This window comes from Equus caballus, chromosome 11 (genome assembly GCF_041296265.1).
Source record: "Equus caballus isolate H_3958 breed thoroughbred chromosome 11, TB-T2T, whole genome shotgun sequence".
Taxonomy (NCBI): Eukaryota; Metazoa; Chordata; class Mammalia; order Perissodactyla; family Equidae; genus Equus; species Equus caballus.
Window position 1 is genome coordinate 21,052,071 of NC_091694.1, and position 51,514 is coordinate 21,103,584.

Consider the following 51,514-nt stretch of genomic DNA (forward strand, 5'->3'; position numbering starts at 1 on the left):
GAATAAGCCCAAAGAAGCATTATGCCTGACGCTGAGTTGGCTGGCTGGGGAAGGCGTCTGTCCTTTCCCATGGCGCCTCCTGACTCACCTGTTGGACAGGTAGGGGGAAGGGGAGAGTGGTGAGTCTTACCTGCTCAGAGCTAGGGTGGGGCAAGACACACCCCATCCCTCCCATTGGTTCTTTCCTTAGTCTCACTGACAACACCTTGCCCAATCAGGAGGAGGTAACCTTCTATCTGCCAATAGGTGCGGAGTTAGGCTGGAACCTCAAGTTGGAGGCCGTCCCCAGAGCCGACTGGCAGTCCCTGGGGCCAATGGCCAGCGGATAAACAGAGGTGGCGATGGAAGAGAACTGGGCGCGAGGCTCCGCCCCTCGATGGGACAGTCAGGCGAGGCGGCCTGTGAGCCCGTATTAGCGGGTGGGCGTCTCCCTCAGGGGCGGAGCTTCGAGGGGGCGAGAGGCGTGGCTTGGCTGTCAGGTCCCTTCGCCTTTTGTTCGGTTACTGAGTTGCTGCCTTGGCCAGAGTCCGGAGCAGCCGCCGCCCGAGCGCGCCGAGCTCAGTTCGCTGCCCGCGCCGGCTCCCAGCCCGGCCCGACCCCTACCCAGCCCGGCCAGGCTCCACACGCAGGTGCGGACGATCGGGGCAGGTAGCGCTGGGGCGAGGGAAGGGCGGCGAGCGGCCGATCCCCGCCGTCTTGGGGCAGGTGAGGGCGGGCGTCAGGGGGCGCCACCCTGCACCGGCGGCAGGGGGCGCGCTGGGGTCCTGGGCGCGGCGACTAAAGGGGCGCGAGGTTTCGGGCCGAGTGCGCTTGGGGGCTCCGTGAGCCGGAGATCTGGGAAGGGTGGAGAGGGATCAGGGCAGGTGTCTCCGGGGTCGCGCCTCCCCCGGGGCCGCGGAGCTCGCCCGATGCCGCGTCCCTGACTCTCCCTGAGTCCTGCGGGGAGACTTTGACCTGCTCCGCCTGCGTCCCAGGGCTCACTCTGTAGTCAGGAATTTACTGTTTGGAAACTTGCTGCCCCTGGTCTCTTTGGGGCCACCCTCACCCCACCTCACGCGTCATCCTCTCCTTCCCTCCCTCCCTACTCCCCCAGGCCTGGGTGGGGCCCTATTGTCTGCTCCCGGCTTGCCCAACTGTGGGGGCCGAGCGCACATTTTCCCAGCGACGCGGGCCCCACCTGCCGAGCAGGTGAGCACACGGAGTCCAGAGGCTCTGCCCTCCCAACTCCCGGAGCCTCGTTGGTTCTGTGCCTGCGGCGCCTCCCTCCCCTCCTGTGGGTGCCGGGCCAGGGCTCCGCCAGGGGAGGTGGGATGGGATGATAGTGGGACTGGCGCAGAGCCCGGCTCCACGCCCAGCTGGTGTCTGGCACCAGTGGCTCGGACGGGGGTCTGAGCGGAGGGGTCGTGCATGGGTAGAGAATTGACTGGCCCAGTTTCCAGTAGATGCCACTTCCAGAGTGTTGATATAGGAACAAGACCATCCTTCTTCTCTCCTCTTATTGTCGGAAAAATCACCCAAAACAAACTTTCCAATAGGAAGTATTCAGGGCAGCTTTCTCTGGGGGTTTTCCTGCCTCCTTGCCCAAGGCTTTCCCCAGGCTTACGGGGTCCTTCTTCAGCAAAGCCCCCTCCCCCAGCCAGCCTGGCTGAACCGAGGCCAGTGCCTGCGCTCTGACCCTGCCTCCCCGCCCCCACTTTCATCCTGTTTGCTGGGCCCCTGAGGCCTGAGGTGGGGGCCGGGGTGGGGGGGGGGCCGAAAGGGGAAGCAGCTTCTTCCTTCTCTTCCTGCCTCCGGGGACCACCACACCCCCTCGCTTGAGGCCTCGGCGAGTGGCTCTCTCCCCAGCCCTGCCCCCCTCCCCAGGAATGGGGGTGGGGCAGGGCCGGGCCAAACAGACGAGGGTGGGGGGAGCGATTGTTCTTTTTTTTCCTCTACCCCATCCCCCACGTTATTTAGCTGGCTGGCAGTTGAGGCCCAAAAGCAAGGAGCAATGGGGCTTGATTTCCATTTGATTTCTGGATTCCCAAGGTGCATTCCTTCTGGAGGCTTTGCAGTCCGTCCCCCACCCACCCCTTTTCCTGGAGAGTTTGATGGGGAACGTTGGGACAGGAGGAAGGCTTTTAGGGGGAATGTTGCAGGCAGAGTTGCATTGGTCACCCCACCCCCATTTCCTGAGAGCCCCTTTCCTGGCCAGAGTTGGGGATCTCCCTCCGCTTTCACACAGGTTTTAAAAAATCTGACGTGTGGTCTTTTTGCTGGGATTTGGAGCCCAGCCTCCTTGGGGAACAGAGGGGGAATGTAAGTGCCAGGTTCTCCCTCAGTCCTGGGGGGAAGGGAAAATTGGGGGGGAATCGGGGCTGCTTGCCCTGACTCGCTTGGGAAGACCCTACCTCCTCTTGGGTGGTTGGAGATGGAAGAGTGGGGGCGAGGGTCAGACCCTCCCTGCTCATGTGCCCCTGGGCAGGGATCAGGCCCCGCCCTGGGTTAGGGGGAGACTGAGGAGGGACCCCCATCCTTCTTCTGCTCTGGTGGGTGGGGTACCTCTGGGGAGCCACAAGGGTATGGAGTTTGGGCAAAAATAACCTGTTTTCCCTCCTCTCTGCCAAAGTGGAGGAGGGGAAGGCATTGTAATTACATTGGTTCAATGATTAGTTTAGCTAATCTGGTTTGTGGCTGTGATGAAAAGATAATACTGAGGAAGTATTGCTAGGAGGTGCCTGGTGAAAACTGGCTGCTTACTGGACAGGAGAGAGAAGGGAAAAAAGGCAGGGGCCAATTAGTCACTTCTTGCTGGACCAAGCCCTAGCTTGGGTGCCTTGAGCCGTCTCCACCCCCTCCACCCCGCCCCAGCCACGCACCCCAGCTCCACCCTGTTCCCTCTGGAACCTCTCTTTGGGCTTCCCCGGGGCTGAGGCTTTGAGAAGGCAATGTGTAGGAATGGAGGAGATTCAGACCAGGCTTGGCAGCCATGGGGAGTAGATGCTCGAATGGGGGCTGCAGGGGATGTCTCCCCTGGCCTGGGAGGGGTTGGGCAGAGGAGCTACCTTAGAATGAGAAGAGGCAATTGGCTCACCTGCGGGAGGGAAGGGCTGTTTATTCAGAGAGAGATTATAGTCAGGCAGTTTTGAGAAGAGCTATCTGGGCTTGGGTTGAGCTGGGTTTGAATCCCACCCCTGTCACTCATTACCTGTGTGGCCTTGGTCAAGTCGCTTCAACTCTCTGAGCCTCAGTGACCTCCTTGGCAAAATGGGAATAATAATACCTACCTATGCAGTAGGTACTTGACACATGGTTACCTAAAAGGCAAGGGGGGGACTTTTCAGATACCAAACACTTTGATGAACTGTCCTCACTGAATCCTTATGACTGTCCCTAGAGGCAGGTATCCTAACTCCATTCAACAGATGAGGAAATTGAAACTCAGGGAAGTTAAGTAACTTGGCCAAGGTTGCACGGCGAGACCCAAGCAGGGTCAAGACTTGCATTTGGGTTCTTTGGCTCCAGACCTAGAGCCCATCCTGCTGTATCACCCCCACTGTGAAGAATTTTTCTGCCACCCCTTTTTAAGAGCCTCTGCTTGGGCGTTTGGTGGAAGAGAATTTGGAAGGGCCCAGGAAGGTGTGTATGGGTAGCGAAGGTGGGAGCAGGTTTGTCAGGTGAGGGTGACTCATGTCCTGGCCTGCAGCACTCTGAAACCTCCCCTGGGGCTCGGTGGAGGGGGTTGTTTCCCCAAGGCCAGGGGCTGTGGAGGAGGAGGTTGGGGCGCAGAGAAGAGGGCAGGGGTCCAAGCTCCTGGTGCTCCCTGGCTTGAGCAGGGCAGAGCCCTGGGCTGTTCTGGGCTTGTCCCTGTATGGGAAGTGGGAGTTGTCTGCCTTGCTGGGGTCTGAGGCTGTGCCAAGATAAAGGGGGCCTGCTCCTGGTGGAGCGGAGAGAAATGAGAGTCGGATTTAGGACGGGGCCAGCGTCCCGCTGGATTGTGCCAGCCAGTGCTGCCAGGCTGCTCTTGGGCGGGGAGCCGGCCGTCTTCTGCTTTGGAGCCTGGGGGACTCTGTGCTGGGAGTAGGGGTTTTCGACTGCTGGGGGGCCTTTCTGAGGATGGGGATGGGGTCAGCTAGAACCTTGGTCCTCGAGGGAGGGGCTGGTGTCACTGTCTTCTCTGACCTGCTTGGCTCTGGCACCTGCCAACGGGGTACCTGACCCCAAAATCAGGGTTCTGTCTGTGTCGGCACAGCCTGGGTCCTGGGCCTATCAGCACTGGGCTTCTGGGTCCCTTGAAGTCAGGGGGGATCCCGGGCATGGGGAGTATTGATCCTGGAGAAGAGAAGACTGCAGGACTTGATGTGGCAGAGAAGGAAAGAGAATGAACTCAGTCTGGCTGATTGCTGTCACCCTGATTGCAAGAGGCTGATGGGTTTGTAGTTTTCTGTCACCCCCCGAGGCCACAAGAACATCTGGAAGTGATGCTCCTGTGGTTGGAGCGGAGGCTAGACAGGAGGAAGACCCTCCTGTGAGAGAGGAGATCTTGAATTGAAGAGCCGGGGAGAGAGGGAGGCTCAGAGCTGACTCTTTTCTGAAGAGGATGAGGAGGGCACCATCCCTCTGAGCTGGGGAGGCCATCCTGCCCCAGGAGAGAGGGCAGGCAGGGATCCGTGCCCTTTGGGGTGAGTCTGAGGTCTGTTGGGGTCCCTGGGGATACTCTTAGTGGTGTGTCTTTTGGGAGAAGAGGGCCCGGGCAGTGAGAGGGGCAGGTGTCCATGAGCAGGCTGGCCCAGTGACCCCTGTGAAGAGAAAGAGCAGTGTGGCTGGGGCAGCTCACTGGGGTTGGTGTCCCTGTAAGGGACACTGTGAGGCCTCTCTCCTGGGACGCAGTTGAAGCTGTGGAGGTCTGGGGGCATGGACTGCCCCAGTTTCCAGCAATTTCCTTGGCCGGGCCTGAAGAGAAAGCTCTGTGACCACTCATCTTTGCTCCTGGCACCTCAGCCGTTGGGGGCCCTCAGGGCTGGAAGGTCAGCTCCCTGAGACCTGCGTGTGGGTTACATGGCCTGCTTTCTGTCCCCACCATGGGCACAGCGGTTTATTGTCTCCAGTGAGTGGCGGGGAGGGGAGGAGAGTTGGAACAGGGCTGGGCAATCGGTACCTGCTTATTTGGGGGTGAACAGGGGTTGGACTACACGACTCCTCCTCCCTCTTGATTGAAAAAGTAATATCTGATCATTTTACAAAGCAGTTGGGAAGTTTAGAAAAGTTTATGAGAGAAGAAAAAACATCTCCCATGATGCCACTCCGTCGAGGCAACTACCGCTAACATTTCTTTCCCTTCTCTTTTCTTAGCATCCTCTTGTTTCTTAGCCTCGATCTCGATGATCTCATGCTCTGCGTACAGTAACAAATTCTATCCAAACCTTTATCTAAATCCGAGTTTTCTCCAGCAAATGCTGAACAGGGAACTAATAGTCGGGTCTTCTCTGCGCTTCCAGGAGAAGGCCAGGCGGCCACCCCTGCAGGATGAACCCCTGGGCAATCACATGCTAGGGGGTGGATGCCAGCTGGGGTCAGGGCTGCCCAAGCTCCCTGGAGGTGGTCAGGTGAGGACAGGGGGCACTCGTGGCTGGAGATACGTCACTGACACACGTCATCCCCTTGCTGTTGTTTCCCGAGACTAGGTGAAGTGTTTTTCCATTCCTGGGAGCCCTGGTTTGGGGTCATCTGCCGGTTTGGGATTTTGCCCACCCGGGGTCACCAGCTGGTAATGGAGCTCCAGCTGGAGCCCTGTCCAGGGGAGCCCAGAGGCTCCCGGGGTCGAGCCACCTGGCGGACATTTCCGCTCCTCCTGGTCCCCTTCGTTTTCCCACCCTGGTTTGTTTGCTTTGGGAAGGAGCCCAGAAGGAAGAAAACCAACAGCAGCTGGGTCAGCCTGACCTGAGCCTCCCCCACCCCCAGCCGGTCCTGGCGACAGCTTGGGCTGTCCTCCAGACCGGAAGTGAGGGTTTTCCTCCGGAAGTGCAGGATGGGCTCCTCTGTCTTCACTGTCTCCAGGGCCCTGGCCATGCATGGCGCCTGCTTTATTTAGTCTCTGCCCCCTTGGAAAGACCAGTCTCGGGGAGGGTGAGACCACAGTCTCTGCCAAGGAATCTCTAGTGTGCAGGAGTTTCCTCCTGGAGTCGCCGGTCTGAGGGGAGAGGCCTAGTTGGGAAGCCCCAGCCTGATGGGGGAGACAGGGCTCCCAAGGGAAGAAGTGACGTCTGTCTCTGTACTTTTCTAGAGTCTGTTTCCATCTGTGCTTGGGACCGCTGGCCAAATCTCAGCTGGAGCCAGAGACAGAGTCGGGAAGGGTGGGGGCTGACCCTGTTGAGCCAGCCTCTCCCTGGGGGCTGCTATGTGGGGAATGTCCATGCCTGGCTGGCCTGACCACCCCTGGCTGCAGGAGGCAGCACATATGACTGGGGTGAGGGCAGTGCGGTGTCTCCACCTGGCCTCCTCTCCCCTCCCAGGACCCGGACATAGCTCCTCTCCAGCCATGCTCCACCCCACCCCAGGGACTCGGGCCTAGGGCTCGGAGGCAGCTCCCTGCCTAGCCCTCGTCTGAGGTCAGGGAAAGGAGGCCTGGGTCCCAAAAGAGCAGGCTGGCTGCCAGGCACCTTGCCAGGCCTGTCTCTGCCGGCCACTTCCTCTGTCATTTCTTTGGTTCTCTAAGAGAAAGACGGTTGCCTGGGCCTTTACTGTGACAGGGCTCCCATGGTCATGGGTGTGTTCGAGCCATAAGGAAATTGAGTGACTTGCCCAAGGGCACAGGGCCAGGGAGTAATGGCCCTGGATGGAGCCCCTCTCTGACTCCCATGCCCTCCCGCCCTGCCCATAGCTTCCTTCCCCTGTCACTGTCTGAGCAGGTGATCCAAGTCTGCACCGGGTGCTGGCCTCTGGCCCAAGCAACTTCGGGGGACCTGGGCCTGCCTGCTCTTCTCATCCTCTAATGCAGGGTTTCAGAGCCTGGGTCCAGCATGCCTCTTGGCAGCCCATTCCTGTCCCTATTTCCAGGTGTCTTACTGACACTTGGCGCCCTGCAGCCCAGCCCAGCTGTGCCCGTCACTGATGGCGGGTGCTGGTGGGGGCAGGAGCCTGATGTAGCTCTGGTGGGAGTTATTTTTAACGTTAGGGCTGGGCCACACTCTGCTGGGACAGTCTTGGCTTTAGGGTGCCCACCGCCAACCCGCTTGGTTGACCGAGCCAGGGAGGAAGAAGGAATGAAGGGCAGGGTATGCCTCATTGCTTGCTCGAAGATTCCTACCCAGTGTGGACCATTTTGGGGGAAGAAGGGTCCTTTGCACACCCTCTCCAGGTCCGCATCTTCCGTCTTCCTGTCCCTTGCTGTTCTCCGCCCCACCCTGTGATCTTTGAACTGGCTTCTTCCTTCCATGTTGCCAACAATAGAGCGTGTGCTAAACAAAGGCCCCCCATTCAGCTCAGACAACCGCTCTGTGTCTGGCTCTGCCCGTCCCTGGCCAGGGTGCATGGGCAGGGCCCGCGTCTGTCTCACCCGCTTCCACCCTGGCTCTGTCCAGGGACACTGTGGCAGGTCTTACTTCAGGTCCAGGGTGGAGAGGGATGAGACCAAACTGGGTGCGGCCCCCTCCACCCTGGGAACTGCAAAAACAGCACTTGTGTTTCTTGTGGGAGAATTTCCCTGGTTCTCCTGGGGAGTAGGTGGGGAGAAAGGTGGGGCTGGTTGACCGTCCTGCCTGAGGTCTAACTTCTGGCCTTCTTGTTGCAGGAAGAGCTCTCCCCATGGTCCTTCCCTCAAGGAGAGTTCTGGTGTGTGTCCTCTCTGAGTTGCTTTCCTGCTCTGCCCTTGCCCACCCTCCGCCTTCTCTTATCCATCCTGAGAATCCTGCTTCCTTATTCCTAGAGTCTTAGACATCAACATTCCTCTGAGATCACCTGAGCCACCCTTTCTGTAGGTGAAGCACAGAGAGGGAAAGTAATCGCCCAAGGACACCCAGCAAGTTTGTGGCGGAGCTGGGACTAGAAGCTGGGACTCCTGATTTCCCGGCCCCTCCTCTGCCTCCCACTGTGAGCACCCTAGGCCTCTCCAGCCCCGCCTTGGCCAGGGGGTTCAGCTCCAGCCATGCCCCCATCCACCCTGCCCCTCGCTCTCCTCTGCAGCAGGGTGTCTGGCCCTCGCTCCCTGACCCTGGGCATCCCTCTCTCCCTGGATCCCCAGTGAGGAGTAGGGGGCGGCCCTGCCTCACACAGTGAAGCAGACCTGGATTTGAGCAGTGACGCCATGTTCTCCATGTGGATCCTCAGGTTCCTCAGCTAGAAATTGGGGTAATCAAATGCCTGCCAGAGTCGCTTCCGGGGAAGCAGGAGATTCATTTGTTAGTAAACACACGGACACCCCTCCCCCGTGGACCCTTTGACCTCCCTGTGGCCTCTGTCTCGCCCCTGGGCGGCTGTCCAGCCCTCAGCTTCTCTTGGCTCCAGGCCTGGGTGGGCGGGGTGGTGAGAGGCCTGCTGAGGCAACGCCCCTCCTGTGGCCAGCCTTGACCTCGGTGGATGTTGGACACAGGGCCAGAGGGAAGATAGTCCCTGAGGTTCCAGGCCAGGCCCACGCCCCTCTGGCGGCTGAGAAGCCCCGGGGGTAGCAGCCGGCTTTCCTGGCGAGGGCCTTGCGACTTGCACGACCTGCCCGGGGTGTTTTTCCTGCTCAGAGCTGCAGATGTCCAGTTCGTCTGGAGACTGAGGCACAGCGTCCACTTTGTCTGGCAAAGTGGAATCTAAAGGGTTAATGCAACTGTATTTACTACAGAGGCAGCTTCACCTGCTCCCGGCTGGGCTGTCCCAGCCTCCTGCGAGTTCTCTCCTCCCTGGGCGGCTCTGTGACAGGCTTGCTCCTCCCAGACTCTCCTCTATTCTCTCTCTCCCTCCAGGGAGGCGGGGTGCTGGGCAGTGTGTGGTTAAGGTGGGGGTGGGGAGCTCCTCCTGAAATAGCCACACTTGGCCAGTGCCTGGGAAGCAGCTGGACACATCTGGTGGCACTGAACCTGCTGTCTGGTGTTCTGGGCCTGCTTCTGTTTATCGGCCTGAAACTCTGAGTCATTGGGGTGATGCGAGGGGAGGAAAGTGATGGCTGGAGCTGCTCGGACTCCTGCCTCGGCCTGTTACAGGTATGCTCACGGCAGGGGAGGAGACCTGAAGAATCCTTCATCCTCCTCCTTGAGGGTGGCACTGGGAAGACATATCCCTGGTGACCTTTGCTCCTGGGGTGGGGCCAGGCTGCACTGGCCACCCCACCCCTGTCCTCACCCCATCCCCCAACACAGCAGGTTTGAGGTGCTTGGGGCTGCCACCTCATGGCTGGACCAGCCTAGGGTCTGCGTGCTGTCTGAGGTCACACTGGTGTGCAAAGCCCACAGACATGGGTGTCACTCGTGCCTGTGCCTGGGCCCGGCATTTCTCCACTGTGCTACTTTACCTGGTGCAGCCTCAGTTTCCCCATCTGTAAATGGGGAAACAAGCACATGCCTCAAAACCTGCTTTTGAGGCTGGTAGCATTAGTGAAAGGTCTGGCACAAGGAGGGCCCTCCCTGGAGCACAGCTCCCCTGCGCCTCCTCCCAGGGGTGGGACGCCGGAGGTCAGCTCCCGAGACAGGGCAGCCGAACAGACCCAGTGGGAATTCACCTCCCTGGTGCAGAGTGGGGCCCAGCTCTTCCTTAACCTCAAGTGCCCCCCAGTCCCTGCAGGGAAGGGAGGGGCACCTGAAGAGCAGTCACTGCTGAGGCCTGCCCCGCTCCATACCCTCACTCAGCTTCGAGGAGGCCAGGAGGGGAGAATACGCCTTTGGGGAGAGGCAGTACTGGTGGCCACAGCCATGGCCACCATTGTGGAGTACCTACTATGCACCAGGCACCGTGCTGGGTTCTTACAAATATGGTCCTCGCAACACCCTGCGAGGGAGGTGGTCCTACCCCACTATACAGATGCGGACGGAGGCTCCGCGGAGAGCTGAATTGTCCCAGTAGCATGTGGCTGAGATTTGAACTGGTCGGTGGGACCCAGAATTCTGGGAAGGGCTTCTAGGAGGTGGGGTGCTGGAGAGACCGGGGTCTTAGGGCCTGGGCCTCTGGGATCACTGGTGATGCTGCCCCATCTGCAGGAAAGTGAGATCCTAGGGTCTCTGAGAGAGCCTGGGGCGCCCTCCACTACTCCCAGCAGGCTCCTCGCCTCCCCAGAGAAACCTGTCTGGCTCCTTCCCTGCCTGACCTGGTGTCCTGTCCAGTGCCTGGGGTGCAGCTGCCTCACTCCACAGCCTTTCCCAGGGAGACCCAGTGGGTGGGGGTGGGTCTGTGGGACCCCAGAAGCTGCTGGAGGCCGTGAGTGCTTTCTGCTCTGGGAGTGTTGGGCAGGGACCGCAAGGTGAGTGAGCCCAGGCCTGGGTTGCGGCATCTGGCCCTTTACTGCCCCACCCACCATGGAGTTCACCCCACCCTGGCAGGAGGTCAGAGACGCAAGCCCAGGACTCACACATGGGTGTCCCATGATGGTCAGTCTCTCCCTGGGCCTGGTGCTCTTCTGCCCCCACCTCCATCCACGGCAGCCCACTGGGGCCCTTACGGCTGTGGTAGGGGAACGGGTGACAGGCAGGGCCTGATGATGGGCTGAAGCTGGGGGCAGGGCCAGGCGGTGGGACGCCCCACTGGGGCTGGCTGATTTCCCGCCCCTCCTTTGTGTCCCCAGCAGCTACCATGGACGTGATGAACCTGATTGAACAACCCATCAAGGTGACCGAGTGGCAGCAAACGTACACCTACGACTCGGGCATCCACTCAGGCGCCAACACCTGCGTGCCCTCAGTCAGCAGCAAGGGCATGATGGAGGAGGACGAGGCCTGTGGGCGCCAGTACACGCTCAAGAAGACCACCACCTACACCCAGGGGGTGCCCCAGAGCCAAGGTCGGGATCCCTGGGGACTGTTCCATGGGAATATTCCAGCAGAAAACCAGGCCGGGCTCTGGAGGGAGGTCCGAAGAAAGAAGGCGGACTTTAGGGGGCTCCCAGTCTGAGGGGGGAGGCACAGGTCCTGTTCTTAGAGATTCACCCGGTCTGAGGGAGGAGGCACAGCTCCTTCAGGACGCCCCACCTGGGAGGGAGGCAGATTCCTCTTCCGTGAGCCTCTGGTGTAGAGGGGAGGCCTCGACCCTGTCCTCCAGTCTGAAGGAGGAGGCCTAGTCCTTGCCTTCCATGAACTTACAGCACGACGAGGGGGCATTACTACTGCCCTTAGAGAACCGTGGTCTGCGGGGAAGACACAGTCCTTTTGCTCCAGGACCCTCAAGTTTGATGGGCAGGCAGAACTCCAGCCCTCAGGGAGCCCCCAGTCTGGTAGAGGAGATGCAGTTCTCAGGCCTGGGGGCTCCTGGTGGGGGTGGGGAGGAGACTAGGCCACCATATGCTGACATGCGCATAGGCCAAGGCCAGGCAGTGGGGTAACCGACCCAGTGCTGGGGCTTAGTCAGGAATGGGGATGCCCCGCCAGCCCAGGGCACCCCGCCTGTGGGGGAGAGGCATATCTGGGTCCCAACGCCATCCACAGATGCCTCCAGGGCCCTGAACACTGCAGCAGTTGGGCTGTGGGAGCTGGGGAAGGTGCAGGGTGGGCTGGGGCACTATGGGCTCAACCTCTGCACCCCGGGGGGCTCCTCCCTGGCAGCAGGTGGAAGCCTCTTGGCTTGGCAGGGCTGGGCATTGTGTCAGTAGCTACAAGTGCAGCATCCAGGTGGGAGAGCCATGTGGATGTCTCCTCCTTCCTGGCTAATTGCAGGGTGGACCCTCTGCCTCCCTCCCCTGGGGCATCGGTGCCAGGGCAGGGTAGCCTGGGCACCTGTTTGTGGGACTCCCAGACCCACCCAGGTCCTGCTTTCTGAAACCACAGTCCTGGCTTTCCCTCTGATACTGAGCAGCCCTCTGGGCCTCTACGTGCCTGCCCATACAATGGGAGAGTTGCTTCCTCTGGGGATGATGAGAGTGTAATATATATAATCACGAAATTTCAGGGTTGAAAGGGACCTGGGTTGTCTCCTCCTATCCCCCTGATGGTTAAGAGCGGGGCAGAGAGTTGGGGTTTGGGCTCTGGAGTCAGGCTGTCAGAGTTCAGATCGCAGCTGGGGTTCTTCTAACCTCTGTGCCTCAGTTTTCCCATCTGTAAAGTGGAGGTAATAATAGTACTTACCTTATAGGGTTGTTGTAAGATTAAAAGAGAAAATATAAGAAGAGCTCTTAATTCACTGCTATGCACATAACAAGTACTCAGAAAATGTCAGCTCTTCCTATTCACAGTAATAATCGCTAACATTTTTGTAGTGATGTGTGCCAGGCTCGTGCGTCCTTTCTTTTCAGAACAGTTCACAACGCTTATCTCATTTAATTCTCATAAGAATTCCCTGTGATGGACAGAATAAGTGTTCCCCCGTTTACAGATGATGTAACTGAGGTGATGGTGACCTCCCCAAGGTCATTGATTAGAGGCAGAACCGCGAGTTGTCCTGGGGCGGGAGGCAGCCCAGAGAACCCGAGTGGGCTGTCTGCAAGGCGTGCCCTGCAGCATCCCCTGTCCACCTCCTGCTGCTCAGTCTCTGCCTATTGGCCCCCAGGTGACCTGGAGTACCAGATGTCCACGACGGCCAGAGCCAAGCGGGTGCGGGAGGCCATGTGTCCTGGCGTGACGAGTCAGGAGAGCTCGCTGCTGCTGGACACCCAGGTGGAGGGGCAGACCACCAACCTGCAGCGGCTGGCTGAGCCATCCCAGCTGCTCAAGTCGGCCATCGTACATCTCATCAATTACCAGGACGACGCTGAGCTGGCCACCCGTGCCCTCCCCGAGCTCACCAAACTGCTCAACGATGAGGACCCGGTCTGTGAGGGGCCCTGCTGGGGTCGGGGCAGGGCAGGGAGGGCAGAGGTCAAGTGTCTGCAGGGGAGGGCCCTCCCTGGGGTGGAGAGAGGTTGTTGACCTAGAGCCCCATCAGTGGGAAGAGTCTGACTTGGGTCCACCTGAGCTTTTGGGGGGGGTCTCCTGGCCCCCCCTTCTCACAGTGGCAGCCAGCCCAGCCCATCTGCTCACTTCCTCTCATCCTTGCTCCCCCTCTAAGGTGGTGGTGACCAAGGCAGCCATGATTGTCAACCAGCTGTCGAAGAAGGAGGCGTCGCGGCGGGCACTGATGGGCTCCCCGCAGCTGGTGGCGGCCGTCGTGCGTACCATGCAGAACACCAGCGACCTGGACACAGCCCGCTGCACCACCAGCATCCTGCACAACCTCTCCCACCACCGCGAGGGGCTGCTGGCCATCTTCAAGTCAGGCGGCATTCCTGCCCTGGTCCGCATGCTCAGGTACCCTCTCCTGTTCCTTGTGGGAGCCTGCTCCGCTTGGGCTTCCCCCCTCCCTTCCCTGGGCTTCCATGCATTTATTGAGCCCCTACCATGTGCCAGGTGCAGAACCACGCCCAGTGCTGGTGCTCAGCTGCTCACAGCCTGGCAGGGGAGACAGGCATGTAATTAGTAGGTTAGTTATCAGGTACGGTGTAGGCCAAGGCAGAGGTGTGTGAGATTGCTCAGAGCTGAGAGGCTGTTCACTCTGATGGCAGGGAGTTGGCAGATGAGTGGAGTTTAGCCAGCGTAGATGAAGGGAAGAGCCTTCCAGGCAGAGGGAATAGCATGTGCAAAGTATCTTGCCACCTTTATCTTTCCCAGCCCTGCAGTGTTGAGCAGCTTCTTTCCTCATCCCCATCCCAGGCTGCGAGTTCCCTGAGGGGGAGATGCTGATCTCTCTCCCCTCTGAGCCCCTTGCAGGGCCTCGCTAGCACGTGGCCTTCCACATGGTACTTGCTCAGTAGGGACTGCTGTTCAAGGGGACCTACTATGTGCTCGGCACTGAGCTGGGAGCCGAGGATCAGGAGGAGTCATGGTCCCAGGGGGAGAGGAGAGGTGCTGTGTGCTCTGTGCATGAGAGCGGGGCTGGGTCAAGGGACAGTATTTTAGCAAAAGGCTATTGCCATAGGGGTATCAGTATTGGGGAAGGCTTCCTGGGGGAGGTGGCCCACATTTCTGCCAGGGCTCTGGGCCCCGACTCACACTAACCCCCTGGCCCCGTCCCAGCTCCCCTGTGGAGTCGGTCCTGTTCTATGCCATCACCACGCTGCACAACCTGCTGCTGTACCAGGAGGGCGCCAAGATGGCGGTGCGCCTGGCCGACGGGCTGCAGAAGATGGTGCCCCTGCTCAACAAGAACAACCCCAAGTTCCTGGCCATCACCACCGACTGCCTGCAGCTGCTGGCCTACGGCAACCAGGAGAGCAAGGTGGGCCCCTCCCCACCCCCAACCAGGACCCGCAGCCCACCATTAAGGCCCCTTCCATCCACGGGCATATTTATATGTAGCTGCGGCCATAGCAAATGTACAGCTTTGCATCTGTTTTCTAGACGATATTTTTAAAATCTTTTTTTGCTATATTGTCCTCAAAACCACCCTCTGTAATGGCAAGGCTCATTTCATTAAGTGGAGGCCCCAGGCTTTATTCTGAGGGAGGGCATCTAGGTTGCTCCCAGTTCCACCTTTGTAAACAATGCTGTAATGAACATCTTTGGGTACACAGCTTTTCCCAAAGAGTGGAAAATTTTTCATCTGTAGGGCTAAGGGTTTTTAATACTTCTAGGCTTTACCCCGATTACCAGATTGCTTTCCAAAAGGACTGTATTGTTTTCAGTGCCCTCAGTGGCGATGTGTGTTAGGACAGTTTCACCTCATCCCTGCCAGCACTGTGTATTACCCTTTTTTCAAAATTTTGGCTTATTTAGTAGTCACAAAAGCTATTCAGGTTTTCGCTGAGGCTCAGTAATGACAGCTGCGTTGACCCTCTCGCCCTTCCTTGTCCCTTGTCATAGCCTCTGTCCGTCTTACACATATGCTCCCTCTTCCCCGTAGCTCATCATCTTGGCCAACGGAGGACCCCAGGTCCTCGTGCAGATCATGCGCAACTACAGTTACGAGAAGCTGCTCTGGACCACCAGCCGTGTGCTCAAGGTGCTGTCCGTGTGTCCCAGCAATAAGCCTGCCATTGTGGAGGCCGGTGAGTATTATGGACTGTGAGGTGGCCCATGTGGCCGGGAGGGCCAGCATGGGGGCCCTGTCTAGTGGCCAGGCTCCGTTAACTGTGTTCTCCTATGGCTGACTTGACCCCTGACCCCTGCCCCAGGTGGGATGCAGGCTCTGGGCAAACATCTGACGAGCAACAGCCCCCGCCTCGTGCAGAACTGCCTCTGGACCCTGCGCAACCTCTCGGATGTGGCCACCAAGCAGGTGAGGGAGACGCTCTGGCCTGGGCTGGCCTCTTCAGCCGCCTCATCCTGCCATCTTAGCACGTCCAGCCTCCTGTCCGGGAGTCTGACTTTAGGTGCCACAGGAGGCCTGGGACCTCTCAGTCTTGCCCTGTCATGGCTGAGGCTGGAAGTACCCTGAGGACCTTCATGGCTTTAGCTTAAGGCTCTACTCCCTATTAGGGATTTGGGAAGAAGATTAGATGAAGGGGGCTGATGTCACTAAGCTGGAGTTCAGGTGGTACTAGGGAAGCAGTTTTGACCTAGACCCTAGGGTGGGGAGCTATCGTGTGCCAAGAGACAACTTGGGGGCCCCAGTGACGTAAAAACACAATATAAGGAAAAATACAGTTTCAGGACAAGGCTCCTGGTCCCTCCTGCCAACCTGACTGCCTTTCCTAAGAGCCGCCCATCAGCAGACTGTTTATTGAGCAGCTGCCGTGCGCTGGACTCTGCTGGGCCCTCGCGGACATGGGCTCCTTTACCCCTTTCAACAGGCGGAAGTAGAGTTTGGGGCCTTGTTGGTTAGATGAAGAAACAGAGGCTCAGGGAGTTAAGTTATGGCCCTTGGTCACAGCTAGTAAATGACAGAGCTGGGATTTGAACCCTGGACTGTTGACCCCAGACCCTAGGGTTTTTCTGTTCCACCGCAAGGCCCACTGGCACCCCCTGGGAGAAATGAGGCTTCTGGATTAGGCATGTTTCCTGAAAGTAGGTTTGGCCTGGGGATACTGAGGGGCAGCGGTGAAGGCCCAGAAAAGTGAGAAACATGTCAAAGTGGGTGAGCTCGGCCGCTGAGGCACATGGCCTCCTCAACAACTTCCTCCTGGCCTCAGGGCCTTCCCTCGGCCTGAGTAGGGCTCTGCCTGGATCTGAGGATGCAGAGGAGGGGCAGGAGGGGTTGGAGGAAAGAGCCTGGAGCTTAGACACAGGCCTGGGTTCAGATCCACCCACCAGCTATGGGTCTGGGACAAGCCCCTCAACCTCTCTGAGCCTCAGTTGCCCCACAGGGTGGTGCTGCCCCTCCTGGATGGCAAGATCACGGGGATGGAGGTTCCCGGGCACACACAGGGAGGCCCCAGCGAGTGTCAGCTGAGTGGGCTTCAGACCCCGTTAGGCCATCTCGCTCGCCTCAGACATACCCGGGAGACTTCCTGGAGCTGGGAGTCTCCCTCACTCTCCGCCGCCTCCCCCAACCCTAGGAGGGCCTGGAGAGCGTGCTGAAGATTCTGGTGAACCAGCTGAGTGTGGACGACGTCAACGTCCTCACCTGCGCCACGGGCACCCTGTCCAACCTGACATGCAACAACAGCAAGAACAAGACGCTGGTGACGCAGAACAGCGGCGTGGAGGCGCTCATCCACGCCATCCTGCGCGCCGGCGACAAGGACGACATCACGGAGCCAGCTGTCTGTGCCCTGCGCCACCTCACCAGCCGCCACCCTGAGGCTGAGATGGCCCAGAACTCTGTGCGCCTCAACTACGGCATCCCGGCCATTGTTAAGCTGCTCAACCAGCCCAACCAGTGGCCGCTGGTCAAGGTACCAACTGCTGCTGTGGTGGGGGTTGGGGAGGGGGAGGGGCCCTCTGCAGCAGGATTAGGAGCTGTGTCTGCACAGGCACAGTATTGTAGCAGAGGCGCTAAAATCCAGTGGCTCCAAGAAGATGGCAGTTGGTTCCTCTCTTGTATAACGGTTTAGAACTCCACAGTGGCTCTGCTCGAGAGACCCAGGGTCTTTCCGTCTTGTAGCTCAGCCATCCCTCAGAGAGGAGCTTCCAAGTGTAATATGCATGTGACTGCCCTGGGCGGTCTCATTAAACTGCAGGTTCTGATTCAGTGGGCCTGGGGTGGGCCTGAGACTCTGCGTTTCTAACAAGCTCCCAGGTGATGCTGCTGGTCCAGAGAGCATCCTTCTTGTGTCAGAGGGTCTGGACGAGAGGCTTGTCCTCATGCAAGCGGTGGGACTGTATCATCCCTACAGATGCGTTCTAGCCCCGGAGAAGTGGGAAGGGGCTCGTAGTGACCAGAAAGGCACACATCACCTCAGCCCACACCCCAGAGCCTGGTCATTTGGCCACATCCAGCAGTGTGTTATGTGTCAGATGGCTGTGTGTCCTGCTAAAACTCAGGAGGGATATGAAAAAGGCAAAGGGTAGAGGGGATTCTAAGGGACATTAGTGTCTGCCATGGGGGGGTCAGAGGTGAAGGGGTGAAGCCTTCTCCTCAGGAGGCTGCCTGGGTAGAGGAGAGCCAGCTGGCAGGGGCTCCTGTTGGCTGAGTTGTAGACAATTTAGCAGTGCAGATAAGAATGACTCTAAGTGATTATATACATTGAATTAAAACAAAATCCATAGTGAGGGGAAAAGGGCAGCGTGTGGCCCCTCCTTGGGCTCGGTCCCTGCTGCCAGCCCACGGTGGGGGAGGGTTTGCATCCCGACCCAGCGCCTAAGCGATAAGTGGCCTTGGCATGTCAGATATTCTGTTCCCTCGGCATCATCTCTCACAGGATTTTCACCCCTGCCCTCCTGGCTTCTTGTTTTGAAGATCAAATGAAATGATCAATTGCTTTGCAAGACCCTGAGGGACCCTGGGAGGCCAGAGTGGCTCCTGGGAGATGGGGCACCTGGGGAGGAGACCTCTCCCCAGAGCTGCCCTGCTGGGGCCTGATGACAACATGAGCATCACCAAAGCAGGAGGCTTGGGCGTCACCATAGCAAGCACTCCCTGATAGTCAGGGTTTGGGGAGTATCAGAGAAGCAAGCCAGACTATGGTATCTGTAAGGGGAATTGAGACAGGGGATGAGGTGATGGTCAGGGCGGGGGGGCTGGTGGAATGTTCTGGACTGGGGTATCATTTTAGCAGAGGCCATTAGACATGAGGACTCACAGATGCTGTGCAATCAGGGACATGGGCTGGGAGTAGAATGACTCCCTGGAGATCTTCCAGCATGTCTGTGTGTGGCGTGGGGGACAGAGAGATGATAGGGGAGGGAGGACATGATGCTGGGAAATTAGGATCCTCCGGAGGCCCAAGAAACGCCCTGCTTGTTGTCCCTTTTCTTGCCAGGCTACCATTGGCCTGATCAGGAACCTGGCCCTATGCCCAGCCAACCACGCCCCACTGCAGGAGGCCGCGGTCATCCCCCGCCTCGTCCAGCTGCTGGTCAAGGCCCACCAGGATGCCCAGCGCCATGTGGCTGCAGGCACACAGCAGCCCTACACAGTGAGTGAGCTGTTGGTGCCTGTGGCGGCTCTCCCTGGGGGTCAGGGTGTCTCCTTGTGAATGTGTGTGCACATGAGTGTGTAAGTAGAGAGGCGAGTTGGAACTGATGCCAACTCCAGGGACCACCGAGGTTTGTCAGAGTGTCATGGGGCGTGTGGCCATGTTTAAGGGAGCCACCTGTCGTCATGCCCCGATGCCTCGTCTCGTGCAGGATGGCGTGAGGATGGAGGAGATTGTGGAGGGCTGCACTGGAGCCCTGCACATCCTCGCCCGGGATCCTATGAACCGCATGGAGATCTTCCGACTCAACACCATTCCCCTGTTTGTGCAGGTGAGTCTGGCTAGGTGGGCAGGAGAGGGCCCCACGCCCCTGCTTGTCCCCACTGCTGACAGGGGAGGGTTGGCAGCCACAGCTTGAGGGGCCTGGACCAGGCATCAAGAGACCTTTGGAGAAAAATGGCCACACCAGGGGTGACCACTTAGCAAACCTCGCATGGAAATGGCTTTCCAAGCTCAAAAGCAAGGGACGAGATCACAAATGAAAAAAATAATCTTGAGATTCAACCATATAAACATTAAAGCCATTTGTATGTCAGAAACAGCCTAAAAAGTATTAAAAAGTAAACAGCAAACTGGGAAAATAATTGTGAGCATCACAACAGATAAGAGTTTAATATCCTTCATATAAAAGAGCTCATTCATACCAGACCCCGTAGTTAATGGGCAGAGCTGGGAGTAATCCCCAGGCGGCTCCTGAACAAATAATGCTCAAATCCAGGAATTTAAAAAAATGATGTCCCCACCCTGCTACCATCCCATGAGAGCCCATTTCCCACTATCAAGTTGGCAAAGAAAAAAAAATGGGAGTGGCCTGTGCTGGTGAAGATGCAATGAAATAGTCAGTTTCATACCCTGCTGATGGGAGCTAAGACGTAAAACTTCTCCAGAAGGCAAGTTTGCAATTTGTGCAGGGAAGCTTTGACCAATTAGAACACGTCTGGACCTCTCTCCTTATGCTATCGCTTAATTTAAAATAGGGGCAAACAGCTAACAATCTCCATGTTACTGATAATAATTGAAAACAAACAAGATGTCCAGTGATGAGGGAATGGTTCAACAAAGAATGATCCATTATATACAATGATGTTGAAGAACTTTTGGCTTTTGAATTTTTTTCCCTTTAAGTCCTAGAGTTCAGAGTGAGGGATTGGTGCCATAGCCACCGCCAATCGTGATCCATGATGTTTTTTTGTCTTTGTTGTTGTTTTGCTTTTTAGCATTCTTTGTTTTTTATCAATATGAACGCAAAGATTTTTAGAAAAGCTTTTTAGTAATATAGGAAAATGCTTTCGGCTATAATGTCAGGAGAAAAAAACAGGAATCAAAATTAATGTTGTACTATGATGAAAATCCAATGGAAATACGCCAGTGTGTTGACAGAAGCTGTGTCTGGGTGGGGAGTTGTGGCTGGGTTTCTTTTCCATTTCTTTATATTTTTCTTAGACTTTCCACACTTTCTCATATGAGCTTGGGTTGTCTAGAAAGGGGAGGTGGCGATGGGCAGGGCTGTGAGGTGCGCTGCCGGCCTGCCTTACACCTCCTCCCCCTGCGCCCCCTCCCCCAGCTCCTGTACTCCTCGGTGGAGAACATCCAGCGCGTGGCCGCTGGGGTACTGTGCGAGCTGGCCCAGGACAAGGAGGCAGCCGACGCCATTGATGCTGAGGGGGCGTCGGCCCCACTCATGGAGCTGCTGCACTCACACAACGAGGGCACCGGTGAGGGGCTGGGCTGGGGGCAAGGGGGCGAGGGGGCAAGGGGGCGAGGGATCAAGGGAGGAGGCTGGGCCTCGTTCCCTCAGCCCGAGTGGAGGTAGGTGCTGACTTGGCTTTTCCTTTTCTCTCTGCTCAGCCACCTACGCCGCTGCCGTCTTATTCCGCATCTCCGAGGACAAGAACCCAGATTACCGTAAGCGCGTGTCTGTGGAACTCACCAACTCCCTCTTCAAGCATGACCCGGCTGCCTGGGAGGCTGTGAGTACCTGGGTTGGACTGCAACATATTGTTGTGCAAGTTGCGCACTGCATAAGGACAACACTTTTAAGGGAGCTCCTAATCGTGTCAACTTCATAGATTTTTATTTTATAATTGGATCATTTATGACAATGTCCAGCAGATGGAAGTAGTAGACCGGGTAGTAGTAGCATCTCTTTTTGACCTACTGAAGTGGCCATTTAATTTTGTTCTAAGTAATATAGTGTTTGAGGCTGGGGTTTCTTTTTCTAACTTGTGCACAGGTGCTGTATAGGCCAGTGGCTGCCCTGACTCTGGGTGTGGCAGCTCCCGGCACCCATTCTCCAGTCCTCTCCCCTCCCACCGATACTCTAGTTCTGTGGGTGCCCTCAAGCATGAGCGGTGGGACCCTCGACCCTCAGGGAGGTGCCTGAGGACAGGAGTTCATCAGGGCACTGGGTAACCCCTCTTATCTTCAGCTCCTCCACGGCTCTTTGCTTTGCCCCGGCCCTCTTTACAGGAGCGGCTCGCGCTGCCCCCAGCCCAGAGCCTGCGTTTTCCTCCTTTCCCCCTCCCTGACGTCTCTCTGTGTCTCCTTCCTCAGGCCCAGAGCATGATCCCCATCAATGAGCCCTACGGAGATGGTGAGTGTGTGCCGAGTCCTCAGGACCCCGGAGAGCCCTGTGGGAGGGGCTGTGTGGCTGTGGGCGAGGGAGAGGCACGTCTCCAGGACCAAAGGACCAGTGGCAACCACCGTGCAGCACCCCCATGTCCTCTAGGTCCCCTGACAAGGGAGTTTGGGGGGATCAGGCCCACCGGGGGTGAGCAGATGGAGAGGAGGAGGCTAAGGAGTCCAGACCCCCTGCAGCGTGGCCTGCAGACCTTGAACGGAGCCCTTTCTCCTCCCCAGACATGGATGCCACCTACCGCCCCATGTACTCGAGCGACATGCCCCTGGACGGCCTGGACATGCACATGGACGTGGACGGGGACTATCCCACTGACACCTACAGCGACGGCCTCCGGCCCCCCTACACCATGGCGGACCACATCCCGGCCTAGCCGCTTGGCCCCAGTACGGTGCCTTCCACTTTGCAGCCCTCCCTCATGCCTGCGAGCTGCTGAGACATGCTTTCCCGTCCTTCTAGAACCTTCTGCTCTAGGAGGCCCTCCCTTCTAGAACCTCCTTCTCTAGGAGGCCTTCTCTTCCTTCTAGAACCTCCTTCTCATGGAGGCCCTCTCATGTTTCTGTTGAAACCCTGGCTCCTTTTTGGGGGGAGCAAGTATGGGGCCTTTTGCTGTGAGTTCCCCTGAGGAAGGCAAGGCGTGCCTTGGCTGCCTTATTCTGTTATCTTTGCTGGTGGCAAGGAGTCCTGCCCCTTCTGTGGGTAGCAGGCAGGTGACACAGGGTGGCATGAGCTGTAGGGGACATAGGCCTGCCCTGACCCCGCTACGTCTGCCCCACCCCCCAGGTGCGGCTCCTTGTCAGAGAGGCTATGTGCAGGCGGTGGGGCAAGACAGAAAAGGGCCTGAGCCAGGGGCAGTGGGGCCGTGATTTCCTACCAAGCCCCACGCCTCCAGGGGGCTCCAGAGGGTCCTGTGGCCCTAGCCACCACAGCTTTAGACTCAAACCACCCACTCTGTTGTCCCCTGCTGACCCTCTGGGCTGCCCTGGACTCCACAGGGCTGTGTTTCCTGCTCTGGGTCTGATTTTTTTCACTGAACTCCACCTGACCAACAGTCCTGAGCCCCGTGGGGTCTCCAGGACCCAAGTTAAGACCCAAAGTCCCAGAATCCAAAGTTTCTCCTGAAAAGTTCAGGGACCGTGCGGGAACATGGGGTGGAGATGTGGAGAGAGTCCCCCGCTCGCTCCAGGATGCTGCCCGCCTCTTTCCAGGACACTGATTGGCTTGGCCCCCTCCTGGGCGGGGGGCCCGTGGACCCACACGACTGCCCTAGCTGACCCCTGAGAAGTGCTCTTGGCTGACCCCTCTGGTGTGCGGTGAGGGGCTCTCTTCCCCTTCCTGTTTCAGACTCCCGCTACCACCTCCTGCACATGGGGGTGGGGGCTGGGGAGGTCCCGGCGGAGAGTTTTATTATTGTCGCTTTATGTTTTTGGTTATTGGTTTTTTTGTATAGACCAAAGCAAAGAAAATAAAACTAACACACAGATCCAGTGGGGGCTGTTTAGGGGAGTGGGGTGGGGAGACCCCTTAGCAGCCCGGCGCCCTCCTTGGCCAGATCCCTCGTGTCCTCACGGCCGCCTTGTGTGTAGGAAAGACAGAGAGAGGGGCGTCTTAGGAGGTTGGGGGGGTGAAGAGACAACTGGAGGGAGCCCCCCCTTCGGGGCCACCAGGCCCTCCTCATCTCTCCAGTGGGCAGCCTCCTTGCTGGCCTCTCAGCCCCCAGCCCTGCCCTGCCCCTGTCCGGCCTGAATGCAGATTCAGCGGCTTTCTCCTGGGCATCACGTTCCCCGTGGCCTATAGCTTGGGGTCCAGGCCCCTTATTGGTCTGTGGTGGTTCGTCCCAGCCCCTGTCCCCCGACCCCCCCGCTGTCCCCTCAGCCAGCATCCTCCATGCTCTTTCTTGCCTCCTGATCTTTGTCCCTGCCATTCCCTCTGCCTGGAATGCCTGTCCCTGCTCACTCACTGGGATCCAGCTCAGACCTCACTCCAGGAACATTTCCTCCATGACGTCCACCTGTCCCGGCCAGGCTGAGCTGGTGCCCCTTCTCTGCTACATAGTCCCTGTGCATGGCTGTCATTTCACCCATCATGTTTCCGACTATCAGCTTATCTATGGTCCCCCACCTGTGTCCCCAAATTTTTCCTGGGGAGAGCTAGTTACAGCACCCCTGAAACATGGCACCTGTGGGTCTGCTCTCACCAGGCCCGTTGTCTCATTTCTACACCTGCCTGGAGCTCGGTGGTGGAGGGAGGCCACGGCCTCCTTCACGGAGGATCGAGGGCACAGGGATGGCTGTGATGTTGGGGGCAGGGCAGGGAGCCCCATTAGGAGGCGGCTGGATGGCGCAGGCGAGAGAAGATGGGCTGACGCTGACGCACTGTAGGAGGGGAGGCTCAGGGTGGGTTTTCAGAGGTCACGGTCTTTTAACAATGCCCTTCATTTGTACCCTGTGTTCGGGGCCTGTCTTAGTCTGCTAGAACAGCATACTATAAACAGTGGCTTAACAGACGTTTATTTCTCACAGCTCTGGAGGCTGGAAGTCCAAGATCAAGATGCCAGCCAATATAGGGTCTGGGAAGAGCCCACTTCTTGACTTGTAGGGAGCTGCCATCCTGCTGTCGGCTCACGCAGCCCCACCTCAAATATCATCACACTGGGGGCTAAGACGTCAGCACGTGAATTTAGGGGGACACAGATTCAGCCCACAGCAAGGCCCTAGCAGGAAACACTCAAATCGTGTCATTTGAGAAGAATTTGGTAAAGGGACAGTTTGCCAGGGTGTGGGCAGGTATGGGAAACAGCAAGGGCGAGGCGGTACCCTGGGCTAATGACAGTGGCCTCACGAAGGGAGGGAGTGCTTACTGGGGACAGGACCCTGTGGATGAGGCTCCTGACAAGGGGAGGCCCCTTCTGCCCCAGAGGGAGGTGCGACCTCGACTCCCTCCTTCTACAGGTGCTCCCTGTGGGCCAAACCCAACCGGAAACCAGAGGGCCCATCAGTGCGGTCCATTCATGTCCTCTCCCATTCCCAGGGCAGAGTGGAGAGAAGACCTGGAAAGGCCAATGAAAGTTAGCTCAGCACGCTTCCCCCGCCCCCGTCTTCCCAAAAGAGGATCCGAGGTGGCTTACAGGAAGGAATTGCTCTCCAGCCTCGTGACAGGCAGTGAGGACAAGGGAAAGGAAGGGACAGCAAAGCACCCATGTTAGGGGTTAATACTAGCTGTGATTGGACTTCACGTTAGATACTGAGCTCCCTGGCAGCCTGGGCAGAAAGAGAACTAAAGGCAAGTTGATCTCAAAGGAGTGAGTTGGCTACCTTTTCAGCTTTAGTGTGGGTTCCGTCTGAGCCCTGTAGCCTTGAGAAAGTCAGTTCACTTCTCTGAACCTCAATTTTCTCATCTGTAAGATGGGACGATGCCTGTTCCACCTACCAAACACAGTGAAATGAGAAAGCACAGTGATTCCAGGCGGGAAAGGGGGGAAAGGGCAGAAGGCTTTTTCCTGCAGAGGCTGTGCCTTTTTGTTTTCCAGAAGGGCCATCCACACAGGGACGTATCTGGACGTTGGCTGGAAACGGTCACATGACCCTCCCTCACTGCTAACGCAGCTGGGAAATTGAGAACATTTTAGCTTCACACGTGCTCCCTTGATAAAAATCAGGTTCTGATAGTAAGAATGAAAAGAGACATAGACGACGTGGGCTAGACACCAGCCGTGTCTGCCATGACTAGGAATGAGTGTCCTGGACCAACCTCTTCCTTTTATTTTTTATTTTATTTTTTGAGGAAGATTAACCCTGAGCTAACATCTGGCGCCAATCCTTCTCTTTTTGCTGAGGGAGAGTGGCCCTGAGCTAACATCCGTGCCCATCTTCCTCTACTTTATATGTGGGACGCCTACCACAGCATGGCTTGACAAGTGGTGCATAGGTCTGCACCTGGACCTGAACCCGTGAACCCTGGGCCACCAAAACAGAGCGCACAAACTTAACCGCTGTTCCACGGGGCCAGTGCCCCAACCTCTTCCTTTTAGGTAGGCTTATTTAGGGGAGCCAGCAGAAGAGCTGAGTGTCTGGGTTTCAGCAAAGGGGCTGACTAAGTAGCAGACCAGAAAGGGAAACGGGGGCTTAGGTGAGCTGGGCAGACCTGACGGAGCAGCCACACCAAGGACTAAGAAGCCTGGCCCTGTAGCTCTGGGGGAAGGCCCCTGCCACCTGCCATGTCAACATGTCTACCTTGGTGTCAATAATACCAATGGAGACAGAGCCACCATTCACAACAGCACGTGCCACGCTGACAGCGAGGGAGTCACTCACAAGATGGCAGAACCACGGCTCCCCAGAAATGGCAACAAGCCAGGATGAGAGGCAGAATCCAACGAGGTGGGGTTTCAGTATCAAGTTGTTGAGCTAAGTCTTAAAAATGCGATCATCTGTGAACCTAAAACTCTCAAAGTCTGGCCATTTAAAAAACCCAAAAAGTTATTCAAAACTAAAAAATGTTATTCAAGTAAGCCTTACACTAGAAAAACTTTAAAACACGTCTACATGAGGTTTCCAAAGTATATAACTTGGCTTAAAGGATATAATCAAGACAAAGTAATAGGTAGGAAATAATTAGATGGAATCCTAAATCCTATACTTTGATCGAAAAACCTCTGTTCATGTATGGAAAGTATGGGGAAATTCATACGCCCAGGACATGCGGGAAAAATTTGAGAAATTGGCTTGACTCCCAAGTTCACAGTAAATTGCTAGTACGATGAAGCTGTGGAAAGGGGCTCCAAATGCTGTCCTGGTCTGTCCTGGTCAAAGAGAAATGTCTCTGGAGGGAAGTGATGGCACTCTGCACTGGCTGGATTCATTCATTTGTGCATTCATTCATTCACCAAATGCTTCCTGAGGGCCTGCTCTTTGCCAGGCTTTGTTCAAGGTGCTGGGGGGATAGAGATGCCCGGCACCCTCGTCTTGCAGTGGGAAAATGGACCGTAAACCAAGACTAGCGGGAGACTGTGGAAGAGAGCCTTGTGCTTAGAGTCTGGGTGGGTCCCCGGGAGCCAGAGGACGGAGTAGGTGATGTTTGAGCCACATTTTGAATAAGGAGGAGGTGTTTGCTGGGCATCACGAGGGCATGGCCCTTCTGGCAGTGGGGGCAGCAAAGACGTGGAGATGGGAACCCGGGTGGAGAGTTCAAGAAATGACAGTGGGTTGGTATGCCCGGCCCAGGGGAGGAGGGGGCGATACAGCGAGAAACAGGCTGGAAAATGAGGCAAAAGTCAGAGGGCAGAGGGCCTTGTGCCTCAGGCCGAAGCTTGATCCTGGAGAAGATGGGGCTAGCGGCCACTGAAAGGTTTTAACTGAAGGCAGCAGCGACCCCACGTGGAGGGTGAGGTTCTGCCCTGGGGTCGTTCTTGGACAGGCGATCCTCGAGACAGTCAGTGATCAGACCCATCACTGATGGAGCTCTTTCTTTCTGTGGGACCCTGTGCTAAGCGATTTCCTCACAACGACTTTGAGTGGGAGACCTTTGCCTCTCATTTTACTTTTGAGGCTGAAAAATCCCCAGTGACCTGCCTAGGAATGCAATAGTTTTTAGTAATAATATTAACAACAGCAGTTATGATTTGTTGAGCCCTCGGTAGGTGCTAAGTGCTTTCCTGCCTAGCCTCAGTTAATCCCCACAGCCCTGTGAGGTGTGCACAATGAAGGTAAATTATGCAAGGTGAGGCTCCTGAGACTCAGAGAGGTTAGGAAATGTGCTGAAGGCAGCACAGCTCGTGTGAACACCAGGGCTGGGATTTGAATCCAGGATGCCTGACTCTCAATCCTGGGGCTCTTTGCCCATCCCCCAAGGTTGGGACCCCGAGCCTAGGCTCCACTGGTAACCCCTGGGCTGTCCCGGAGCAGCCCGATGAGATCAGGAGGGATGCGGGTCATGCCTGGCCAAAGATGGGGGGGTCTGGAGAAGAGCAAACTAGCAAAGGACCTGTCCGACGTGCCTGGAGCACAAGAGGGTGCAGCCTCGTTCGGAAGACCCCCAGAGAACATAACTGGACACAAGAAGTGGGATTGGAGGTGGGGGTGAGAATTACAAAGAGGAAGATTTTTGCTTGAAGCAGAAGTCTCGAGGAAGACTTTTCTAGAATGAGGGCTGTCTAGAAGGGCACAGACCCCTGAGCTCCCCACGCCTGGAGGGATTCAGGCAAAGCCTGGAGGGCCACCTGGTGCAAGGTCATGGCAGAGATTCTGCAGCAACTGGTCTCTAGCCAAAGGTCCCCATGGAAGGCAGTGGGGCACCTGTGATAAGGGGACCTCCCCCCACCCTGGTCCTGCACACCATGGACCCCACAAGCAGGGCCCTTGCTGGGAGGGCTGTTTGGGTCTGTCTTCTCCACCGGTGACAGTCACCACCGTTGATGGAACACTCAAAATGGAGCTTTGCCTGTGTGATTGCTTTAGTTCTCAAATCAACCCAGTGAGGGAGCAGCTCTTATTCCCGTTTCACACACGGAGAAACTGAGCCTAGCCAGGAGTCGTGTGTGCTCAAGTTGAAGCTAGTAAGTGGCAGGTGGCAGGCTGGGATCAGAACCTGGGTTGGTCCATGGTCTTTCCATTACACCTGCTGAATTCCCATCGGGGAGCCATGGGATTGGAGGGCGGGGGAGAGCGCTGGCTCCCAAGCACAGCCCTCCCGGCTCCACCAGCCCCACTGTTTCTGCTCTGCCCGGGCCCTCGGGCCCTCGGTTGCCCCAGCACGGAGGGGGGCTCTAGGTTCTGCCTGCCTGGCCCTCCCCTGCCCCTGGTGGGCTCTGCCCATGTCACTGCTCCTTGTTCTCCACCCCTGGAGGGAAGGGGGTGAGAATCCCTTGCCCCTTGACTCCCCCGGAACCATCTGGTTCTGGCCTTGAGGGACGGCCTGCTGTGTAGCGTGCCAAGTACTCGCTTTTCCTACTGCCTACTGGCCACAAAGTCTGCGGAGCAGAAGCTTGATTCATTACCCCCGTTTTACAGATGGCGGCGCTGAGGTTCAGAGAGATCTTATTCTCTGGGAAGGCTCTGTGACATCCCTTGCTAAGTGGGAGCTGAGAGCTCGGGGCAGGAGTGGACACCACCTCCCCCTGTGGAGGCTGGGACAGGGGCCTTTCATTGACAGAGGGCCGATGTGGGTGTCGGGCCCCGACTTGCAGGCTGTAAGGGCACAGGAGTGTGTGCTGGGGAGAGCTGAGGGACTTGGTCCCGTCCACTGCAGTGGCCACCCCCCACATCTCCTCCCCAGGGCCTGAGTTTCAGGGCTCAGGGGGAGTGGGCATCATTGGGGCTGTTTGGGGTTCTGGCTTCCAGAGCGGTGGAGGCCTCTGCTGCTCAAAGAGGAAAGAGGAAGTGGACAGGTGACCCCCGAGACAAGAACAGTCCACGCTACCTGGAGGGAGGTGTTCTGGGACCAAGCCCCCTTCTGGGGGTCTCTAAGTTAGGTCAAGATCTGCAAAGGCATTGTTTGTTTATTTACTTATTTACACAATCACTGGGAGCACTGAAGTGAGGGTAGAGATCCATTTATCAATCTGGAAACATTGGCACACACAAAACAAACACTACAAACAAAACTCAAAGTGTGTGTTGGCATCAAGCACACGCTGGCACAGTCAACTGTGGTTACTCCGGGTAACCAGAGAGCTACAGGTGATTCAGAACTTGTTTATCTACATTTAAGAAATATCACCTTGCTTCAAATTGAATTGAATATTATAAATGTCTGAAAACATCCAAAAGAACTTTCTATTGGGAAACATTTCAAGAGTACATAAAAGCAGAGAGAACAGAACAAATAATTCCTGTGGGTCCACCACCCACTTCAGTGGCTCCTAAGCTTCTGCAATTCTTCTTTCGTCTACCACCCTCCTTTTGTTGTCTCTTTAAGCAAACATCAGACACTGTGTCATGTCACCTGTAAAATCTAACGCAGGGGTCTTTAGCCATTTTTGTGCCCAGGTTCCTTTGGCAGTCTGGTGAAGCCTGTGGACCTCTTCTTACACTAATGTGTGTAAGTGCCTAAGACAAAATACGTAAGATTGCAAAGGAGCCCTATTATATTATATATAATATCATCCTATTATACTGAAATATAGTGATCAAAGTGTGTTGAAATTTGTGGTTTAGTAATAGATGAGCGTCTTTGTTAATAGATCAAGCTATAACATCTAGCAGTGGGCCTGTAACTACTGTTACATGCATTGCTTAATGATGGGGACACATTCTGAGAAATGCGTTGTGAGGCGATTTCATCATTGTGTGAACATCATAGAGTGTGCTTACACAAAGCTAGATGGTGTAGCCCACTACACACCTAGGTTATATGGTACCGATCTTATGGGACCACCGTCAGATATGCTGTCTGTCGTTGAGCGAAACGTTGTTATGTGGCGCATGACTGTATGTGGAAGGAAGTTCTATGAGCATAGCCAGCCCCAAGGAGGGGAAGGGCCAGATTCCTGAGCCCCCTCCCCAGTCTAGGAGGCAGTGTGGGGCAGTGTGGGGCAGTGGATGCACACGGGCTCTGGGTAAGACAAACCTTTGTGATCAGATCTACATGATACTTCCTGGTTGTGTGGCCTTGGATAAGTCTCTTGACCTCTCTGGGCCTGTTTCTCTCTGTAAAATGGTAAATTTTTTTCCCTCCATTGATGATAAAATGAAATAAAACCAGGTCTACACACAAAGTGTAGACCTATCGGGGGCTCAGTGAATGTGTTTTTCTCCCTCCTTTGCTGTCCCCTAACCCCACGAATTGCCCCCAAGGGCTCAGGGTCTAGACATGGGCCCAAGGATCAGATGGAGCTGCTGACCCCCGGTGCAGAGGTCAGGGAGTGAAGGGCTCCTCAGTCTTGTCCCTGAGCTGGGAAGTTGCTGGAGAGGCCCAAGGGTGAAAGATCACGCTCCCGGGCTCGTCCCCACTGTGGGTCCAGCCGGCTGGACAGCGCTGACGGCCCCCCCTCCCTCACGGTGGGGGCTGTGTCTCCCCCAACCCGCTCCCAGCTGCTTCTCACAGAGCCTCCCTGGTCGGGGCCGCCCCCTGACCTACCAGCGGGCAGCACACAGCTCTGCATCCTGCTGAGGCCTCCAGCTCCGCTCCCTGAAGGAAGCGACTGGGGGTTGAGCTGAGGGGCTCTAAGTGAGAAGTGGGAGAGCGTCTGTGGCTCCCATTCTTGCTGGAATTCTCCCTCTCCCAACAGGTGCCTCCGGGGGGTTTCCTGGTGGGGCTCCCCTAGGCATGGGAGTGTGGAGCACTGTCAGGGGGTCCAGAGCCCTGGGTTCTCGCCCTGCCTGGGCGAGTCAGCCCTCTCTGGAGCCTTCGGGGGTCACTCTCCTCACACCCAGACTCAGCTGGAGAATCCATCATGTTCATTCAACGAATACCAAGTGCCGACTCAGATCAGAGTCCTAAGGATGCTGAACCCAGCAAAACAGACACCGCCCTCATTGTTATTGAAATAATCATCTCCTAAGTAACATAATCTTAGACTGAACAGTGAGAGACAGGAGGGGATGTCAGGAGGGGCAGAACAGGGAGCAGGGAGGGCTTCCCAGAGGAGGAGGCCAGCCTCAGAAGGAGAGCTACAGATGAGCAGGAGTGAGCCTGCAGGCTGCGGGGCGGGGATGCCAGGAAGACGGGAGCCCCAGGCGGGAGAGAGCATGGTGGGGTTCGGAGTGGAGGAAATGGCTCTCTCCCCAGGATCCTGGCTGCCCCCAACCCCTGGTCATCACCCAGGGTACTTCCCCTCTGCCCTCTCTTTCCTTCTCTCCCTTCCCTGTCCAAACCAGCAGGGGGCCTAGAAACCAGAAGACGGGCCCCCAGCGCATCCTCATGTCCTCACCCCAGGCTGGGAAATGCTCAGAGCTCAGTGCCCCAGGAGTCTGGCCTGGGTACTGGGAGGCAGAGTAAAACAAAAAGCACCCCCCCCCGCCCCCCGTCCCCCTGTCTTGCTCCCCAGTCAGGGGCAGAAAGTTGTCCTGGTGCCTGGCCCTGCCCGGATCTCTGGCCCCGACCCTTAGGGCCTTTTTCCATGGGGTACACTGTCCCAGGTGACTTTTCCCAGGGTCAAGCCAGGGGAAGTGGCCTCAGTGGATTGTGTGCTGCCCAAGGCTGGGTGTCAGAGTGACTGTGCCCCAGGTTCATGGCTGTCATGGGGGGGTGTGCCTGGCTTCATGGCCTGTGGGTGGCGTGCCCCCTCCTGTCCTCTTTCTGGTCCAGTAAGGGTCGTAAGGTGCATATCGGGAGGGAGGGCAGGGAGCCTAGGGTCTCTGCTCTGCAGATCTCTGAGGTGGAGCAGCAGCAAGAGGAGAGAGGCAAACAAAACACTGAAGGCCTGGCCCGGAGACCACGGCTGGGTCTTCTGGGCAGCCCTGGGCAGCTGCAGACCTCATCAGCCAGGCCAGAATGCTTACCGTGGAGGGGCTGGGGGCCTGAGCCCTGGTTCCCCCATCTGTAAAATGGAGTGGAGTCACTATCCAAACACTGTCTCTTTTGTGGGGTGAGTTTCCCTGCTGGTGAGCTAGCTTGGGGGGGCGGGGGTGGGGGGGGGTGGGGGTGGGGGAGGGAGGCGTACGTAGACTAGCACTGCCCTCTGCTGGCTGCTGTGAGAGTTGCTGGGCGCGGGAACCAGGACCCAGAGGGTGGGGTCAATTGGGAGCCTGCAGGGTTCCCGTGTCTCTGTCTTCTCCATCCCACTTCCTTCTTCTTCACCCCATACTTCCCAGGGGCCTAACGGCTGCTTTCTCAAGGGCAGGGATAATTCAATTCAGCAATCATCTGTTCAGCAGGAACTGAATGGGCCCCTACTGGATGTCCCGTTCTGTGCTTGCTGTTGGAGCTGCAGAGATTCCAAGACACAGTGAGACTGTCCGGGAAGTTGGAGGCTGGTGGGGGAGCCACTCGCCAGAGCTGCAGCTTCAGGAAGTCTGGGCCGTGCTAATGCTGTCACTGCCTTTCCTGGTGTTCAACCTCACTGTCCACAGCAAACTCTGCAGTTGGGTTGCGTCTCCTTAAAACTTTGCTGACAAAGAAACCATAGAAAACATGGACATTTTGAGCACTGAAGAGAATGGATTCGGTTGCCAGGGTTCCTCCATTCCCAGAATCATTCCTGGGCGATGGGTTCTGTCTTCTGCAACAGTTTTCTCATCCCTGCTAGAACATTTCCATCAGCATGTAAGCTTGTTGTGGTATCTCCCATCGGCAAAACACCTTCTCTAGTGCCCATGTCATCTTTCAGCTGCTGTTCCCTTTTTCAGCTCTCCTTTGTTGCAAACATCTTCAACAGAGTTTTCTATATTCTCTGTCTTCACTTCATCACCTCCCATTATTTCCTCACCCCTTCTCAAGATGGGGAAAAATGAGGAAAGATCACTTTTGGTAGGGAAAATCAAGAGTTAGTTTTAGATGAGTTAAATTTGAGATGCTCATTAAGTATCCAAGTGGACGTGTTGGGTAGACAATTAGACATATAAATCTGAAGGTAGGGCAGAGATGGGGGCTGGAGATTTACATTTAGGAGTCATTGCTCTGTGATGATAACTTAGAGCTATGGGACTGGGTGAAATTCCTGAGGGACTGAGAGTAGATAGATAAGAGGGCCCAGGGCTAAACCCTCAAGCATTTAGAGGGTAGGAAGAGAAGGAGGAAGCATCAAAGAAGACTGAGATGATTGGGGCACTGAAGGACAGGGAAAGCAGGAGAGTTGGGTCCTAGAGAAAGTGTTTCAAGGAGGGAGTGGCCCCTGTGTTGAGTAGTGCTACCAGATCAGGCAACGTGAGGACAGAGACTCAACTTGGCAAGATGGCGGTCATGGACAGCCTTGGCAAGAGTGATCTCGCTGGAGAGGTGGAGGTGAGAGAGACTGAGAAGGGGCTTTATAAAGCCCAAACAATTAGAGTCATCTTGATTTCTCCCTTTCCTTCACATCCTTAATCCAATCCATCAGTAAATCCTATGCCTTTACCTTTGGAATATGCTTCTAATTTGGCCTCTATCCAAATAGGTGGAGTAACTGGTGCCACAACTCTCTTCCTGCTGAAAACAGCTAGAAAACTGGAAAAAATGTGTGAAACAACTGTTTTAAGACATTGGACAACAGGCAGCACAGGACTGTGGTCTCAGGGAGAAACAAACAAGACTAACCCTACAATCACCCAGCTTTCTGTCCAGAGGCAACTTCCACGGGTAACTCAGCGAGGGGGAACCCAAGCAGACCCTGCTGTCTCACTGATTTACAGAGATAAAGGTCAGGGTTCAGGGAGGCTGAGATGACTGGAATTTGTGGAAGGGTTGTTCCCAAGAGGAGGGAGCCATGCAGAGAATGTGTTCCAGAAATCCACAGAGGGATCCTCTGGAGTCTTTGGTTGAATACTGAGCTCTACATGTGCAGGATGAGATGCCACAGGCTGGGAGAAGAACATCTGCTGGAGAAAGAGAAACTGTCAGGAAGCTGTAGGTGAGGAACTCCCAGCGCTCACACAGGGCAGGAAAACACTCAAGTTCTGACCAGCCCGCAAGGAGAGTCATCGTTGAACATTTGGGGTGCTTGGTAGAGACTCCAGAAGGATCACTCTTTAGTAATAGGGCTAAACTAGCCCCAGAGTAAAGACCCTTCTAGATCTGCCCTACCAAGCTTTAAAACCAAGCCTCAAGAAGATCAAGCTGATCCATAATGACTTAATTGCCTGGCAAAACAAAACTCAACACTGTTCAAAGGAAGATAAGAAAATGCAGCAGCTCAGCAATGTAACATTCACAATGTCCAGCATCCAAAAAATTACTAGACGTACAAAGAAGCAGAAGGTGTGACCTAGGAACAGGAGAAAAATTAGTCCACAGGAACAGACCCACAAATGACAAAGATGACAGCGGAGAAGGACTTCTAAAAAGCTATTATAGCTAAGTACAATATATGAGTATTATGAGAAATATGAGTATAATGGGGGCAGAAATGAAAGATACAAACAAGGACCAGATGGAATGTTTAGAGCTGAAAAACACATGATCAGACATGAAAAAAAGTTACTGGATCGCTTCAAAGGAGGTTAAAAGAATAGATCAGTGGACATGAAGATAAGTCAATAGAAACAACTAAAACTGAAGGGCAGAGAGAAAAAGGCTGGAAAAAAAGGGAACATAGCTCAGTGCCTTGTGGTTCAATATCCAGTAGTCTAACGTACACTTAATTCCAATTCCAGAAGGGGGGCTCAGAAAGAAATATTTAAAGAAATAAAAGCTGAAAAATGTCCAAATTTTGATGAAAGCTGTTCACCCACAAATCTAAGAAGCTCCGTGAACCCCAAGAAGGATAAAAGAAAACCCCACCAAGACACAGCATGATCAAACTGCTGAAATCTGGTGATGAAGAGGAAAATTTAAAAGCATGCAGGGAAAAAAGACAGATTACATTTAGGGAGATAAAGACAAGAATGAGTGCTGGTGCAAGATGTGCTGTAAGTATAAATGCACACTGGACTTAGTATAAAAAATGTAACATATACTCTCATTAATAAACGTTTATGCTGATTACATGCTGAAGTGATAATATTTTGGGGATATTAGGTTAAGTAAAATATATTATTAAAACTAATTCCACTTGTTTTTTAGGTAAAAAAAAAAAGTAAGCTTTTAAAATATGGCAGATAGAACATTTAAAATTACACGTGTGGCTTGTGTTTGTGACTCACATTCTCTTTCTCCAGGACAGCATTGCTCCAGAGTCCATCCTCCAGCCAGCAGCCAGAATGATCTTTTTACGAAAGTAAGTCAGACCATGTCACTCGCCTGCTAGGAGACCCTCAGGGGCATCCCATCCCAAGAGAATCCAAGCAGACTCCTGTCTCCAGGTCTTTGCACTTGCTGTTTCTCTGCCTGAGCAGCTCTGCCCCATATGGGCAGGGCTCACTCTTAATTCATTCAGGTCTCTGCCCAGATGTCACCTCCTCAGGGAAGCCTTCCCAGAACACTCAGTCTGAAACAGTAACACCCGCTCCTTGTTCCCCTCACCTGGCTCTCTTTCTCCCCCATGTTTGTCACCATGGGATATTATAAGTGGTGTCATCATATGACATAGGTGGTGTTTACCTAGAGTGGAAGCTCTTGAGGGCAGGGGCTTGCCTTGCTCATTGCTGCATCCCCAGTGCCTAGAACAGTACCAGGTAAGTGCTCCATAAAGACATGTTGGATGAATAAATGAAAGTACGACACGTTCCAAGAGTGCGGAGAAGTCCCTGTGGCTGGAGTGGAGGGTACGTCAGGGGATAGCAGAGGTGCAGGTGGGTGAGACGGGAGCCCTGAACAGGAAGAGCTTGAATGTGGTGCCAAGAGCTTGGACCCCTGTTAGCCACGATGACAGTAAAACTCCGTGAGATTGGAAGGTTTCAGGCGACAAAGCAGGGGAGATGCCAACAACTGATTTTCAGCTATCCTTGTAGAGGATGGGGATTCATTGGGGGGTAATGTGTGTATTATTACTTTAAAAATACCATTTTATTATGGAAAACTTAAAAAATACACAAGAGAGAGAGAACAGTGTTATGACCCCTGTATTTACCTCACAACTTCAACAGTTATCAATTCATGGCCAACCTTGTGTCATCTAAGTCCCCGCCTGCTTCTGCCCCCTGCATTATTGTGAAACAAATCCCAGACATCACGTCATATACAAAAAGTTCAGTATCTATCGCTAAAAGATAAGGGCCTTTTTCAAAAACCTAAGGACGTCAGTGGGTGATGGATTAACAGACCATGGTACATCCGGGTGATGGAATATTAGTCAGCGCTAAAAAGGAACGGGCTATCAGGCCATGAAAAGACATGGAGGAACCTGAAATACATATCACTAAGTGAAAGAAGCCAGTCCAGAAAGCTGCGTACCGTATGATTCCAACTATATGACATTCTGGAAAAGGGGAAACTAGGAGACAGTAAAAAGATCAGTGGTGGCCATGGGTTGGGAGTGGGGAGGGATGAATGGTTGGGGCACAGAGGATTTTTAGGGCAATGAAAATTCTCTGCATGGTACTATAATGATGGATACATGTCACTGTACATTTGTCCAAACCCATAGAATGTACAACGCCAAGAGTGAACCCCAATGTAAACTGTGGACTTTGGGTGATAATGAGGTGTCGGTGTAGGTTCATCGGTTGTAGCAAATGCACCATTCTGGTGGGGGAGGTTGACAATGAGGGAGGCTGTGCCTGTGCGGGGCCTGGGGGTACATGGGAACTCTCTGCACTTTTTGCTCGATTTTACTATGATCCTAAAGTTGTTCTAAAATATAAGCTTAATTTTTTAAAAAGATAATATATGAGAGTGATGGAAATGCTCATTATCTGGATTGTGATGATAGTGTCAGGAGCATTATGTAAAAACTTATCAAATTTTACACTTTAGGTATGTACACTTATAAATGTCAATTATTCCTCAAAACAGCCGTTTTTTTAAAAAAGGAATGAAGTATTGATGTACACCACAACATGGAGGAACCTTGAAAACATTATGCTAAGTGAAAGAAGCCCGTCACAAAAGGCCGCATATTGTGTGATTCCATTCATGCGAAATGTCCAGAATAGGCAAATTCACCGCGATAGAAAGGAGATTAGAGGTTGCCAGGGGCCCGGGGGAGACAGGAATAGGGAATGACTATCAGGGGATGTGGGTTTTATTCTGGGGTGATGAAAATCTGAAATTACATAGTGGTGACGGTTGCACAACTCTGTGAACAAACCCAAAACCGCTGATCAGATACTTTAAAATTGTGAATTTTATGGTATGTGAATTATATCTCAATAAAGCTATTAATTTTCAAAAAAGAGTTATAAAGTTGTATGGACGAAATGTTTGTGCCCCCCCCCCCATTCATATTTTGGAATCCTAATCCCCAATGTGATGGTATTAGGAGGTGGGGGCCCCTTCCTCCATGTGAGGACACAGGGAGAAAAGACAACAGCCTATGAACCAGGAAGCAGGTCCTCACCAGACACCGAATCTGCTGGCACCTTGATCTTGGACTTCCAGCCTCCAGAGCCGTGAGAAATACATTTCTGTTGGTGGTATTTTGTTATTGCAGTCTGAACGGACTAAGCCACCTTCTGCTGTCTGTCTATTCTCAGCCAAACAGCCAGAGCCTTCCTGTTAAGACTTAAGTCAGATCAGGTCACTCCTCTGAGGAAAAGCCCCCCAGGGACTCAGGTAAGGTCTGGTCCATCAGCCCTGCTGCCACCTTCCCCGCCCCATCCTCTACTTTGCTAATGGAGCTTTGCTCGCTCCGTTTTAGCCATTTTGACCTCCTTCTCTGGCCTCAAGTCTGTGCATCTGCTGTTGCTTCTCACCCAGTGAATATCCTCTCTTGCTCCCTCCCTCCCTCGGCTCTGGACTTAAGGGACTTTCAGTGAGATCTTTCCTGACCCCCCTAATTTTTCTTTTAATCTTTGCTATTTTTATTTGTATTTCTTTGATTTCAAGTGAAATTGAACATTTTTTCATGTTTTCATGTTCTCTTTTTTTATTGAGTTCATAATAGTTTACATCAATGTGAGATTTCAGTTGTACGTTACTTCTTGTCTGTCATCACATAAGTGCTCCCCTTCACCCCCTGTGCCCCCCCATCCCCCTTCCCCTGGTTCCCGCTGAACCGTTTTCTTTGTCCATGTGGTTGTTTATATTCCACATATGAGTGAAATCATCTGGTGTTTGTCTCTCTCAGTCTGGCTTATTTCGCTTAGCATAATTCCCTCTAGGTCCTTCCATGTTACTGCAAATGGGATGAATTTGTCTTTTTTTCTGGCTGAGTAGTGTTCCATTGTATATATGTGTATATATATATATATATATATCTCCCACATCTTCTTTATCCAATCATCGGTCGATGGGCACTTGGGTTGCTTCCATGTCTTGGCTATTGTGAATAGTGCTGCAATGCACATAGGGGTGCATATGTTACTTTGGATTGTTGATTTCAAATTGTTTGGGTGGATACCCAGTAGTGGGATAGCCGCTGACCCCCCTAATATTTAAACTTGCAACCCACAGTCCCCCCCAGTCCCTCCTCCGTGCTTTCTTTTATTATTTATTTATTTTTAAAAGATTTTATTTTTAATTTTTCCCTTTTCTCCCAAAGCCCCCCGGTACATAGTTGTGTATTTTCAGTTGTGGGTCCTTCCAGTTGTGGCATGTGGGACGCCACCTCAGCATGGCCTGATGAGCAGTGCCACGTCTGTGCCCATGATTCAAACCAGAGAAACCCTGGGCTGCTGAAGCGGAGTGTGCGAACTTAACCACTCGGCCACGGGGCCGGCCCCAATTTTTAATTTTTTTTGAGTAAGATCAGCCCTGAGCTAACATCAGTGCCCACCTTTCTCTACTTTATATCTGGGACACCTGTCACAGCATGGCTTGATGAGCGGTGCATATGTTTGCACCCAGGATCTGGACCTTCGAACCCTAGGGCCACCTAAGCGGACAAACTTAACCGCTACCCCATGAGGCTGGCCCCCCTGCTTTCTTTTAATCCATAGCATTTGTTACCTCTAATACTATGTGATTTACTTCTTTATTATTTGCAGCTCCCATTCATGTGGGCCCTATGAGGCCAAAGATCTTTGTTTTGTTCACTGATGTGTCCCCAACACCTGCCACAATGCCTGACACCAGGTGCTTAATAAATGTTTGTTGAATGAATAATGATTGGAGGATAATTTAGGGGGCTGAGAAAAGTTGAGATGAAAGAAGAAATGAAGCCAACAAATATTAAGGCTGCTAAAGATTATAACCATAAAAAAAGGCAGCATGTGAAATGCATAGAGAGCAGCTGTGGATCTTAGATGTCCCACCTTTTTATCCAAGGCCCCTGGCCTGAGCCACCCTTAACCACTTGGCAGAAGTGCCCCAGAGTCTGTATGGGAGGACAGGAGAGGAAGAGGGGACAGGGCCAGGTGGGCGAGGGTTGGAGGGTCTGACTCCCACAGAGAGCCTCTTCTTGCTTCCCTGCCCATGAGAGGGCTGGAGTTGGAGCCCCTGCTTCAGAAACGACATCGCTCCTGAGGACTGCCCCTTTGACAGACAGATGAATCCCCGCAGGGCTGGTGGAGGTGTGAGGATTTGGGGGCGGGGAAGTGAATTGGCACAACTCAGGAATGAGAAACACTGCAGACTGGGCATGTGGGTTGAGGTGCAAAATCCTGAGCGATTAATGATTTCTGCCCTCCCACTCAGACCCCACTCAGACCCCACTCAGATGGGTACTTTCCATTTTTCTCAATCAAAGCTCCCTGTTTGTTTCTTTCAGAGAACTCACCATACTCAGTAATTATCTCACTTGTCTCTTTGTTTATCTGCCTCCCCTTCTGGACTCTAAACTCCAGACAGCGGGGAGGTGGTTTCTCTTGTTCCCTGCCCTAGCTGAGAGTCTAGCACAGTGCCTGGGATATAGAGCAGGCACTTAACATATATTTGTCAAATGAAGGAATGAACCCTGATAGAAGGAAACATTCTTATCATAATGCTTCTCCAATGGAGAGCTGGTGGAGGGGGCACCTTGGTCCTCCTTCCTGGGCTGTGTCTCTTGTTCCGTGATGTGTCATGGACTCCTGGCCCTAAAGGCACATTGTCAGCACTGGGACCTTCTGTCCTAGGCGCAGAGCTTGGTCAATAGCCTGTCCTGGGCTCAGGCTTGGAGTGGTGGCTGTGGGGAAGGGGCTCCTGGAGCTCCCTAGCTCAGACAGCAGTATGAGAGAGAGATGGACTGGAGATGGATTGCATCACAGTGGTCTAGAAGAGAGCATGAGGCCTCACCAGCAGAAGGGCTGAAGAGGAGAGGGCACATTTGAGAAACATTTAGGAGGTAAATTAAGCAAGACGTGGTGATTAATTGGGTATTGAAGAGAAGGAAACTGGGACACCGAGAATGATCCCAAGGCTTTAAAAGAATCAGTGCCACGGCCATCTCTTTTTGGCCTGTAGGTTCCTCCAGTCCAAAGGCACAGAAACAGCCAGTGGACTCCGCCGCCGCCCACAGTTCATTCGCGACGCTCGTAGGTGTCCGGTCCCATGCTGCGCTCGGAGGGACACGCTCCCCGAGCCGAAGGGGCGGAGTCGGGTCTTGGAGACAGACACACTCCGATCACTGCCAGCCAGCGGATAAAGGATACTCTGGGGCGTGGGAGACAGGGTCCGAGGAGTCTTTTTTGGGAGGTATCTAAGCGGTGTCGGCCGGAAGAACAGGTGTTCGCCTGGATAGAAGGAAGTGGGCAAAGTCAATGAGGGCTGGAGGTGAAGCACGAGAAGAGGCAATAAGACAAATGAAGAAACAAGAAAGAGAGCTGTCGAGTGGCTCGACCACACGGGGCGGGGGGCGCGCGAGGATCAGTCTGTGACGCGCCAGACTGAGCGGCGCGCGGAAACCGTGCAGGAGTTTGGATTGATCCCCCAGACCACGGGGAAAGACACGATACTGCCCTAACTCCCAGGTCACCCCGGATCATGCCCAGGGAGGGCAGCCAAAAACCTCCAGGCGGGACCGGAGTGACTGCGTGCCCCCAGTTAGGGACCTCGGAATCGCGGTACCCGAATCCGCGAGAAGCGGCGGCTTTGGGCAGAACCATTCTCCGGAGGTGGAGAGGGGGCGGAAAACGCTACACTCGGAACCCAGCCCACGGAACCAGCTGGAACCTGCACTCGCCTCTTCTCCTTGCTCTTCTCTTTATTTTACGCTCTGCCCCGCCACTATTAGGTCGCCTCCCGCGCGCCCCCCTGTCCCGGGCACCACTAGTTGCTCCTCGGCCGCCCCTCCCGCGCGTGGTAAGGCCCGGCGGGCGCGCGCTCCGGGCACAGGTTATAAAGGCTGGGCTGCGGCAGCCGACTGCGGACCAAGATGCGCCCGAAAGAGTGCGGGCAGAGCTGCGCCGGGGACCGGCCCGGACCCGGACCCGGGGATCCAGCAGCGGTCACCCCCGCACTGCCGCCCGCAGCCGGTCCCGCTCCAGAGCCCTCCGCCGAGCCTGGACCCGCTCCTGCGCAGGCACCGGCGGCTGAGCAAGGAGTGGGATCTGGATCCCCATCCGTCTCGGGACCCTCAGACGGAGTTCGCCCGGCCTCCGAGGCTGGATCAGAGGCAGGAGCCCAGCGCGGATCCGCATTCTCGGCCGTCCAGGGGAATGCCCAGTCCGTGCCCGGCAACTCGGATGTACCGTGGACCCGCTTCATATTTCAAGGACCCTTTGGTCCCCGGGCCACTGGCCTGGGGACTGGAAAGGCTGCGGACATCTGGAAGACGCCAGCTGCCTACATCGGCCGGCGGCCAGGGGTGTCGGGCCCCGAGCGCGCCGCCTTTATTCGGGAGCTGGAGGAAGGTAAACCGGGTCCTCGGGACCCCGGAGCGGGAAGGACTAGGACAGCTCCAGGGAAGAGAGGGCCCCGTCTGGTCCAGGCGCACTGCCCCCTCTTGACACTCAGTCCCACCCTCCCACCCACCCTCGCCATGTCACTGTCTGCGGTGCCAGTCCGGTCGCCTCTTCCCCGTCTCCTCCTCCCCTTCTCTCGCTCCCTGATTTCTGTGGGTGGGCCAGGTCCCGGGGCCTGCGCGCTTCCCCTCCCGGCTCTGCGCGCCTGTTGCTGCGGCAGATCTGAGCGCTCTCCGGGCCCCCTCCTCAGTCTACCGCAGTGCCAGGAGGGGGGCGGGGGGCTGCGGGAGGGCGCTGCCCAGCGCGCTCTGAGCCTGCGCTGGCCCGCCGCGCCAGCGGTGGGGAGGTGGGTGGGCGGAGGGAGGGTTGCCAACCTCTAGGGGGCGGGGGTTAAGGTGGGCTTTCCCCCGAGCCTGGGAGTGGGCGGGGCCTCAGGCAGAATCAGCCGGTCCTCTTCCCTCCCATCCTCTCCTGGGTTTCGGGACATCTCTGGATTGAGTGTAGAGGCTCAGGTGCCCCCCTCTTCCAGTGCTGGAGAAGTCTCTTAACTCTTCTCCTCTGCGCGTGCAACAGGTGCAGGGTGGGTGACTGCGTCTGTTTTTATGACCCATGAGGCTTCCAGTGAGCTGGCCAGGCTGCCCTCCGGCTAACTGATGATGAGTCAGTCTGCAGCTGTACTTCCGCCCGCAGCCTCCATTCCCCTAGGTTCCAGGGACCCAGGCGTCCTGAGAGCCCGGCTCCACCTGAGCCGGGAAGACTGTGATCTCCTTAGTTTACCCAGGCCCCTCTAGAAATAAAATGAGTCCAGTTGACCCTGGGAGCAGGGAAAGGAGTGCTGAGTACTCGGTAGTATGGAGAGGATGTTGGGGGCAGGAAGGGAGCTCAGTCTTCTCCTCCCTTGTTGCTGACTCCTGCTGTTAGGGGAAAACAGGGGATAGGGCCGGAATCAATGGGGTGCCCGGGACCGTATGCCCCCTCTTTCCTGAACTGGCGGCCCTGCTTTCTCTTGCAGTGCTGTGTCCTGACCGACCCCCACCAGTCAAGAAGATCACTCCAGAAGATGTCAAAGTGATGTTAAATCTGCTGGAGGAGGTGTGTGCTGACTTCCCTCCCTGGGCCAGCCTGAGCCTGAGCCAGGCCCCTGTTTTAATTCTGTCCTGTAGGAGTAGGAGCCTTGTCTGTTTCCTGCCTGGCTGCCTCTTTGGGGGCCAAGCTGGGGGCCCCTCTTATGGAAGGCAGGTAGATGTGGGGTATCCAAGCTGGAAGAGCTCTTAGAGCCATCTGGTCTGATGTGTTCTTTTTCTGGAAGGGGAAACTGAGTCAGGCCCCACAGTGGGTTATGGCAGACTCTTGTCTAGTACCCTGGAGAGCTGGGGGATGGCGAGGGTTTCCCCCTGAGCCCTGTGTACTTCCTAGCTTCTCCCACCTAGCTGGGAGATCTCAGAAACCAGGGAAGTATTTCCCATGGTTGGGGGGGGTCCCTCTGTAGAGAGAGCGGGACCTGAATACGGCGGCTCGCATCGGCCAGTCCCTTGTGAAGCAGAACAATGTCCTGATGGAGGAGAACAGCAAGCTGGAAGCCATGCTGGGCTCAGCCAGGGAGGAGGTAACTGGGCAGGGAGGAGGGGGTGGGGGGTACGCCATCTCAGACCTACCTACATCCCCCTCCTGCCGGGACCCGCGCCTGCCCCTGCCTGTGTCCTGACCCAGGGCTCCTCTCCCCTCTGCCAGATTTTACACCTCAGACACCAGGTGAGCCTGCGGGATGACCTCCTCCAGCTCTACTCAGACTCTGATGATGAGGAGGAAGAGGAGGAGGATGAGGAAGAGGAAGAAGAGGAAGAGGAGGAGGAAGAGGAGGAGGAGGAGGAAGAGCAGCAGCATGATCTTCCCTATGAAGCCCCCGAGCCGTGAGTGGTCTGCCTGTGCACCCCGATGCTCCCTTCTCTGAGCCTCAGTTTCCTTTTTAGCAAACAGGGACACAGACAGTGTCACTACCAGCAGGATTGCTGGGGCTAGTTGAGACCACCACACTCAGCCTGGGTGGGAGAGCCCAGGGTGTGCTGGGCCCTGGGTCCCAACTCCCTGACCCCTGACTCCCATTGCTCCCTCCCCTAGGACACCTCTGACGGAGTCGGAGTCGCTGCACCACTGCCCGCAGCTGGAAGCCCTGCAGGAGCAGCTGAGGCTGCTGGAGGAGGAGAACGACCAGCTGAGAGAGGAGGTGAGGATGGGGGAAGAGGGTGCGCCCGCAGGCAGGGGGTGTTGACTCCCCTGCCCCTTCCTCTCTCCCTTCCTCCAGGCCTCTCAGCTCGACGCCCTTGAGGAGGAGGAGCAGATGCTTATTCTGGATTGTGTGGAGCAGTTTTGTACGTGAAATTGCAACTTGGGGTCGGGGGCTGTCCCAAGGAGCAGAGGGAAGAACTCAGGTCTTGGGGTCTGGAGGCCTGAGTTCAAGTCTAATCCCAGCTCCGGCACTTCCTAGCTGTGTGAGCTTGGGCAAGTTCCTTGACCTCTCTGAACCTTCATCTTTAGAAGGAGGATTGATAATCTCGGTCCTACTGACCTCTCCAGGGGCACAGCTGAAGATGTACTTTGTGCAAACTGTAAAGAGCTATACAGAAACTTTGAATCTCCTCTCAGCCAGTCTCCTTTTGTTATTTGGGGCAGGAAGAGAAAGGGGGCTGCAAGCGAGGAAGGGAGGGAGCCGTGAGCTGCCAGAGACCAGGTACCCCGAGCACTGGGGTTGGGGCAGGTCAGAGTTGTATTTTAGGTGGTGGCTGTGCCTGGCACTGTGCATTTATGAAGGTGAGCGAGGCACAGTGTCCCTGAGGAGCTCAAGTCTAGCTGGGGTGATGCCCACTCAAGGTGGCAGCTGAACTCATGCTGTTCCACTCACCCCAGACCTGACATTCCTTCCCTGGGGGTTCCCCAGCTTCCTGAGTGGCCCCATGGGTCCCCAGGCGCCTGGAGGAGGAGCCAGTCGTGGAGTTCTGTTCCTTCTACCTCCTAGGACAGCCTCAGTGTCCTTCCTCCTCCCCTCCCCGGCTGCCTCTGGCCCAGGCCCCCTCTTAACTGGGCTTCCTGCCTTCCCTCCTGCCCTTCCAGTCTCTTCTGCACACAGCCCAAATGATTTTTCTAAAACCAGATCTGACTATGTCACTCCTCTGCCTAAAACCCCCACATGGCTTCCGATTGGCCCAAGGATGAGCACCCACCTGCCCACTGCCCCAGCCACGCCCCCTCCCAGGGTCCCCTGATGCCTCTGGGCCTCTCCACACCCTGCCTGGGCCACGTCCGTCCTTCTGCCTGGTGGAGCCCTACTTGCCCTGTGGAGGTCTTAGCTTCGCAGACCTTGCAAGGCTGGGTTGTGTGTTGCAGACTTGACCTCCGATGCGCCCTTTACAGGCGCCCCATCATAGCCCATAGTGTGCACCACTGTGATTTCCTTTTCCATCAGTCTCCCGCTAGACTTGAGTTCAGTGTGGGCTGGGACCAGGTCATGTTGACTGCTCACCCAGTGCCCTGCTCAGTGTCAGTCAATGAACATTTATTGAAAAGAAGACCTGAGGGAGGAATGCCAAGCCCTGTGGAGTCAAGGGGACTCTGCAGGAGCTGAGGGGTGGGGACAGACAGAAGCATCTGGGAGGGGCACACTGTTCCCCAAAGGCTGGGGGAGCCAGGGCTGACCTTCTCACCCCCACTCGTCCCCAGCTGAGGCCAGCCAGCAGATGGCTGAGCTGTCGGAGGTGCTGGCGCTCAGGATGGAGAACCATGACCAGCAGCAGAGGGAGGTCAGCCAGCTGCGGACGCAGGTCATGAAGCTGCAGCAGCGCTGCCAGCTGGTGCGTCGGGTTGTGTGCGGGGCTCCCTCCTCCTGTCACCGCCTGTGGGACCCAAGCCCCCTTCTCCTGCCCCACCTCATGGAGCTCCCGGCTCAGCCAGGCCCAAGGCCCCTCCCTGTATCAGTCAGAGCTGGAGGAGACCTCAGAGAGCCCCTCATTCTGCCCCCTTCACTGCCCCAAGTTAGGGACCGAGGCCCAGAGAGGGTCACAGGGTCTTCCAGGAACTAGACTGCGTGACTGCCCCTCCTTGTTTGGCCTTAGTTCCTGTGACTTCTTAAAGGCCTGCCAAAGATTCTCTGATGTGCCCGGGAGGACTGGCGGGAAGCGGGGGTGTACGGGGTGGGGAGGCCTCGGGCGGGGCTTCAGTGGTTGTGGGTCCTTCCAGTACGGGGCTGAGACTGAGAAGTTGCAGCAGCAACTGGCTTCGGAGAAGGAAATCCAGATGCAGCTCCAGGATGAGGTGAGGCTCCCCAGGGGTTCCCGCCCCAGGCTGGGGGTCTCGAGGCCCCTGGGGCCACCTGAATCGCCAGAGAGGACAAGCTTCTTGCAGCAGGGCCTGGGTCTGTCCCTTAACGTGCCCTCAGTGACGGGCACGGGGCCTGGCAGGTGGCAGTTCCGTTGGGGTCTGTGTGGAGTGGTGCCCGGGGTCCCCTGCATGTTGTTAGGTGCATCCAGAATCTGGCTTCCCAGCCCCCTGGGGAGAGAGTGGGCAGGGCATACTGGGCTGGGTGCACCTGGGTCCCAACGGAGCCTGCGGGCGGGTTCCCAGCTGCAGGACCTGCGGGAGAAGTACACGGAGTGTGGGGGCATGCTGATTGAGGCCCGGGAGGAGGTGAAGACCCTCCGCCAGCAAGCCCCGGTGTCCACTGGCTCTGTCACCCACTATACATACACTGTGCCTCTGGTGAGGACCCCCAGCTGCTGCCTCTGCCTCGTGTGCCCTGTGTCTCAGCCCTGCTGGCCGATTTCGAGCTTCAGTCCCTTTCTGTGCCTGGCAGTGTGGGCGGGGGTGCTGTGGGGGTCCCCTGCTAATGTCACCCCATGTCCAATGCAGGAGGCACTTCCTAGTTTCCAGGAGACCCTGGCTGAGGAGCTCAGAATGTCTATAAGGAGAATTATCTCAGACCCTGTGTTTTTTATGGAAAGGTATGCAACGGGACCCCAGACCCTTGCCTGACCCCCTCACTCTTGCCTTTCCTGTCGTGGGAGGGGGTTTGCCTTCCTGCTTCTGACCCTCCTTCCCCCTAAGGCCCTCTTCCTGCCTCCCTACACCTGCCTCCTCCAGCACCCAGCCCCTTCCACTCACCACCCTTTCTTCTATCCGCACAGTCTGGGTCCGTCATTTCTCCCTGGGATTTTTTTACATGAGGGGGCCCCGGGGACTTTGCACTTTCAGCCTCCATTGCCTTGGGACTCTAAAGGCCCTTTTCTCTGTTGAAGGAATTATGAAACGACTACAGAGGAGACGTCCAACCTGGGGTAAGCTGGCCCAGGGGCTGTCCCTCACCTTTCGGCAGCCAGATAACCACCTGCAGCAGCTTCTGTGACCCCATGACTCTGGAGACGGCCCCGCTCTCTGGGCTGGCTGGGCTGAACGTTGTTCTGGGAAGGAGCTGCTCCCTTTTCATTCTAGTCTTGCCCCATAGGTGGCCGTCTGATTTAAGGCTGCTCCACATGGGGACCAAAGCGTTCCCTTCACCTGACCAGGGCCTGAGAGGCAAATGGGCACTGGCCTAGGAGCTGGGAACATCTGGGTCTGAGTCCCAGCTTGGCCCCTTTACTGGCTGTGTGTCCTTGGGCAAGTCACTTGACCTGTCTGAGCCTTACTGAAATGGATTTGTTCCTATGGCAGCTAGCTGTGGGATGGGTTGTGAAGGTTAAACAGTGAAGGAGGGGACAGAGAGGATGTTATCCTTGCTGGTCTCTTCCGTTCAGCAGGGTAGGTGTACTCTGGGAAGACGGGGCCTCTGCAGAGTTGGTGACCATTCTCCCCACCAGGGGCGTGGGATGGGTGTGGGAAGCCTCACAGCTGGTACCCAGCTCCCCTCTCCCCTGGCTGGGACAGAACTGGTGAGTGACCACCAGGGTCTCTGTGTAGACTGGGGCAGATTGCAGGAGAGCTCCTCAGTCCCAGGGGCTGGAGATGTCCCAGGGGGAGCGGAAGAGGGGGCTGGGGGCCCTGTCTGGGGTGGGCTTTCCGGGGTATGCAAAGACTTTCCCGTCTCCTCGCCCAGGTACGAGCTGCGCTACGGTGAGGTGCGGGAGCAAGAACAGGAGTTCGAGGCTGAGGAGGGTCTGATGCCGGCAGAGGATTTTGTGCCGGCGGAAAATTTCGTGCCTGCGGAAGACTTGGTGCCTGAGGAAGAGCTGGGGGCCACAGAGGAGGTGGTACCAGCCGAGGAGGAGGTGACGGAAGAGGCAGAGCTTGTGTCAGAGGAGGCGGAGGCCTGGGAGGAGGTGGAGCCGGAGCTGGATGAGACAAGGCGGACCAATGTGGTGACCTCAGCCCTGGAGGCCAGCGGCTTGGGCCCTGCGCACCTGGACATGAAGTATGTCCTCCAGCAACTGGCCAGCTGGCAGGACGCCCATTACAGGCGGCAGCTGAGGCAGAAGATGCTCCAGAAAGGTGAGTGCTCCCGTGGGGGCCTCCCTCCGGCCAGCCAGACAAGCTGCAGATCGTCAAGCCGATGAGAGGTGAGGGTAGGTGAGCCCCCCAAGTGCTCACTTACCCTAGGCTGGCCCCACCCAGCGTGATGATTTGCATGGACTTTGCATATCATTTGCATAGGCACCTCAGGTCCCCCTCAGCAGGAACTGTGACCCCAGTGCTAATTTACATGGAATTTACGTAGGATTCCAGATCTCCACCTCCTTTTCTCCCTGGGGCTGGGCTGGGGGTCTGGGCTGCAGCCCCCCACTGCACTTCAGCTTCCTGTCTCTGCCCACTCCCTTCCCTTATCCCCCACCCCTGCCTCCCCCCATCCCCAAGGCTCCCCAACCCTGCAGCAGTGGCAGCAGCGGGCCAAAACAAACATGGGGGGCGGGATCGTGGAGCAGCAGCCCAGGGTGCCCACCCAGGACTTTCGGAGGCTGGAGGAGGACAGGGTCAACCACCCTCCCAGGGCCTGGGAGGAAGAGGGGCCTTCTGGGGCCACCCAGGCCATTGGGACGAAGGCCTCCGCCAGCAAGGGCCACGGTCGGACCAGTCCCCTGGGTGAGTCTGAAGGTGGGCTCCTACAGGGTGGGGGTGGTGGGTCAGGGTCTCCTCTCCCCAGCTTGAAACCCTGAAGTCCGGGGAGCTGCACCTGCTGAGTGCCATGTGAGCCCTGCTTTTAAGGAGCTTGCAGGAGTGTCAAAGAGGATTTAGTGACGTGCAGTATCTCCTTTAATCCTCACCCCCCCATAGGTAGGTGTGATCATCCCCATTTATTTGGTGAGGTTCAGAGAGTGAAAGCAACTCATTCAAGGTCACACAGCTAGAGTGGACCTGAGCCTCTTCTCCTCACTACTATGCCGTTAGACTTTCCTGGTCCATCCCCACCTCTGACCCTGTCCTGGGGCCTGCCTGGCCTTCTGGGTCAGCCATGCAGTTGATAATCTGTTGCCAGCCTCATCATTATGTGTGGCCGCCCCCACTCTGATGGCGCTTTGGTCACCAATGGGTGGCTTCCCTCTTCAGGGCTGCCATGCAAGGTTGTGCAGTTTGTAACCTGAATGGTGACCTCTATGGCCAGGCAGTGGGCGGCCTGCATAACCACCAATGGTGGCTGTCTCTTTCTGAAATAGCTGACCAGGCCCAGCCCCTGCCCGCTGCCCAGGCCACGCCTGTGGTCCTCAGGCCCCCGGTTCATGTCCATGCCCCCTTCTCTTCCAGGCTTTGCTGTTTCCCAGCAGCCTGCAGAGGCCCCACAGACAGCCTGAGGCCCCTCCTTCCGCTGCCTGGCCAAGTCCCACCTGCCCCAGACCCTCCTTCCCATCCTCCAAAACAGGACTCCCTGTCTGTCACCAGCCCTCCCTCTGTCCTGATGACTCTGGGCCGGAGCTTTAGGGCCCAAGCCTTGACCCTCTTCTGGGAGAGGTTGAAGGAACCCCGGCCCTCATTCTGCAGCTGGTGCAGAAGCTGTGGCTGCTGGGCCTGGATCACATGGTGGCCCAGGGGGCGGGAAAAACCCCGGGGGAGGCCCTCCAGCTACCAGACCCAGCTCTGAGAGGGTGGCGGGGCTCTGGCGCTGGGTATAGGACGTTGTTCTGAGCAGTCTCCTAACAACATGCCCCCCGGCACCCTCCAAGTTCAAGGTGGCTCCCAAGTTCTTGTTGACTTCTGGGACCTGGCCCCCTCCCCCAATTCTTGGCCCTTTTTCTCAGTCTCTGATTACTGTTTGCAACTGGAAGTGTCTCGCGTGGGTGAGGACTCCCTCTGCCTAGTGGCCTGTGAGTGTCCAGGCTCCTGCCTAAGGCCCAGCCCCGCCCTCCCACTGTCCCCCCTTCAGTGCCCCTTGTTTCGTACTTGTAGATGTCCCACCTTTTCCCACCCTTTCCTCATAAACAGCTGGAGTCTGGGGCTCAGGACCCCTATCGGTACCACCCTGCTTCTCGCCGCGCTTCTCGCTGTCCTGTTGCTTGTCAGCCTGTGTACCTGCCAGTGCAGGAAATAAAGGACCTGTGCGCTACCTGGCCCAGCCTCCAGCCATCTGTCTCAGGGAGCATGAATGTGTGTGTGTGTGTTGGTGCGTGTGTGTGTGCGTGCACATGAGCGTGTTTTGGTGGAGCAAAGTTGTAGAGAGAGTTTGAGCTCCAATATTGAATGATGTGCCAAGGGCTTTGATTAAACACATAATCATATCAATAAGCCGGGTGGTGAGTGATCTGATAAACGGTTGTCGAATGGGGAAACTGAGGCCCAGGCAGGTTAAGTGACCCTCCCAAGGAGGAGCTGGATTTGAACCCAAGCCCTTGGGCCTGCAGAGCCCATGCTCGGACAGGCTTCCTTCGCTGATCCTCATGCTCCAGTCGTTGTGACCCAGTACCCTGCTGTGAAGGGTAAGGCAGGAGTGCGTTACCCACTGTTGTGGGCAGAGGTCCCCCAGAAGCAGGCCTAGAACAATGTTTGAAGACACGTAGTTTATTTGGGAGAGGATCCCAGGAAGCACTCCTGAGGGGTTGGGACTTGAGAACAGAAGGAAGCTAATGGAAGGGAGTTTTAGACGCCTGAGGCTCAGTCCCACTGGGGAACTTTGGGAGGAAGTGTAGACCCTTGCAACTCACAGTGTGGTCTGTGGACCGGCATCATTGACTTGCCTGGAGAGTTTATCAGAAATGCAGAGTTTATCAGAATCTCAGGTCCCTTCCCAGGCCTATAGAGCTGGAATCTGCCTGTTAACAAGGTCCCCAGGCAATACACATGCATGGAGACACCAATATGGAACCCATCTGGGTTATCCCACCCAGGGGTGAGGAAGCTGGAGCATGCGTCCTCCAACTGCCATCCGTCCTTGGCTGAGGGCTGCTCCTGGGGCCATTAACTCATTGGCGCTCTGGCCTCCCCATGCATGGGCTGAGGAAAAGTCCCTGGCAGAGAATAACCGTACTTGTAGTAGAACATGGTCAGCACATAATAGAATGGTGAGTGCCGAGGATGCGGGCAGGGCATTGACCGTGTCTGCTACGGTCCACCTCTTGCACCCCTCAGATGCACTCCAGCTCCATGTGGACTTCAGTCTGGCCTGGCATTGCTTCTTTTTTTTTTTTTTAGGATTTTATTTTTCCTTTTTTTCCCCACAGCCCCCCGGTGCATAGTTGTATATTTTTAGTTGTGGGTCCTTCTAGCTGTGGCATGTGGGATGCCGCCTCAGCATGGCCTGATGAGTGGTGCCATGTCCGCGCCCAGGATCCAAACCAGCGAAACCCTGGGCCACCAAAGTGGAGCGCGTGAACTTAACCACTCAGC

General features: G+C 55.8%; 2 protein-coding genes across 20 annotated transcripts; both read left to right on the plus strand.

Annotated features, from left to right (window-relative positions):
- Positions 1-200: 200 nt before the first annotated feature.
- On the plus strand, positions 201-22,773 carry JUP (junction plakoglobin). Of its 6 annotated transcripts, none has more exons than XM_070227289.1 (15): positions 1,384-2,028; positions 7,769-9,164; positions 10,736-10,951; positions 12,649-12,908; positions 13,147-13,385; positions 14,151-14,352; positions 14,977-15,121; positions 15,248-15,351; positions 16,571-16,909; positions 18,437-18,592; positions 18,804-18,923; positions 20,217-20,367; positions 20,501-20,622; positions 21,206-21,245; positions 21,512-22,773. In XM_070227289.1, the coding sequence occupies exons 3-15, from the start codon at positions 10,744-10,746 to the stop codon at positions 21,661-21,663; spliced, it is 2,238 nt and encodes a 745-aa protein (XP_070083390.1). In that variant the 5' UTR covers positions 1,384-2,028; positions 7,769-9,164; positions 10,736-10,743; the 3' UTR covers positions 21,664-22,773. The 6 variants fall into 6 exon arrangements, with proteins under 6 accessions (XP_005597461.2, XP_001917840.2, XP_070083387.1 ...); XM_070227288.1 differs by lacking the exon at positions 1,384-2,028 and adding an exon at positions 2,916-4,661; XM_005597404.4 differs by lacking the exons at positions 1,384-2,028; positions 7,769-9,164 and adding an exon at positions 201-629.
- A 17,715-nt stretch (positions 22,774-40,488) lies between these two features.
- HAP1 (huntingtin associated protein 1) lies at positions 40,489-50,241 on the plus strand. 14 transcript variants are annotated; one of them, XM_070226162.1, is made up of 15 exons: positions 40,489-41,671; positions 42,735-42,814; positions 43,212-43,328; positions 43,454-43,632; positions 43,841-43,946; positions 44,025-44,091; positions 45,437-45,567; positions 45,953-46,027; positions 46,337-46,471; positions 46,622-46,713; positions 47,008-47,046; positions 47,503-47,637; positions 47,802-48,193; positions 48,557-48,781; positions 49,442-50,241. In XM_070226162.1, the coding sequence occupies exons 1-15, from the start codon at positions 41,194-41,196 to the stop codon at positions 49,486-49,488; spliced, it is 2,298 nt and encodes a 765-aa protein (XP_070082263.1). In that variant the 5' UTR covers positions 40,489-41,193; the 3' UTR covers positions 49,489-50,241. The 14 variants fall into 14 exon arrangements, with proteins under 14 accessions (XP_070082263.1, XP_070082259.1, XP_070082262.1 ...); XM_070226158.1 differs by having other exon boundaries at positions 48,574-48,781; XM_070226159.1 differs by having other exon boundaries at positions 41,162-41,671; positions 43,251-43,328; positions 48,574-48,781.
- Positions 50,242-51,514: the final 1,273 nt, after the last annotated feature.

What these genes read in the sequence shown, in the direction of transcription:
- HAP1 (XM_070226158.1), top strand. Translation starts at nt 41,194, where the DNA reads ATGCGCCCGAAAGAGTGCGGGCAGAGCTGCGCCGGGGACCGGCCCGGA. An exon ending in TGGGCTCAGCCAGGGAGGAG is followed by an intron (nt 43,329 to 43,453) that starts GTAACTGGGCAG and finishes CCCCTCTGCCAG; the next exon opens with ATTTTACACCTCAGACACCA. An exon ending in CCCTATGAAGCCCCCGAGCC is followed by an intron (nt 43,633 to 43,840) that starts GTGAGTGGTCTG and finishes TCCCTCCCCTAG; the next exon opens with GACACCTCTGACGGAGTCGG.
- JUP (XM_005597404.4), top strand. Translation starts at nt 377, where the DNA reads ATGGGACAGTCAGGCGAGGCGGCCTGTGAGCCCGTATTAGCGGGTGGG. An exon ending in GGGGGTGCCCCAGAGCCAAG is followed by an intron (nt 10,952 to 12,648) that starts GTCGGGATCCCT and finishes ATTGGCCCCCAG; the next exon opens with GTGACCTGGAGTACCAGATG. An exon ending in ACGGCAACCAGGAGAGCAAG is followed by an intron (nt 14,353 to 14,976) that starts GTGGGCCCCTCC and finishes TCTTCCCCGTAG; the next exon opens with CTCATCATCTTGGCCAACGG.